Below are 72,089 nucleotides of genomic sequence, written 5' to 3'. Positions count from 1 at the left end.
CCAGGTTTCTTATTTTTAGGTAACAACCACCTATTAATAAACCTTCTGATCACAGGGTTCAAAACTTTATTTAAGGTATCCGGCATAACATGGTTTTCCTGAGTTATCAACTACAATACACAGAATCCGAAAGCATAGATATCAACAAGCTCATTATAATCGCCCTCCACTATTTATGGTGCTAAAAACTCAGCAGTTGAAGAACGAAAATCTTGGGGTTTGATTTTCTTGGAACATGTAGAGACAAAGCTAAATCTCCAATTTTTACCTGACTTAGATCATCCCCTTCAAGATTTATATTCTGACAGCTTATGTTCCTATGAATTATCATAGGATTATGTGAATGTAGATAGTAGAATTAAATAAGCAACATATCCTAAATTCAAATGATTTTCATCTAATTCATCCCAATGTTTCAATAAATTGATAGATAATTTTCGGACCTCTCATAATTCATTACTATAAAACAATTTCACAACAATTTGTCAAAAAAAAATTCTTAAAACAAAAGCACACAAGAAACAAGAATCATGAATTTCCACCGATGAAAGCCCTTGTGAAATAATTCAACAATGGTGTTTAAAGTTTGGAGAGAAAAGTTATTCAAACCAGCACAAAACTAATACAAGATATATACTAATATTTGGATAATTGATTATTTCTTCTTGATAGTGCCACATAATTAAATTGAATTATTGAAGATAATATTCAATTAAAGAATTGAAAAACTCAAAAGTGTCTCTCTCCCTCCTCCTCCAACTCTTTCTTTCTCTTAGGATTTAGAGCCTATTCACATTTAATGAGCTGAGCTGAGCTGAACTGAACTAATTGGAACTGAAATGAAGTGAACTGAACTGAATAGAGCTGAAATAAATATTTTATGACAGAAGGAAATTAGAAACTGAACTAAAATTAAGCTAAAGTCAACAAGCCCTTAGTTGTTCAATCCCCTTAGAGAAATACTGTAGGTTATGGTTGATAGAAAAACTATGATTTTCTTTCCTAGATTTAATTCATTGGTAAAGAATTTCAAATACATTCATAAAGATCGATTGAAGATCTAACGACATGTAACACTAACAAAGTAATCTTATAACACTGTTGGCTGATCACACGTTGTGGCTAGCCACGCCACATATAATAATTTGTGAAAAATCAAATGATTTGTTTTTAATAATTAGTATAATTGCATATTTAAATTTTATATTTTGAAAAAAAAAATGGAACAAAATTAATATATTAACAAAAAGGCATACTGACATCACAAATGAAATCTAACAACTCAAATACATAAAATAAAACCAAATAAAAAATAAATTAAATAAACCAAATAAAGTTTTTTTAGTCAAAACAAAATTTTTTTTTACACACAGTCAAAAAAGTTATTAAACCAAAAATTATAATTTCTTTAATTAAATATAATAATGAATATAAAAAAGGGAGAACAAAACAATTTAAATAAGTAAATTACTTTTTAATTAAGTAAAATATCCTAAATTAACAAACTTTAATCAAATAATAAAAGCCAGTTATGGTATTCCCCTAGGTGATCCAATGATCGATTATCATCATCCGCCTGCGCCAAATTGTTTGAAAATACTAAAGCTTGAAAAACAGGTCATTGAGGAGTTGAATTGCCTCAGGCCTCTCAGAAGAAGTAGGAGCCAAACACTTTTCGATCAAGTTTCTAAGTTGTAAATCTGTAACTTTGCTTAGAGCTTCCGGCATACCACCATCTTCAACCTTCTTTAGTTTGTTTGCTCATCATAATCACTCCATTCGCTGCGAGTGACTATCCGAAGCAAGCAAATCCCAAAAGAGTATATATCTACCATATGATCATAACCCTCTCTCTATCTAAATCTACATCTTCGTTGAATCCCCTCCAATCAACGATATTTAAACTCCAATCTTGACCGTGCCTTGGTTTCCAATAATGTATATATTTTCCAACTTAAGATTGCCGTGAATTATCGGGAGATCGTGTAAGCTATGGAGATGATCTAACCCTTGAAGAATTAGTCTAACTCATTTTTTTACCACACTAGTTGTTGGCCCGCGCGCTACGCGCGCGGTCCCTCAACGGTGATCCTGCTTCTGTGATTAGTGTCTAATTACCTGTTGTGTATCCTTTAATGTAATTCGCCATATTTCGATTGTTTTGTTGCATGCTTTGATTGATTATGAGTTCTGTATAATTCGAAGGTGTAGTTTCCTAGACTATTTAACTTTGATGATCATGCTATAGATGGGGACTCTAATTGTTTGTATATCAATGTAAATTTCACAGTAATCAACAAAATATTGTGCTTCTATGAGCTTTAGATTCTGATGGGTCGGTGTAGCCTCAACAATTGGGCCTATCTGGATAAAGCCAAGGCTCTACTGGACTTGGTTTGAACCCTTGAGGAATTTGTCCCCATTTTGAGGATCTAGCCCAAAATGTTATGCTCTCCCCATTTTATGTTATTTTTTATTTATTTATTTTTATTTATTTTTTTTATTTTTTAATTTTTTTTTTTTTTGTAGACAAAATTGGTTAAAACAATAAGTATATGAACCGAAGAGAGTAGAAAAGTCTTCTTTCAGGTCTTACAAGGATATGAGTAGTAACAATTTTTTTTTACTGATGTTCTCTTTGATTATTACCTTACTATATAACAATTCCATGAGAAACCTTTTTACTCCAACTTTTTTTGCTTATTGGAATGAAACCATCCTAATAAATTAATCTATCTATAGCTAACTAAGATTAACGAGCAAATGAAACTATCTTGGAATTATTGAATATTATTGATAGGAAGAATATTTGTTTTTTTTTTTTTTTTTGCAATGCGAAAATACATTAAGTACGACATACAAACTTATATTGATTGTACATTTGTTTTTCTAAAATTATTACATAAGAAATCTATTTCATTTTCGCCTAACATACAAATTTCCTTAAATTAAAGGATTTTATATGTAGACGTCGTTGTCCCAAGTTAGTTAGTAGGTGTTGGGTTTATCCGGTGAAAGATTTTTCCATTTCTTTCTTGTAAACACCAATACCATTTGCTTCAACGCATAACTTGGGCGTTATTAATAAACTTTAATACAAGTATGGTGCCGACGGTGTTGATTAAGCCGTTGGTGACATAATTGTATTAAAGAATATTTTAAGGGAATACGCTATCACAAGCTCTGGCGATAACTCCCTTTTTACCATCAACTTTGGGGTTGAGCATGTCTAACCTTTTGTGTGTAGAGGTATCCTTAGGAAAGCTATTAGTGATTTTAGATTGATGAGAGGAGGGAGGAATGTATTATTTTTTTGGGTTGTTTATTGAGCCATTGTGTAGATGAGAGACGGTGAATGATATTGTTGTGTTATTGTTGTTGTAAATGAGAAGTTCAAGTGCTATATTTATAGCCAGATCAAGATAGAGAAAGAAATAAGAGAGGGCCCATTTTTAAGTATAGCATCTAAAATACCCCCATGAGTAGATTTAAGTGCCCCACTCAGACAACTATTATTTGTCGGATATACCCACGTGGCCCACACTTGGTTCCCATCAACTCAATCACAACCGTCCAAAAATTTACATGTGAAAATGTAGCTTTTTAATTTCTTAAAGGGCAAAAAAGGAAAGTAGGCAGAAAGAAATTAAGATATTAACGAAGAAAGAAAATCAATTAATTTAGTGTTTATATTTTAATTAGTAGTAGTGTAATAGATTAATTGGACCCAATTAAGCTAAGTGTTACTTCTACTTCCTAAACTCACTCTCATAATATATAGTCCTCATAGAACGCATTAGAACTGTTATTCAAGTAAGCGATGTACAAAGTTTATAAAATGGGTTAAAAAAAGCATTTTCTAAGCCCAATCATAAAAAGTGGTTATCGGGAACAACCGTTCTCTTTTCCCTTCCACAGAAGGAATATGCAATGTATATCCTACTTAATCGTTCTATTGATAAAGCAAAGAAACACTTTTTAAAGCCAACCGTTTGTTTTTTTTTTTTTTTTTTTTTTTTTTTTTTTTTTTTTGTATAAAATCATTAATTTGCTTAGAAACTTATTTATTTATACATTATTATGACTGAGTAGTTTTATAAAGATTTCTGCATTTCAATTACAAGAACTATTAATGATTCCAAAAAATTGAACATGGCTTGAGAACTACCGTGTATAGAAAAAATAAAAAAAAATCCATCAAATCACCCAACTAAAACAATAAACAACCACATAAAAACAGATTTGCAAAGTTAATAATAATTCTATTGCTTTATTGAAACAATATTTAAATTACATTAATCCTAGAATACATAGAAAGTAATGTCGGCTAATTTGTGAGAGCATCTAAAGTACTAATGCTTGAAATCGTAGAAATGTTTATTTTTTTTTTTTACCCCGGCATCCATAATCAGTCGCCTTTGTGAATCTTTCATATTGGCACACTTCTCTTAAGTTATTCGTAGGAAATTGTTGAACCGAACGGATTGCACGGTGTTTTTTTTTCGTTGTAAGACCCAAATCATTGGCTTCAACACGTAATTTGGGTGCTATTTAGGTATGTAATTGCCAATATTTACATAGGTTTTTCTATTGACAAATTACCTAAATAGCCGTTAATGAACTCTATTACAATTACGTAGCCTACGCAGTGAATTCAACTGAAAACAACGTAATTGCAGTAAAGTTTATTATTAGGGAATACATTACCATTAACTTTGGAGTTGATTCCCTTATTTACCATTAACTTTGGTGTTGATTTTTAGTAATTCGATATATAGAATGGTATTTTGAGGTAAGCCGGTATTTTTTTTTGGCTAATAAGAGGAAGGTGAAAGCTAGTGTGATCTTGCATTATTTTTTGAAGCATTTTGTGAGATGGGTGTATTATACTTGGTAGAGGATTGTTTCTGTTTTTTTTTGTTTTTGTTATGTGAATTGCAAAGCAATAGCTCTATATTTATACACACAATCTTTTTTGTTTTTTTTTTTTTTTCTTTTTGTTAAAAAAAAATAATGTGAATTGCAATTGCATGCATTGCACGTAGGTAGTTCTATGAAATATTTAGGAAGTTTATATCCATAAAAAAGGTGTATATATGTTTGTAGTGTTATAATATATCTCTATGCTTTTTTTTTTTATTTTTTGTCTTATTGATAAAATTGGAATCCTATGTCTATATGTACAAATAAATTGTATGATTACTGATTTTAGACATGCTGAAGTGTCCTTTTTTTTCCATGTTCTCGTTTATATTTGTTTCAGGCTATAAATATATGATGCATTGTTAAGGCTGACAATATGTGAAGAAATTCATCTTTATCTATTTGCTTTTATTGGATATTATAAGCTGAAAATTTATTCTTGCTGTCGACATTGTTCATTTGCATGCTTATCTTTATTGCTTTGTTGTTCAGTGGGTATGAATGACAACTCTTATTGATTTGTCATTAAAATTACTACTCACTGAAAGCTACGACCAATTCAGTTTCTATGAATGCAATGTGATATAATAGACTATATGGATTATCCAATAAATTTATATGAAAGCTACGACCAATTCAGTTTCTATGAATCAACTTGTGATCATCATTAAATTGATTATCAGCATAATTGCATATAGCAATGGACAAGCTCTTTATTCTATCTTTGAATGCTTAATTGCGTTCACAACTGACAAACCAACCCATACTCCTTCCCCAACCTACTCCCACTCCCACCCCCAGCAAAACCACCTAAATTATCAAAAAAACAAAATGATCCATTAATTTAAAATGTTAAAAAAAAAAAACCAATCATACCCACATTAACCCCAATTAAATCGTAAAATTCAACTTGAGGAAGGTAGAACTTTGAGCCCAAACTTGAGGAAGCTTTTTTCTTCTGTTATTTTTTTGTCTTCTCTGCATTGATACATCAATGCTGATAAGTAACTTACTTTATGTTGTAGTTCACATGGCTACAGTTCACAAAATAAAATCAATAAACCAAGTATATTGTCCTTGAAATCTGAATTCATTTGTCCTTCACTAATATCTGTATTCATATAAAGAAGCTAGCAGAGTGTCATGGGTACAGCTTTAAACGAATGGTTACAGCTTTAAACGAATGGTGGATGATAAATTGCAATGGCTGTCCTCTCTGAATAAGTGTCATGCATGCTTCTTTTTTGTGCTGCAGTATCATAATACCTTATGGAGGTGCTGCTTTCAAAATTGTTGAAGTTTATTGTTAATGTGAATTATTTGTATTAATGACTATTTCTTATAATTTTATGCAGTTCTTTGAAAAAGAGTGTAATAATAAATTGAATATAAGCAACATATATAATCTACTATATATTTATAAATATAATTTAACATCTGCTTTAATTTAGCAATACATCAGATCATTATCCTGGTACGGTGTTTCCCTGGAACAACAACTGCTGTTACTGTTCCTGGGAAACCCTCAAAAGATTAACTGCTACAGCATTCTACTCCTATATACATGAAATTATGAACCTAAGCTGTAGATTAAGTACTACATGATGCTGGAGTTTTATATAAAATACCTGGGCAACTATTTACTGTGCTTAGTATTTAGCAAAAGCAAAGTTCTTATAGTTGCCCATATATTTATAGTCTAGCAAAAGATTTAATATTTAGAGGATGTGTAGGTAGTGCACCTTAAATTTCTGTTCTGCAGTACTTCATTAGGCTACTATATATTTTTTTGTAGTCTAGAGACGATCATTGTTCGTGGCAGATTTGATGGAAGATTATTTCAGTTTCTCAGTCTTCACAATTACAGGCTTGGCTTGCTTTTTCTCAGTTTCCAGAGGCACAGGTACATCTTGAGCTTGATCCTTTTCTGGTGATATCTCTGGGTTGTGCTTCTCTGGAGTCATTCCGCCAAAGCAAAGTTTCTTCTTTGCACGGACTTGTGATAGCGGTGGCTGGGACTCATTTTCGTCACCTTGGAATTGCACAGGGCTTTTCCCTAAAGATTTCTTGCGCTTAAGTGATTCAATATCTTGCTGAGGTGACTCCAGCGTTTCAGTGAAATGTCGTTCTTGTGTATGCTTTTCTGAAGAATCCTTCATGTTTGGGGTTGGAATGACTGGTTCAGGATTTGCTAGTTGCATTGTCTGCTGTTTAGCTTTTTCATTGGCATCTTTTGCTTGGTTGGAGCTGCTATCAAATGGTTGCAGAACTTCTTGTGTCTCAAGATCTTCCTTCAGCTCAATACTCTTGAGAGTCCATTCCAGGACATTGTTTTGGCCTAAATGCAATGTGGGGCCTACTTTAATGAAGAACGGCTTGTTGCTAAGCATGTCTTGAATTGGCCTGAATGCATCGTGATCATCCTGCATTGTGTTTATCATCATGTCAAGCATTAGTATTAACTTCAAACTTGTAACCGTTATAATATATATCTTTGGTTGTTTATTATGCTAATATTATCTACTTAGATGACTATATTTCTTCTCTACTCTATTTTTACTTCCTTTTTTTTTTGATATCTCTTTAGGTGAGACTGATTAGCAGGGTTATTCTACAATTCATGCTTAATTAAGGGATTGTGTTCTATGTTACTATGGTATAAGATAAGTGTGCTTGGCATTTTGAACTTTACTGGATCGTTAGACATGTCAAGGCTGATTGCTTATTCAAAAATCTATATTCTTTATTTATCTTATGTTTAACTATGCTCTTGTTTGGTTAAATTGAATTTGGTTAATTTTAAGCTTATCAATTTTCTTGCTTTTAATTATAATTTTATAAAGTTTGAACGTTCGAGCATTCTTTGGAATTTTACAAAGCATATATAAACTGTTTTGAAAATTAGAAGCTAGGTACATGGTAAGTGTAATTTACCGCTTCTTTTATGGCGTAGATTTCAGCTGCACTTCTCTTAAACAGTCTTTCAGTGTCATCGTTGAATGTGGTGAATGCCATAGTTCCTGTGCCATCGCTAGCCTCAAACTTAAAGGTAGTCCTGGCATAAATTCAAAGTAATTTTTGTTAGGTACAATATTAACAGATACGGTTGGCTTTAAAAAAGAGTATTTGTTATACCTCTCAGTGCAGATGCATTCTTTTTTATAACAAGAAGTGCAAGAATAACGCTTCTGCAGTGGAAGGTTGGTGCGTTTCCAGCAATTCGAACAGCCTGTATATGCATTCACCTTTTCTAATTCTGCATTCTGAATAGTTACCTCTATCCATAGAAGTTCTTCTTGTATGGTGTTGCTTGGCTACAAATTTATTATAAGTTACAGAATATCAGTTAGAGCATGCACACTTAAGTACCACTGAGTTGTGAACTTCTGAGAGGCTGTAATGAACTATTTTTTACCTTTTTCTGCCGCAGCTCAGCGATTGAAACAACTTTCTTGTTTTCACTTGGGTACTTAACATCCAATATTCTAGCCTGTCTATCTAATACCTTCTGGTGAAAGAGGTTAGCCCTGCACATTGTTAATTATAGAGACCATCAGCATACTATAAAGGTTGTTGTTTTTGCTTAGCTAAGTTTTGGAGATTACCAGTCAGATAGCTCACGTGCACGATCTCCTTCAGGTTCATAGATTATTCGAGTGGACATACCAAAATTCATTGAAAATCCTAAATAAAATAGATAGTGTTTATTTACTCATAGCAACAGATCATTCAAAGAACTAAAGTACAGTAGCTTTTGTCTTACTACGGCGAGTATGTGGTTTAAGAGCCCTGAAACCTATAACCTGGAATGCTTCTGCCCAATTAGTTAACTTGTCAAAGTATTTTGGTGCAGTTAGATCATTCCACAGTGAGATGGTGAGCGGCTGATCACAACTGTTACATGAAATGGTTATTGTTAGTGATTTCAATTTGTAACATGTATCCAATAATATTTTGAGTATGCCTAAACATTTAGCTGTTTTTATTTTAACCTTTGATCAGTAATTACTATTTCTCGCACGAAGCTTTCTCGCTTTCCATCTCTGGCTTCAACTTTCCTTGCTTCTTCTTCCACATATAACACCACACCCATCACATCTGTAAATTCAGACAAGTTTGTTAATGTTCTGTTAATTTTATTTTTTTGTGAAACTGTTATGTGAGTGTAATATACCGCATTTCTCATCAAGATCAATTGCACGAGGTATACTCGCTATTGGTTGATAGTTAGGCAGAATTGGTCCGAGCTCTGGATGAACTGGTTGGATCACAGTTCTACTACCAAAAGTCATTTGGTAGGGAAATTGATCAAGTTCAGTTCTCCATTTTTCGTCAATGAACTTAATAGGTGCAGCAGAAATGTCGTATTCACCTAGGTACTGTAATGCTTCTTCAAATGCTTCAATTTGATCGCCGAATAAAGTACCTCGCATCCTATTACCCTATAAAGCAGAAAATGATAATGAAGTAAGTGTGCCTAATAACTATATTATAAACTTCCTTAAAATTATTAACTATACATGCTTTGATATTTTACATGTAGAATAAGTCTTTTTATGTTTGAGATTTAAAGTGCACAGAACACGTTCTTTCTGTAACATAATTTTTGCTAAAACAAAGTGATTTTAGCACTTATGTACTTTACATTATAAAAGACAAAAAGAAGGTTACTCAAAATATCTAACTATATTAAGCTTTGTAGAATAGCATATTTAGAAGATGTTTTGAGATTTTATTGTAAGGTAAATCGATATAGTTTTTAAAAAAAAATACCTTGAATGCTTGATGATATAATTTGAACATGATGATATAATTATAAAACTAAAGTTCACCTGACTCATGCTTGATGATATAATCTAATTACCTTGAATGCTTGATGATATAATTATAAAACTAAAGTTCACCTGACTCATGCTTTAGCTTTAAGTGTACTTTATTTAATTGCATCTTAAGCTGAACATGATTATAGCATAAGTAAAAGCATGATTATAGCATAAGCATGATTATTATAAAAGTAGTTGATATAATTTGTCTATAGCCCACCATAACTATTTACACTATATGCTTGTCTAATTTTTGTACAGCCTACCATAATGCTTGACATAATTTAGACTATACTCAGGAATATTCTTTTAATTCTATCATAACTGTAATAGAGTTAGTATGAGAAGTAATAAATACATACCTTTTCATCCTTTAGAAGTAAAGTTTGGAATCTAACTGTTTTTTTGGAAGATAGTGTGTCCCTCCCCTTTTCAGCAACAACTACCCTTACTATATAAGCCTTGCTTGCTGCATTTAACTGATTCAAGTACACATACTCTGGCTTCTGTCTAGCCGTTTTGTATTTTTGATCTGTGTGTATAAATGGTTTCATATTATTTTGTATAGTAGTAGTTTTAGTTAATGATGTTAAATTTTATAACATTTAAAATTAAATTTTAAGATTAATTGAGCTAAAGGATAATGTAAGCAAGCTGTAAAAGAAGAGACCATACCTGCCATGGCTGAGTAAGGCACTGCTACTTTGTTTGATATCTTCTGTGAAAAAAAAAAACGAAAGGCAAAAGAGCAAATACCTTTATATGAGTCAGGACAGATTTTTAAAATAGAGAATAGAACACAGTAATTGGGGAAGCTTCTGGTTACAGTGTTCAGAATAGCAAATGTTAATTTTTTATTCTTCTTACTGTTTGTACTGTTCATTCCATACTTTAGGTAAAGAATTCCAACTCCCTACTGTACTTTTGAATTAGCTTTTAAAGCTTGCAAAAGTTTACTGTCTTTATAAGTAATAGAATAATAATATGTTATTTTTATATAATAGACAGTCATATTGTAGTAAAAATATTGCAGTACAATCTTCCTTTTTTTAAGGGAGTGGCTTTTACAATCTGTCATAATCAAAGCAGACCTACAATCTTCCTTTTTTTAAGGGAGTGGCTTTTACAATCTGTCATAATCAAAGCAGACCTATATTTCATAGCATTTCTTTCACACACACACATACACACACACACACACACACACACACACACACACACACATATATATATACACACTCCACAGCTCTTAATATCAATTTCTATTTCATGTTTGAATACAAAATTTATACATTTCAATAATTTTTGGGCTTTTAAATGCAGACTCTATGACAATCCTAATATATATCTTAAAGATTAACAAATATCCTGTTTTTCCTTGAGCACAAAAGTATAGCTTTTTTAGATCTTAGATGCATTACATTGAATGTAAATGCGGATGAAGTTTACCTCAAATCGTAGATTGTCAAATTCAAACTCAATGGTCATAAAGAAGGATAAAAATTTACCGTAGATTAAACCTATATTGATTATACTGACAACTAAATGAAAATATGAGTAAAATTAAACCGTAGATTGTCAAATTCATACTCAATGGTTATAAAGAAGGATAAAAATTTACCTCAAATCACAAGAAGTTTCAATGTAGGAAGCTTAGATAACGGTTCAATGCGAAACTCGGAGTGCACCACAATAGAGGAGAGAGTGAGAGGACAGAGACGTATTCTGGAAATTAGCTGTGTATAGGAAATAGAGGCAAAGCTAATAATCTCTATCAGGCTTTATGAAACTCAGGCTCTTTATCGAACCTTAGGAGGTTCGAAGCGCACAAAATGTTTATATATGACATGTGCAATATGATACCTGGCTTGTCACTGCATGTGCAATATTATACCGGGCTCTTCACCATTGGCAAGAACAAACTTTATTGCAGCTTCAACACTCTCGAAAGAAAACATTAGGTCTAGAATTAAGTTCTGGCTTTCTAAACAACTTCTAAGCTGCATTTCTCAACTCAGGGTGCTTTAGCTATGACAAAACCATGCTCACAAAATTGCTCTGGAGCCGCTTCTGAACTTTTGAAGGACCTGAAATTGAAATATAGTTAAATAAACTTGGTTGAGTTTCAAATCAACAAGACAAGCTCTTTGAAAAAATCCATTTTACCCACATCTAAGTATCTTACAGTAATTGACAGCATACATATACAAAATTACAATTTGCTTCATTTACCATAAAACACAAAGTAACATAGTACAATAACTAATAGGCAAACAAATTCGATAAATTTGGACAAATTACCCATAAAAAATGTCATGGAGTAGTGGAGTAGCACCTTACACCTACCATTGTCTAATCATTCTTTTAATCAAGAACAATTTACAGTGCAACACAAAGACCAAGTAACCAAGTATTAATTTTAAAACAATTTCAGTCTTTATTTATCACATATAAGAAACTCTTCAAATCACCTTAGTTCACCTATAAATGTATGCTCTTTAATGCTTATCTTATTAGTAATTTGTTTGTCTAACTTTCTCTTGAAATTTTTTGCCCTGCAATGTAGTAAAGTTAGACACGGAGAAAAATCAACTTACTAAGCTTGGTTGGTGTATAATCACCTAGATTACTCCTGCTAGCTTTAGGACAGCATAAGATACGACATTTTTAACAGAGTTCTCTGAATGCTGTAAAGTAGGAGCTACTGATATAACCCTCACTTTATCTGCAGACCGTGCACGTGAAAGAGCCACATATAACTGACCATGTGAAAAACACGAACGAGGGAGATAGATTAACACTTGATCTAAAGTTTGACCCTGTGACTTGTTAATAGTCATTGCAAAGCTCAGCTTGATAGGAAATTGGTTCCTCTGAAATTGGAAAGGATATTTTTGAGAACTTGATGGTCTGAGTTTAATTCTGGGTATAAATACATGTTCTCCTTGATATTGTCCGACAGAAATCACGCACTCAATTAAATTAGGGAAAAACCTTTTACATATAAGGCATGTTCCATTGCATAAACCAGAAGACGGCAGGAGGTTTCTAAGTAATATTACTGGGCAGTTTTCTTTGAGCACAAGATTGTGAGGGCTCATTCCACCCGGACATAGTTTATTCAGGAATTCCGTAGGATATACACTGCCACAATCATCTAGAATACTGTCATAGCTTGTATAAGATATGGCTTGTCCTGGGAATCTCTCAATCATGAACGAATTTATAGTGTCAACATCGTCGTTTATAGGTGTTAGAACAGCCCTTCTTGAAAAGATTTGAGGATCCAGAGCACCTGAACCAAGTTCTGGAAAAGAAGATTCAAGCAACTTCTCTATTGGATCAGCATCAGGTTGGAAAGTCTGCACTATCTGAGGCGGCAACTCAACAAAATCACTTTCCTTGGTCTGCAGTTCACCGTTTCCCAGTGCTAGTAAAAACTGACAGAATGAAGGATCTTCCCTAGCTCTTAGATTTTCAGTTAACCTGAATCTCCTCAAATGCTGCCATATATAAGAACTCACTACACTTGCTTCGACTGCTTCTCTCTGAGTCTTGTTAGGAACAACAGGCAACACTTGTCGAAAGTCTCCACCGAAGACAATTACTTTCCCACCAAATATCACATCACTATCACATATGTCTTGTAATAAAAGGTCTAGAGATTCTAGATTTTGCTTGTTTGCCATTGATGCTTCATCCCATATTATAAGAGCTGTTTCTTTTATTAACGCTGCTAAGCTACTTTGCTTAGAGACGCTGCAGGCTAATGAAGTATCGCTGTCCATTGGAATCTTAAATCTTGAGTGTGCTGTTCTACCTGAGGGAATATTTGCTGCAGCTATTCCAGATGTAGCGGTAGGTAAAACAATCTTATTCATAAGGCGGATCTCAGCATACAGCGCATTATATAAGAAAGTTTTGCCGGTTCCACCAGGACCATCTACAAAAAATGCCCCTGGTTTTCCTTCCACTATATGCTGCATAATACATGTAAAAATTTCTTTCTGCGCTGTATTTAGTAGGCCACGGCTGTCTATACAAGCCTGAGGAATTGGAGCATCTAAGGCATCTTGAATGTCTTTTGTTCTATTAATCTGGCTATCATCGTCATCCATTAAAACAGCCAGACCACAGGCAGATAATGACTTCCCCATAGCCTCTAGATGTTGCTCCACTGATCTGATAGTTAGTTTTTTAATTTTGGCTTCTGCACCAGAGTTTTTTTGTGCAAAATCTTCTGACAATGCAGAATAATATTTGCGCCACAGTTCTTCAGGATCACTCGGCTGACAAAATATAAGAACAGTTGCAAATAGCCGGCGTAGAGCCTCAGGGAGCTGAATTTCAGTTGCTTCAGCCAAACAAATGCTTGCAGCATCATCCTCTTCTAAAATGCCAGCTTTAAGACATGCTTCCTTGAAAGTTGCACATACATAACCTTGAACTGTGCGTAAGTCTGTAAAAGATTTTGGACTCCTGACATGCAGTAATAGCAGTCGAAGGTAAAAGCGTTCACCTTCAGAAGGAGACACAAAAGCTAATCGCCCAACCATCTTTTTTTTATTTTGTCGGTTGGACCATGATTTTGCTGAAGCATCCCACTTATAATGTTCTGGAAATTCTCCATATAAGTAACCAAGACTATCAGTAGCTGCATTCATACGGAAGAACTCTGTTAATTGAGTCCTAGCATAAACACCGCTTGCAATACCTACATCCAGACGTTCATACGGGCGTACACAGACAGTATTCATGTCTGGAATATGAACAGACAGAGGTAAGACTGGTGGATACATTTCAAATAAATCAAACCCGAAAATTCTCCAAGCCGCTTCACACGGTGACACCCACTGTCCTGACTGAAACTGAGCAATTTCATCTCCAGAATTTCTATCCTCAGCCGAAATATTGAAGGCCACTCGATCATGCCCTTTGTAGACATATTTATATAAGTATTTCACCGCTTTTATAGTTGAACAAACTTCTACATTTAAATGACAATCAAAGAGTGCTGTGAGGTAAGGGTTATAAGGTACAACCCATCGATTATCTAACTCAGCATTTCTGACCTTCACTCGTTCTCCGGTATCAGTTCTCTTATAACAAGGATAACCATCTTTATTTGTTGTTGTTTGTACGGTGAATTGCTTTGGATATCCATTTTTACAAGAAAAGTGATTATCCTTCTTTCTCATACAAGGGCACTCTGGATTTAATTGGCCACATGGTCCATGCATCATATGCCTTACTACAATCTTACGCAGTTCAGGCTGAGTCACAGGAGGTATCTCTGCACAAACATACTTATCATAATCAGCAGGAGATTTCATCTTATGTTGCTGTTCCAGAATCAACAGGAAATGAGCATGTGGCAATCCTCTTTTTTGAAATTCTACAACATATATCATCGCTGCCACTTTACCAAATACCATGTCTTCCTTGATTTTTTTTTTCAGAGCAATTAACTTTGCCCGAAATATACGAGCTACTAAATCCGGTCGGTCTTGTGCAGTCTCACCAGGCTCTAGTTCGGCTTTTATCTCAGGCCAATTTGCATTGCATGTCATAGTGACAAAGAGATCAGGTTTCCCGTATTTCTGCACAAGAGCCATTGCATTCAGATATCTCCTTTTCATATCACGAGGGCCTCCTATAAATGATGGTGGCAAAATGAACTTATGACCAACATCAGCCGCACTTGTCTGTCCGCTCTCCACTGTGTCAAGAATTCCTTTATAAAGATCGGCTCTTATTGTATCTTGATTTTGCCGGAAAAAATCTAACCTTGTATTTTCAACCTTGATATACATGTCTGTGATATATTGCAGAAATGCACGCCCAGCTCTTAACAGCATGTTTCCTGGTCTAATTTGAAGCTTATAAGCATAGTACTCCCTTGCGGAGATATTCTTATCAGCTTTGGTATGTCTTCCGGAAGCTCCTATATACATTAAAATCCAAGAAAAAATCCAAACTAAGCAAATTCTAAGGAAACATAGGCAAAGAAGTAATTAACCCAAAAAATCCCATAGACTTGTTAGGGACTTACGAGCAGCTTCTGCATCCAGGAAATCTGCCGGAGTGTGCACTGCACATGAATGAATAGGATCAGGTTCTGCTGCCACTTGCCTATCTCCACCATAAGAAGTTTTTTTAAGACCCTGATGCCAACCGCATTCGCCTCTTGGAAAGAGCAGTGGATACTGTAAAGGATCATAGCACCCATAAAAATGGGCAACTCGATGGGATTTTGCAGATTTTGCTGTCACAAGAATATGTGGCCATGAACTCTGACTCGATGAAACACTATCAGGCCAGATAACAGCAACTTCATCTGAAGTGGGAGCATTATACACCCTTTGATCTGGCACAGTGTTTGAATTTATTATAATGTTAGTACTTTCATCAACATTTACTTCTCTCAAAGATCTGAAAAATCTTGCATATGGATTATCTTTAGTTATTTGCATTAATTTGTCTATAACATCCTGTCTTAATTCAGGAAAGCAATTTGTTCTGTGTTTCAATTCGTTTTGGCCATCATAGAAATAAAGCTGCAGATACTTTGGACCATCCTCATCTGGTATTAATTCTGGTACAGAATGATATATTTGGCCATGTAATTTAAAGACATATATACCTTTATATGTTTCTCTATCAGTCTTACCTCCAATGGAACTAAAGGCAAATAAGTTATTGTATAATCGAGCATACTTTCTAAAATGCACAGCATCTTCATCCCTTGAAGTAAAAAGTCTCGCTAATTCAGGGTGATATTCATTTGCAGCTATTTTAATATCACCATTGCCACAACAGAAATGCAAGGTTTCAAACGCAAACTTTTTAGCCCCGCATTTAGCACAGTAGGTAGGCGGAGATAATTCTAGGGGTTGCGTAGGCAATGGTTTTCCTATAGTAGCCGCAGGGATTTCTGCAATAATATAAAAGGATATCTAGAATAACTGTATTGTGCAACAACATATATGTGTTAACTCTATTAACTGAAATCACGACTAAGGCTTACTTTTAGCAGCATCCCTTAGCTGCTTTGAACTCTGTGCATTTGATGGTGCAATTTTAAGAGACACGGGTCTTTCTGTAGCAGTACAAAGAGAAAATTACGCCAGGTCCGATTAAAAAGCACCACATATATATCTACTTTATAAACCTAAACCAAGGCAAAATACCCACTTTCAAGTACAGTGTATGTTGAAGGCCTTGATTTCGCCTTTTTGGAATTTGATTGTTCTGCTTGACTGTGGAAAGCATAAAAAATTTATGAATTTTCTTCGCAAAAAATAAAATCCATTATTATAAGTCATCTATTTTACCTAGAAGAATTATAAGCTGATATCAAATCACTCATTCGCTTTGATTTCCGCCCTTTACTTGATGGTCTCTTAAAATTAACAGGTGCTTCAGCTATCATATAAATATTTAAAGCAGTAACTCAGCAAATTAGACACTAAACAAACACCATAAATAAGTATAGCAATGAGCATACGTAAAAAAATCCATCCTAAACATCATGTCAATTTTGAGACATACCCATATTACTTTGGTGCAGATCAAGCTATCTCAACATAGAATGTGCACAAGATACTGATGATTCCTGTTTATGTCATTTACTGTAAAAAGAAAACATATTAAATTCTCCGTAGTTGCAATTCAGAAGATGTTTTTGGGTCTGTAAAACGAGCAGGTATTTAAAAGGTTCTGCAAATTAAATCTACAAAAGTTCCAACAACCTGATACATCAACCTAGATGTTTACCTGTTCTAGTATTTGTTTTGCATAACATCCTGTGATCAAGGCAGCATCAATACAATAATTCCTGAATGTGATCAAGCCCCCTATTTTCAATGCCATAAAACAAAACAAAATGAATACTATTAATCTACTACATTGCTTTTTTTCTTTTTAAGAAATTCTGCATATCACTAACAATATTTTCCTTTCGACATTTTATAAAGCCTCTGAAATTCGTCACCTTCCCATCCTGTTACCTCTTCTAAGTTTAATCTTACCTATTCCAATTTACATATTTTTAAACTACAAAGAGAAAAGGAAATGCATAAATCTAGTCCATATTTAAACATTTCATATTGCTTCTAAAAACAGAAAGCTAAACATATTCATCAAACATGAAAGAGCATTATTAAATTAAGAAGCCATACAATAAACAATAAAATTATAAAATATTCTAGAACCAACATACAAATCAAAAGTTCGTCCATTTATTACTCGAAATACACATTACATTAGATTTCAGTTACAGCATACAAGTCTATTTTGTAATGAAATATTTCAGCCATAACTATTCATAGACTTAAGCACTAAATAAAACAAAAGGAAAGATAGAAATCTAAATAATACTAAGCATATGTCAATGCTAAACCTAAACACCTTTAATCAGGCAAACATCTTGCTACCCAAAATACTAAACTAAGACTCCAAATAGCCTAAGCAAACTTCGTGCGCTTCCAAACAGTCTCTAGTTCAGGTATGCCAGAAACCAAAGGCTCCGAAACTCTAACAGTAGAAGAAGATGCAGCATCTAATGGTGTAGCAGAGCGTCTTTTCATTGGAGCAGGTGGAGGCAAACCAACCTTAGGTATCTGAAACCTTTCAGAAGTGGGAGTCAAGCATTCATCACCAGCAAAGTTTTCTTCTCTGGCAGCCAAGTGCTCCTTTAACTGGTAAAACCTACTCTTTAAAGCATTACAAGCAACACTCTTCTCCGAAACTGCACCATAATTAGCATCGACAATTTCCAGGCTATACTTAGTCACCAGGTAATGTATAGCTCTTTTAGCAGCCTTTTCCTTTGCACCAGTTACCTCAGGACAAGGATCACTATAGATGCATTCCATTTCAGCTCCATTATGTGGGCAAGACACTGTCAGCCAAGACACGAAACCCAAATCTTCAACCCAAATAGTCTCTAATGGACTCACCTCTGCCCCAGTCCTTGTAACAACAACTCCTAAAAAGCCCACAAAATCAATCGTCACATGGACAACATCATCAGATGGTTTTTTGCCCAAATTCTTCTGTGCAACAGGCATTTCTATTCCTTTCTCACGACATAACTCAACAACCTTATGCTTAAAAAGCTTACTGCATAGCTGATACATCCTTTCTCTATCAGATGAAAAATCACTCACCTTCACCCCAAACTGGCTCATCAATTTTTGCACTGCTTTTTGAGCAGCCCTTTCTTGTGACTCCTGAACTGTATTAGCCTCCCCACCGAAAAATACAAATTCAGGCTTCCCACATTCAGTTTTAATACGAACGCAGGCATTGTTCCTATCCTTATCTATAAAACCATAAATTGGTTTAGGAAAATTTAAACACTCAACCAATTGACCTAAAAGAGGTCGAAATGGAATGGCAATTTTGCTTGACTGAATAGTCATAACCTGTAACCGGCAAAAACTAAAATTAAACAAACATACACATCCACTAAACCAAAACCACAATCAAATTACAGCTAAGTTAGCATATCTAAGAAAACTAAGTCACCTTGTAAAATCTCAATTTAAAAGAACTCAGCAAACTTACCAACAATAGCAGCAAGCAATTTTAACACCACAGCCAGCTCCAACTGCACAGTCCTACAATATTTCTGTTTTTTTTTTCATTTATTTTTCAAAAAAGGGGGAAAATAAGGAAAAGAAAAAGGAGAAAACAGAAAACACAGAAAATTAAAAACATAAGCTATCTAACCAAATCCAAGGTTCCATAAATTAACTTTAAATAACACAAATGCATAAACAGCCAATTTCAATTAATCGTTGTAGATTATTTGTAAGAACATCATAATTGTAAAGTGAGTAATTGTAGATCAATATATGTCCAGGTGATCATGTAGAGTAAAAGTTCAAGATTCATTAAGTCAATATCCAATGTTGTCTGTACAATTGACATCCATATGGAATTTCAGCAAGCATATTACATTTTTATGAGAAATTTACAAGCTAAACAATCACCGCAGCAAGGTTTCAGAAACCAACCTTCTTTTCTCACAAGATAAAGAAGAAGCAAGCCAGAAATCAAAAAGAAATAAAAGGCAAACCAAATATGCAGCACATATAAATATAGAATTTGAAAGCAAAGGACATATCCATTATATTTTATTAGCCAAAAAAGCTACACCATATAAATTGATCCAGTACACCACAAACAAATATCTCTCCTCTAAAAACTATTAAATAATAGATATGCAACTTAAAAGGACATATTAAATATATTTCTATTATTATAACCAAAAAACAGCCATCTTTAAATCTCCTCGGAGGAAAAAAAAAAGACAATAAGCACACACTAAAACCCCTCTGTCAAATTTTATATACACATACACAATACAGTACCAGACAATTCCCTGTATAAATACTGTATCTAAACAGTGTAGTCTCCAAAGCAAATTTCCTTTCCCACTGTAACCTCCAAAGCCAAATTTTTATTAACATACTTAATGAGGCTAAGTTAATCTCTAATTAATTCATAATAGAAATCTACAGGAAATTAATTTTTGTTCACAATTTTATTAGCTAAAGCTAAAACATAACATACTTAATTAGGCTAATGAACTAATTAACTAACTAAACTAAAACAACATAGCAATGAACTAATTAATTAATTAAATCAACCAAATCACATTACTCATCAAACTCAACAATAATTAAACTAAAATTCGCCAAAAAATGCGAAACAATAACTAACCACACCTCACACATAGCAATAACCAGATCCACAGCTGCGACCAAAGAAGCTCCATCAAACCACTCCATGAAATTAACAGCTGCCAAAACAAAAAAACACTATTATCTATTTACAATTAACAACAAGAAGCGGGGAAAAAATTGTTAAATTTTAAAACAAAGCCATATACCTTACAAAGAACGAAATGAAGAAGATAAAAGCTAAAAATGGTAATAATTTGTTGATGGCACTCATCGAACAATTATTGATCGGGATCAGATTGCTTCCCTCATTTGTTTGATTTCACGCTTCAGCTCATTCAGACTAAAATAGCACCGGCAATTACAGCAAGCAACAACGACATCCAAAGCCACACCACCAGCAGCTCCATGAAACCTCGCCATCGAACTAATCACTGCAACACCCATTTAAAATCAAGAAGGAAAAACAAAAACGAAATGGAAAAAGAAAGCAAAAATCAGGATGGAACAATGAAAAAAGAAAGAATACAAAGCTAATCAAACAGGATGAATGCCACGCGTCAGCTCACTCACAACAGCTGGAATGGCAAAGCGAAAAGACCGAACCACCCCTGGCAATTTTGGCAATCAGGGAAGGGTGGTAAGGGCAGGGGAGGGCAGAAAAGTCAATTTCCTGTTCATAAGGAACAGTAAATTTGGAATAGTAAGGTGGTTGGGGCTTTTATAAGGGTTATAGATTCATAAAAACTCCATCATTACTTTGCATTAGATCAGGTATTTTTAATAAGGCTAGAGGTCATATCAGTCATTATCCTTAATTTCATAAGCTCTGTATGATAGCAAATGATTAGGTAAGAATATTTCTGTTATCCTTTATACTGTTAGGCTATTGCTAGGAAGGTTCCTTTTGAGCCGTTGTTTTTGTCTTTAGTGCCGTGCATTCTTATTGTTGTATTTATAATCCATGTACTGCTCTAAGTCTGCTCATGAGAAATGACTGATTATTCCCTCTGCAAGCATTCTCTTTCTCTGTCAGTTATCCTCTTGCATCATCTCATTATTTCATTCTTCATAGTATCAGAGCCCTGATGCAACATCGGGATTGATTGTTTTCTGCAGAAAGGGACGCTTTTCTCATTTGTTTTTCAGATTCATTTCTTACAGCTACTCAACTTTTCTTCTTATTTATTCTCTGAATCTCCTTGTTACTTCTCTTTTTTTTCTCCCTTCTTTTCATCTCTTTCATTCTCCTTAAAATGGCAGCCGATACTTCTAGTGTTTTGTAATTACATCCAAATGACGGATCTTATTCCATTAGTGTTGACAAGCTGACTGGAGCAAGTGATTATAGATCATGGAAGAGATGCATGGAGATAGCTCTTAGAGCAAAGAATTGAAGAAGATAGGATTCGTTCAAGGGACTGTGCTCAGATCTACATATGCAGCTAATGCAGCTACAACAGAACAATGGGATACCTACAACTCTATGGTAATCTCTTACATCCATGGTTGTTTGTCTAATACTATTAAAAAGTATGTCTTGTATGTTGGCATTGCTAGAGAAACTTGGATTCAATTGGAAAAACGTTTTTCTATGTCTAATGGTTTCAGAAAATACAAGTTAAACAAAGATCTGTATAACTTGTAATAAAATGGAAATTCTATCAATGTGTACTACACTAGTACGACTAGTCTGTGGGAAGAAATTGATTCTATGAATGCATTACCTGTCATGTGTGAGACCACTCCTAAAGTTAGAAATCTGTTGATGCTATACCTAAGTATCAGGGAGAAAATAGGTTGTTTCAATTCCTAAATGGTCTCAATGAACATTTTTTACCTATGAGATCTTAGTTGCTTATGGTAACACCCTTACCCACTGTTGAGTCAGCTTGCTCTATGCTGCAACAAAAAGAGAGTCAGAGAGAGGTCCTTTTACAGACTAAATCTAACCCTGATATTTCAGCTATATATAGAAGAAATAATGGTCAGAATAACAATGGACAGTTTGGAAATAGGAATGCTTCAAGTCAGCAAAACAGATTGAATGTATGCAGTGCTTGTGATATTAAGGTCACACTCTAGAAAGATGTTGGACTGTTATTGGATACCCAAGCTGGCATCATAAGTACAAAGCTGGGTCAGTGAAACCTGCAACTAGAACTCAAGGGCAGAATGGAGCTATAAACCAGCCCCCTGACTTGCTGCAATAGCTCAAACCTCACAGGGAACAGGACAGACCAATGCTGGAAATATCGCACTCACTCAGCAACAGTTTGAGCAATTGCTGAGACAACTCCCTGCATCTATAAAAGGGAACGATATAGATGAATGTAGCTTCTCAAGAATGGTGTCATGCCATACTGCAGTTTCAAGTGTAGATGAATGGATAATTGATTCTGGAGCCTTAGACCACATGACTTCATTCTTGAACTTTGTCACTAATCCTAGAGCATGTCAATCTCATCTAAAGATCAACCTTCCCACTGGAGATATAGTAAATGTCACATATACAGGCTTAGTTGAATTGCCAAACTCCCTGTATTTGCAAACTGTTCTGCCTATCCCAAATTTCAAATACAATCTGTTGTTTGTCAACAAGCTTATGAAGGATTCTCAGTGTGAAGTCATATTTAGCAAGACACGCTGTGTAATCAAGGATGTAGTTACAAAGAAAATCAAGGGCATATGGAAAGCAAGGAATGGTTTGTACTATTTGGTAATCAGTGAAGACATCAACTTGGTGCTCTCTCAGATATGCATGATTGGAAACTCAGAATCCAAACAAGTTTCATTTGTTGTTTGGCATCATAGATTGGGACATGCCTCTTTGGGCAAACTTCAACACATTGAATGTGTGAAGAAAAGCATCACAAGTAACAGTCAAGTGTGTGCTACATGTCCCATGGCAAAATTCACAACCTATGATCTAAGCACTTCACATGCCTCAAAACCCTTTAAATTGATTCACATGGATATTTGGGACCCTATAGAGTTTGCACTAGAGGAAAGTTCAGATATTTCCTAACAATTGTAGATGATTACTCAAGAACAACTTGGGTGTATCTTCTGCAACAAAAGTCAGAATCTCTGTCCAAGCTCAAAACCTTTCAGAGCTATGCCTAAAATCACTTCAATGCAACAATCAAGTTCCTGAGATCTGACAATGCTCTGGAATTTGAAGATCAACACTGTCATAAATTCTTCAGTGAGCTTGGTATAGTCCATTAAACATCTTGTGTAAATAGACCACAACAAAATGCCAGAGTTGAAAGAAAGCATAGGAACATTCTTGAGGTAGCCAGAGCCTTAAGGTTTCAAGCCGGCCTTACTTTGAGCTATTGGGGTGAATGTGTAATGACAGTTGTCCACCTAATAAACAGACTTCCCACTCCAGTTCTGCAAAACAAAACTCCATATGAAGTGCTGCATAACAAAGCACCAGTTTACTCTTATTTGAGAGTGTTTGGCTACTTGGCATTTGCTGCCAATCCCTCTGGTAGTACTGATAAATTTCAACCAAGAGGAGTCCCTTGTGCTTTCTTGGGTTATCCTGCAACTCAAAAAGGATACAGATTGCTGGATATGCAAACTAAGAAACTGTTCATCACTAAGGATGTGGTTTTTCATGAAACCATATTCCTCTTTCAACTGAAATCTCTTGATTTGTACATGACACATGTTCCTCAAGTTCTCTCTCAGTAAGAAAACTTTACTCATGTCTATCTATCTTGATGAACTTTCAGAATTTGCAGAACATAACCAGGTTGAAACCAACCACACTGACCTTACTTCTCCAGTTCATTCTTCACCCCAAAAGACAAATCCTCCACCAAATCAACCTCAAACCTCACCTCTACACCCAAATGAACCAGATATACCAGACACAGCACCAGACCATCCAAACAACCATATTGGATGAAAGACTATATACAACCTAGCAAAAGATCCGACAAACAAATATCAAAACCTTGCTGCCCAGGTTATTGAACCAGAATTTCATTGTTTTATGACAAATCTGGTAAGGAGTGAAGATCCTGTCCTATTCAAATCTACTGTAACTGATCAAAATTAGGTAATAGCTATGAACAAAGAGTTGGATCAATGTGAACAAAATGGAATATGGGAGGTTACAGTGTTACCTGAAGGAAAAAGAACCATAGGTTGCAAATGGATTTATAAGACAAAATATTAATCAAATGGAGAGATAGAAAGGCACAAGGCAAGAATAGTAGTGTTAGGTTGTATACAGAAATATGGATTGGACTATGGTGAAACTTTTCACCTGTTGCCAAAATGACAACAGTCAGAGCTTTTCTAGCAATTGCTGCACTGAATGATTGGCACACAACTCAGATGGATGTGACCAATGCATTCCTGCGTGGTGATTCGAATGAAGACATTTACATGTCTCTTCCACAAGCTTACTCTGGTTATGGAATTAGAATCTTAGTTGATCGATCCAAGTGGAAAATCTGCTGTCAAGACCACTCAACTGGTGTGCAAACTCACAAAATCCTTGTATGGTCTCAACTCTCAAGCAAGCACCTAGGCAGTGGTTTGCTAAACTATCTTCCTCTATCACCTCATTTAGATATATTCAATCCAAGTCAGACTACAGTCTATTTACCAGAAATCATGATAACAACATCACTGTTGTTCTAGTCTATGTAGATGATATGCTGATCACAGGAAACAGTAAATCTGAAATCAGCAAGTTAAAGCATCTTCTCTCTTCACACTTTCATATGAAAGATCTTGGAGCTCTAAGGTACTTTTTGGGTTTGGGAATCGATCACACTCCTCAAGGAATCTTTGTCTCTCAGAAAAAATATGTCACTGATGTGCTGAAGGAGCAAGGTTTACTTCGTGTAAAACCTCTAAAACTACCCATTGACAGTAATCTAAAACTGGCAGCTGATAACGGATCACCTCTGGAGAGTCCTGTTCCATATCAACAACTTTTGGGGAAACTGATATATCTGACTATTACTAGGCCAGATATTTCCTTTATAGTGTAGTTGCTAAGCCAGTTCATGCACTCTCCTACATCAACCCACATGCAGGCTGTTAAAAGGCTACTTAGGATCTTGCAGGCAATACCTCTCAAGGAATATTGCTGGCTTCCTCCTCTGCTGCTCAATTAACTACCTACTGTGATAGTGATTGGGCCAACTGCCCCACTTCTACAAGATCCACCTCAGGTTACTGCATTCTGCTAGGCAGGTCACCCATTTCCTGGAAAGAAAAAAAAAATTGTAGTGGCTAAGTCCTCAGCAAAAGCTGAGTATAGGGCCATGTCTCTTACAGCTTTGTGAAATCACGTGGCTTAAATCTCTCCTAAAGGACTTAGGTATCTCTTACTTAGGTCCTGCTCTTTTATACTGTGATAATTAAGCTGCCCTTGCTATTGCTACCAACCCTGTGCTACATGAAAGAACTAAGCATGTAGAAATCAATTGTCACTATGTCAAGGATATGATAAAATCTGGTGATCTAATTACATCTCATGTCTCTTCACATGATCAACTGACATTCTCACCAAAGGACTGTTCATCAACCATCATCAAGTCATTCTGCTCAAGCTTGGTGCTGTCCCTTACTCCAACACTCAGCTTGAGAGGGGGGGGGGGGGAATAAGGCTAAAGGTCATATTAGTCATTCTCCTTAATTTCATAAGCTCTAATGACAGCAAATGATTAGCTAAGAATATTTCTATTATCCTTTGTACTGTTAGGCTATTGCTAGGAAGGTTCCTTATGAGCTGTTGTTTTTGTCTTTAGTGCCTTGCATTCTTACTGCTGTATTTATAATCCTTGCACTGCTCTAAGTCTGCTAATGAGAAAATGACTGATTATTCCCTCTGCTAGCATTCTCTTTCTCTGTCATTTATCCCCTTGTATCATCTGATTATTTCATTCTTCAATTTTATAATGCCTTGTGATAAATTTAGCCAAATTACCCGACCTGAAATACTCGCTAATAATGTTGTTGATTTTCTTATCAAAATCAATCCAAGAATCCAAGTATTAACTATTTGCACATAATTAATTGACTTTAACATATTAGCTTCCGCAATCAAACTATCAACATAATTCTTGTTTTCTAGGATATCGTCGTTTAAGTGTGTCTTAGTCCAAAAAAAAGATTTCAGACTGACCAAATCAAAGCCCTTGTAAACTGTTTTCGAGGCGCTTTTGCGAAAGATCATATCGTACCTTACGTATCGCCTGTTTGATCTGTCTCAACAACTTTGAGATTTTCGAAATCCCGCCCTATGATCTCGTCGAACCTTACGTATTTCCCTGACGGAGATGTCTCGACAATCTTGAGATGCTTCACGTTGTCTTGCTTAGAACTCGAATCCATGACTCTCTTCATTGAAATGGTTTTATGATGAGTAATTTTGGTGTCTCAAATAATGAGGTATAAACAAAGGGCGTTTGAATTTATAGGCAACTTGTTTTAGGTTTTTTCTTCTTTCTAAACTACCTTTTATACCCCGTATTAGTTTTTGAATTTTTTTTAAGGAATTAATTTCCTATTTTATATTGTACACAGAAGGATAAAATTCTTGATGAATACACGTATAATTGATCCATATCTGATTATCTGGTCAAATAAAGTTTGGAAGGTTTTTCACGATTACAAAGTAATTGTAGTCATTATACTAGTCTTTTTTTTTATATTTTGACGAGCATTATACTAAATTTAAATAATAACCTTTTAGGAAATTAAGAAGCAAATTAACTTTTAAGTAAGATGGATTCAGATTTTAAAACAAATACTTCTTCTATTTTTTTTAGTTGTATCAGTTTGTAAATTGCGTACTCATAGGAAATTTTTGGAGATGAGAGAGAGAATAACAAAAATGGATTTTTGTGATACGAGAGAGATAGAGAGAGTTTATTAAATAAAAAGGAAAAAAGATTAATTTTAAACATTTTAAAACTTTTGTTTTAAAAAATACATCTATTAAACAATATTATTTCTTTAATTAATGTGGAACGCTTACATGTGTTACTTGGTGGGATATACTTCAACAAAGATGCATTGTACAAATAAAAGGACTAGATGGATCATGAATCAGAGTAGAAATGTTGTGATACTACAGTACAAATATGAATTACTCTCATAGTCTCATAGAGGTCATCATCTATTGCCCGGTTCGCTAGTCTGATCCAGCCTACCAAAAAAAGAGTGGGTTTGGACAAGATTAAATACACAGTTTTAGTTCAAAATTAAAGCCCGGTAATTAAAAAAACCCCATAAGCACGTTTTGTCCTGATAAACCAAACACTATTTTACGGATATTGACACATGGTTTTATGCATACACCTGACTCAACACCACTTTACATTCTCTTTAACTTTGTCTTATAGTACATCTACTCACATTTATATATTATATATACTTTCTAAAATCGTGTATTTATTGACAATAAGTGGAACATAAAAGAATTGAGGGAATAGTGGAATACAATATAATAATCGTATCAGGTTAAGAATTTTAAATATATATTATGTTATTGTTTTCTTGTCAAAAAAAATATATATATTATGTAATATTCCCATTTGGATACTTTTTGTAAGATGAAAAAAAGTCAAAATAAAAAAAAAACAAAAAGGACCTAATTATGGATTGTCATGTTTTGGAATTTAAACTATTTCAAAATTTGGGTACATGACCTCTGAATCATATTCTGAGTTTCCTACCACCTCCACCAAGCTTAATTGCTTGGTAGTGATCACACTTATTAACGTGTTACTCCCTCTGTTCCTTTTTTACATTTTTGTTTGTAAAATTACACGGGAATTAAGGAGCTAAGAATAAAACAAATAACAACAAAACAAAACACAATGGGAAGTTTAGGGGTATTTAGGACATGTCCACATTTACTTAATTTCAGTTCAGTTCTATTCAGTTCAGCTCCGATCAGTTCAGTTCAGTTCGTTTCCTAATTTCCCTCTCTCATAAAATATTCATTTCAGCTCAATTGAATTCAGTTCAGTTCAGTTCAACTCCAATCAGTTCATTTCAACTCCAATCAGTTCAGTTCAGCTTAATTCAGTAAATGTAAACAAGCCCTAATTTCTTATATTGAGAATTTAGATCTCTTAAGGGATGATTGTAAATGCTGAATGGCTACTATTATTATTTAATGAAATCATCCCTCCGTATTCTATTCAAAAAAAAAAAAACATAGTGGGAAGTATAAAACATTAAATGATGTCTTTGAGTAAAACAAAGATAGATTAATATTTAATGATGTCATGTCATCCATCCTTTTTTTAAAAAAAAAAGGACCAATAACATGTCCCTGTTGGAAAGTTAAGAACCAATCATATTCATCTAAATTTAGGAACAAGGATTGATGAAGGAAGAGTGAGAAAATAAGAGTGGGAATAGGAAAATAAGAGTGGGAATAGGAAAGTAAGAGTGAGAAAATAAGAGAGAGCATTAATTACAAAACAGAAAAAAAGGGATAATTTGGGATATTTGGAAAAAAAAATACTTACCAAAAAAGGAAAGGAGGAATGTAATTCTTAAATGGACCTGGTTCACACTAATTTATTGTACACCACTAACATTAGAGAAACTATGGTTGTTTTATTAATATAAAAAAAAGTCACTATAATAAAATAAAGGTCACTATGTTGAAAATAAAAGTCATTTTGGTAATATATAGGCTATAAGAGATTAATTTTTTTAATGAAATATTTTATAAGGTCAATATTAATAATAAAGGTCACTATGTTAAAATTTGGGTCATAACGTCGTACTTCAAGTTCACAATAGTATTAAACATTATACAACTTTTAATAAAGGTTACTATGTTAAAAATAAGGTTACTATGTTAAAAATAAAGGTCACTATGTTCAATATAATGTCAGTTGCGTGTGTATAAACCTCGGATCTACAATAATATTATTGTGAACCAGGTCCACGCAAGTATTTCTGGTAATTTTGAAATACCCAAAAGAAATGCAGAAATGTTAGAAAGGGACGGAGGGAGTATTATTAACGCAAGATGAATTATCACTACATACTCACTAAAACTGCTAGGTGCGAATTTCTTTGTTTGCATTGCTTATCTATAATAGAGTTTTTTTTTTTTTTTTTTTTTTTTTTTTTTTTTTTTTTTTTTTTTTTTGGGGAATTTAAGAGGGAGGGGTGATTTCATTGAATAATAATAGTCATTCGACACTTACAATCATCCCTTAACAGTTCTAAATTCTCAATACAAGAATTAAATACCCCTAAACAAATGACATCGCTTCTGAACTGCTCCTGGATAATTTTAGATGTCTTTGCATCGTTCTTGATGGAGCTCCATTGATGTATAGTCGCAAAAGAGATATAACTTGATCGATCATCAAGATCTGCAAATTTGTCAGACGAATCTTCTAAATCTGCACCCCTATACCAACAGACGCACAATTCCACAAATTTACAAGACGAATCTTCTAAATTTGTATCCCTGCATACACTAAAACCAAACAACCAAACAATACTAAACCCTACATGGAAGCACTGACAAAACCCTACATGGAGGGACTGACTATAATCACCATACTAATGGTGATCTTTATTGGCCAAACACATTAAATTATAGAAGAATTTGGGGCTTACCATCGATAAAAATCGATGGCAGCCCCTAAGTTTTAATATGGTGGCTAGGTTTGAAGAGAGATAACAGAGAAAATTTATGGATTTTAAGAGAATGAAAAGTTGATTTCTATCTAAATTTGAGTTTAAGCATAAGTTGCTTTTCTTAAATCTATACTAGTATTTAATAACAGGAAAACTTAAAGAAAATGTAAAGCCATGAGTCATTTTCTTTTTCAATTTTTTTTTTCAACATGTCTTTTCATCCTAATGTTCAATTTATTTCCTATATGACACTTTATGCCTCTTGAATTTCTTCCCAAACAATTACTTTATTCTTTCAAAATTCATACAAAAAAAACTAACTTTTATGTGCTAATACTTTAAGCAACCCTTTATTAAAAAATTCTCATCAAAAAGTTTAATCCGTTCACTGCATGGAGTAGATACTAGTTGAATCTATGCATAATACTTATTTAAGTATTATTGTTGTAGTGGTGATTGCGATTAGACTTGATAGGGAGGACCTATGTTTGATTCCAGCCCCCACAACAACAATTGGGAGGGGACAAGAACCTAATCACCTAAAATTCCAAAACTGATCCCTGCATCCGGATTAGCCCAAAGTGTGAACCGAGTGAAACACCCAAAAAAAAAAAAAAATTAAAAAAAAAAAACCAAGAAGTATTGTGTCTTACAATCTACAAATTATATCATGTATGCATTGTAAGTTGTTTAGCTTTAGTAGAGATGTCGCAATTCAATAAGATTAGCCAAGTACGGTTTTGCTGGATTATTAACATGATCAGACTCAAGCTATTTAAACACGCCCCGATTTGATGTGATAACTCTATAACTTAATAGTAACTATATGTCTATATGACTATATCTACATAAGAAATCATAGAAGAAAGTTTTATCACATAAAGATACATAGAATTAAAAACGAATTACAATAGTATGGAGTACAAAACTACTAACTTACTAGCTATCTCACTAACATATTCCTTGTTGTCAAAAAAAAAAAAAAAAATATTCCTTATGTCACTATTTTTTTTTTTGCCTTGTTTGACTTTTACAATCTCCATAACACGTTTTGTAACACATATGTGTAAATATTATAAAACTTAGTATTAATAAAATATACAATGAGATATAGTTAGATGGATATAACAAAATAGTTTAATGAGAATTTACGAAATTACGGTACGCTCGCTCCAAGATTATTTTAAAATTTTAAAGTATGATTCAATTATTTTGACTGGGGCAAACAATAGTGATAGGGGAGTAGTGTTCAATCTTCCAAATTAAACATTTATGAATGTCAATTAATCGAGAAAAGGACTATAAATCAACAAAATAACGAGAAAAAACCCATGTAGACCTAACATTGAGCATTCCCTTTTTTTAACGAGCAATCATATAAATATACTCAACTAAGGGCCTGTTCACATTTACTTAATTTCAGTTTAGTTCAGTCCAGCTTCAATCAGTTTAGTTCTTCTCTCAATTTCCCATTCTCATAAAATATTCATTTTAGTTCAGTTCATTTCAGTTTAGCTCCAATCAGTTCAGTTCAGTTCAGTTCAGCTCCAATCAATTCAGTTAGCGTTCAGTTCAGCTCAGTTCAGTATATGTGAACAGGCCCTAAAACTCAAAGTATCTCTAACATACCTAAAGTTATTATCACGTTTAGAGCATGTTTGGTAAGAGTTTTTGTTTTCTTGTAAATGAATTCAATTAAATCATTGCTGTTACCTAGCTAGTGCTTGGTTAGAAGGTTTGAGATTTTGAGTAACAATTACCATTCCACCTATTTGTTACCTCTCTAAAATCTAAGGTACCAATTATCCTTACTCTCTTAAAAAATATAGCAAAGTAAGTTAGGTTTAGTGATTTATTTCCATGGTTAAACAAAACAAAATAAAAGGTAATTGATAACTGATCTATTTCGCCCCTTCCATTCCATTTCCAATATTCATAGCAAACGTCCCATTAAAACACTAGCATAAATGAATATCATCGATTTTGATCTTAGATTTTGAAATAGCAAACCATGATGGCATCTTTTAATTACTATGATTGTCTCTCACACTTGGCCTGGAGGGTTGTGGAGAGAAATGAGGAATGACAACTCGTAAAGTTCGACATACGCCTAGGAAAATGAAGGGATTTATAATTAAAATTTTGACTTTTACCACAAAAAAAAAATTAAAAAATTGTTTTTTACCACCAAAACTTTTATTTTACCATCAAAAAAATTTCTAAAAATTGTTTTCTTACCACCAAACGTCAAGAAAACCGTAAAATCTAACGGCTTAAAAAATTTTCTTCAAATTTTGCGCGCAAAATATGTTTTTCATAGGTTTAGGGGGGCACTTTGGCCATATGGGTCCAATTTGAGGTCAAAATTGACAAAAAATGATCGAAAATACCTCGTTTTGCGTGTTCACGCAAATCGAGGTTTTTTAAAACACGCAAAAAGAGGCATTTCCGATCATTTTTTGTCAATTCTGACCTCAAATTGGGCCCAAAGGGCCAAAGTGCCCCCCAAAACCCCTAAAGAGCATGGGTTTAAAAAATCGAAGAATTTAAAAAATCGAAGAATTTGACACGAAAATCGAAGAATTTAAAAAATTACGTTAGGTTTTTGACGACAAGTGGTAAAAAACAACTTTTAATTTTTTATTTGGTGGTAAAATTAAAGTTTTGGTGGTAAAAGTCAAAAAATCCTAATTTTGAAGCAGAAACATAATAATATAAATGAATTGATAAAATATTTATGAGCAAAAGGTTGTGTCAGTTATTAACAAGTGCTAGTTATAAAGTTGTTATCTTTGTAGGGGAAATCAGTTAAGTTAGTTATCAAGATCAAGAAACAAAACAATAAATAATTTTGGTAGAGTTGACCGTTTAAACAAAAGAATTTTTTCCTTTAATTTAGATATTTTTATAGTAATAAACAAAAGTGACTAACAGCAATGTGTAATCTGAATGATGAAACATGAATTCTAAATAAAACACTCCCATATTACTAATTAAAGAATCCTAAATTAAAATTTGTTACTAATCTTGATTAATATGAAATTGATGTCTCATTTTTAATTAGCTTCTGTCCTCTGAGGGAAAAAAAAAAAAAAAAAAGTTCTCGTTTATATACTCCCTTATTATTACAAACAAAACATAGTACATATGATGCATTAAAAGTATTTGTCTAGAAAGAAAAAGTATTAATTATACTTTAATGTATCAGTATGGAGTATTAAACTACAAACTTAGCTTGCTAGCTAACTCACTAATATTCACTAGTGTAATGTTGTGTTTTACAAATCAAAAACTAACAAATTGAAAGACAATTAATCTACAAATTAGAGAAAGCAAAGTCAAATGATACCCCAAGACCCAAGTATATCTAAGTGCCTTAATTAAATTATAGTCCCCTTTTTTAGTGTAACATAAAAAAAATATCATTGAATGGTCTATATTCATACTAATGAATCAAATTGATCTTAGTTTATGCTGCAGCAAAACCATGATGACAGCTTTCATTTCCTATTATTGCATCTTCTTCTAATATCCTCAGACCTTCTGTGTTGTCGATCTGCTGTTCCTCGGAATTTGAATCTCTATTATCCTCTGATCTGACCTTCCGTGTTGCCTTTGCTGTCCCTTGGAAAATAAATGCTGCAGACGCCAATCTTCAAGAGCAATTGAAGGTGTGTTACTGTCATGAAGTTTATGCTGAAATTCCTACCATTCTGTTATGAGTTGTTCCACTCAGTAACCAGTGCAACTAATTCAGCGGACGAGCCAAATTCTACTTTATAGCTCTCCATGATATGGAACTGTATCAACTCCTAATAAGAACTCAAAATTTTTGACCTTATGTTTGCCATAAATAATAATCCTCAGAGTATTAGGTATCAGTACATAGTTCTTTCAAAAAAAAAAAAAAAAAAAAAAAAAGGTATCAGTACATAGTCTGACATATTCCCCTGTAACCTGAATGTCTTATCTTCATATAAGAAATTCAGGTTAATTTCAGACAATATATCTATAGTTATCATGTTGAGAATTAATATTATTGATGGCAATGATATGGTTAGAATGATAAGTTTTGAGTTCTTACTCGGATTTGATACAATTCCTGATATCTTGGAGAGCATGACAGCAGAAATTGACTCGTCTGCTATCGCACTGGTTTATGAGAATATGGAACAACTCATAACAGAATTTCAGCATGAACCTCATGACAGTAACATCCCTTTAATTGCTTTGGAAGATTGGTATCTACAGGACTTATTTTCCGAGGAAACATGATAATGGTCTAAGTACATGTGAGAAATCAAATAATGCTCCAAGTACACATGAGAAACCAAATGATGGTCTAGAGCAGCCAAGGACTCCCTCAAACAAAAGCCAACATAACCAAAGAAGAGGCAACAGGAAGCTGTCAGTATGCTTTTGCTGCACCAAATTCTACGATCAATAGTTTAACTCTTTAGAAGTTTAGTATGAAAATAGACTGCTCGACGATATTCTTTTATGTTAGTGTACTAGTGTAGCTTAGAGATAATTTCAGTCTTCCTTAAGTATATATGTTTGCTTGAATTTAGATAGTCTACCAAGATATTAGTTTCATTATGTTAATTGTCAGTTGTAACTTGTAAGTGTTTGATTTGGAAAAAGGAACATTATTCGTAAGATTGCAGTTTAGTACTACATAATTTGATTTAATTCTTCATAAGCATCTTTTGTGTATTAAAAGCTAGCTTATCTCTAAGATTTCTCATCTCTATATAGTTATTGTAATGTAAGCACATGATTAAATCCTAGTTATTAGAATTAACCTAAATAACCACTTAACATAGAGATCAGGACAAGTCAAACTTTATTAAGTAAAATACTTAATAAAGCAACTTAGAAACACAACAATGTGGTCAAATGATCTTTTTCCTGCTAACATTGTAATAGCATGTTAGCAATTTTAAAATTCTGAATCAGTCCTAAATTAATCACCAATCCAGAAGTTCAATCTTGACACTTTATCAGCAATGATAATCAAACAAAAAAAATCAACAAATTAAATTCTTTTATTCATGTCAAACACTTGATACAAGTGATGAAAATGGATTAACAAAACGAAAGAAATCAGCAATTCCCCCTCCCCTACACACACACACCATGATGAACAGTCGAATAGAACCTCAGCATTCATCTAATAAATCCGAGTAATCATACAGTTTTGTTTACTGACCACTGAACTATATAACTAACATAATTTGAATCAAAGACATACTATTATACTTGATCCTGACAGCAAGGGAAACTAAGAAAATTCTAAGTTCGTATAAAAAAAACGAATTAATCCTAGGGTCTGCTCTTGCGGACTTAACGACAACTTCCCTAAGGAACCTAACCAGCTTCAGACAACTGAAAAGTGCTCACCTAAAAATTGGTTTCATCCAATGCCTTTCACATGATATTTCAATCCATAAATTCCGCGGACCATCCGAAGATATCAGAGCTGTAATCAGTTTTACCATGATTTGGTAAACCTGTTTAAACTCTGCATTTGACAGACTTTTCTGTTTCAATTGTCTTCATAACGGCCTGAATCGAATCACCAAATACTGAATACTCAAATTCAAAAGCATTTGCATCATCATCAGTGTATAATTTCATATGTAATTTACAATTGTCACTTGTTATCCCTCTCAGCCTGAAATCTCGTGCATTGAAATATGGATCATGCAAGAGTGCTCTAGCACTTGGTCTTGTATTTGCTGGTGCTAAACACCTTGTAATCAACTCTCTAGCTTCAAGATCAGTAACTTTGTTTAGTGCTGCAGGAAGTTCATACAAACTTGCTTTCATACGAACATCATCAAGATTCATGCATTCTTGGTATGGTTTTTCCTTTGTGATCATTTCTAACATTGCCATACCAAAAGCATATATGTCAACGGACTGATCATAAGGGCCTGTCAGAATCTCAGGTGCCATATACTCTCCAACACCCAAAAAAACCCCCTCAATTACCTGCTCTCTAACAATTAAAGATAGGGCTAAGTCCCCGATCATTACCCTTGACGAAGCTGAATCCAAATATATACTTTCGCAACAAAGAAACCGATGTATGACAACCGGATCATGGTTGTGAAGATAATCAAGACCACTTAAAACTTGTCTACATATATTCTGCATTCTAGTACCATTTGATGGATCCAAATCTCCCAAAATATCCTTCAGTTTCACAGAAGGCAAATCCTTTGTTACCATATAAATCTTGTTTGCATACCCATCGAACCAAGATTCAAAATACTTCATTATGTTGTTGTGGTTTATTGATTCCAGCACTTCCATTTCAGGACCTAATAATGGTTCTTCTGAAATTTCTTCATTAATTTCAGTTTCACTCCAACCCAACTTTTCTAGTGTTTCTGGATCAACACCTTCGTAAACAGTCTCTTTAACACCTTTCACAAGAATTTTAGAGTACCTAAAGTATTTCATGCCCAAACTAAGCTTTATCTTATTATCCATTGAAGATTGTTAACAGTTTAAACAGATTTTTGATTTGAGAGAGATAACTCAGATTGAGTTTTTAATTTTTTTGTTAGGGAAATTTTCACTGAAAAAGATACGTTAGCTTGTTTATATGATATATATAGTAGGAAATGGGTGAACTAAGTTATCAAGAAATAGAAAATACCATTTCTTGATTTCCTTTAAAAAAACAATTAAAAATACTTCTTTTTCTTAAATAAAAAATACTATTTCTTGTGTTTCACAAAAAAAAAAAAAAAAAAAAAAAAAAAAAATGTGAAAAATAAAAGAATAAAAAAATAAAAAAAAAAATCTGTTTCTTGATGACATGTGGAAGAGTTTGGCTTTGTTAAATTCTGATTCCCCTGTTTTGACTACTCCAAAATAGGCCCTTTAATTTGTAATTTGTATAATACTACCCGTTAAAAAAAAAAAGGTTGCTGATTATAATTACTACCTCAAAGCCACTCTATTTGGCACGACCGCACGATTACTACCTTACTGAATTTTGGTGACTTAATAACGTTATAAACCATCTAATAAACAATTTATGACTTATCTAATCTTTTTTTTTTAAACTAAATCTAATGTAAATAAAGTGAAATACTAATTAATTTCATACCCTTGAATAAAAAAAAGAAAATAAAAAAAAAATTAATTTCAAACCCAATTAGCCAATTGCATCCTTAATTAAACCTCCGAACCATTTATACTACCTCCGGTCCAATTTACTCGCAACAAAGGAATATTTTATGTCTCACAAATAATACCCCTTTGTTGCGAGTAAATTGGACCAGAGGTAGTACTTAATTTCATACACACGCGGTCCCTCAATTTGGTGATTATATACTTGGTGATTAATGTGTAATTATGCGATGTTATATGCACATATTATGTCTAATGTTAAATTTGTAACGAAATTAGATATAGTTATTAGCGTCGATCAAAGTTGAAATATGATGGAATAGATCGATTATGTTGCTAAGGAATTGATGTATATGGGTGTGTTGATTATATTGAATTGAACTTATTGCATTATTTTAATTTTAGTGATCTTAATTTGTTATAATTTTGTAACTTGTTTGATTATATGTTAATTAATCACTTGTAAGCATTTGTGTTAGTTATTATTGATTGTTTAATTCCCTTATATGTGATTAGTAAGGCAGCTTCAACAAATTACTCACGATTTATGTTAGTAGTTTTTCGTAGCTAGTACCCCTTTAATTTCATGAAATTAGACGGGAAATAAAAATTGTGTGATTTGTGATTGTTGCATCGTTATTTTTAATGTATAAAAATGATCGATGAATTAGGATAGGTGATTGATTTGTAAATAGGGGTGTCAATCGGGTTTGTGGTTCGGTTTGTGGTTCGGTTTTTCGGTTTACAACAGATCGGTTTTTAACGGGTTGAAATTATTATCGGGTCTGTTCGGATCGATTTTAAATAATTTTGGGTTGGATCAGTTAGGTTAGTTTTTATTACAGTTTCTTTTCGGGTCGGATTCTAATCGGGTCGGGTTATAATTGGTTCGGGTCATAATCAGTTCGGGTTAAAGTCGGTCGGTTCAAAAACGGTGTTTGTCAGTTTAAAGCAGGTTTTAATTTGGGTCAAAACATATCGGGTCCTAATAATCGGGTCGGGTTGTAATCGGTTCAGGTCATAATTGGCTCGAGTTGAACTTAGTCGGTTTGACAACTGGTTTTGCCAGTTTTGAACGGGTTACATTAACGTATATATCCTAGTATATCCTCAACATTCTATAATTAGTTATTCCAATAGCTTTAATTAAGTCCCTTTTCGGTATAAAGATTTTCAGGATCAAATAATAATAACAAATCTAGAGTTAGCTTTTGATTCAGATTTTTTTAATACAATATAGTGTTCGTCTTTAAGTTACAGGTTGTAAATAATTTGGGTTTATCGGGTTTTTGTCGGGTTTAATCGGTTTCGGTTTACAATGGGTCGGGTTGGTATCGGGTTTGGAAGTACTCGGTTCATGTTGTTCTCGGTTTCAGGTTGTATCAGTTTGGCTTGATGACGGGTACGGTTCATTAACGGTTCTCAAACATTCGGATCGGTTCAGTTTTAGGTTTTAAAAAATCGGGTCTGGTCGGTTTACGGTTTTAAAATAACAAGTTCATAGCGGTTCGGTTCCTTTTCGGAACATTCCGAAACGGTTCGGATTCATCAGTTCGGGTCGGTTTTTGACAGCTCTATTTGTAAATTATAGTCTTTGGGGTTCTATAATGTGAATCGACAAAACCTATTTCATACCAATTTGGCGATATCTGAATGGTTATTATCATTTAATTAGCTTATGTTTTATGTTAATTAATCATTATTTTATCAGTTTAATTGTAATAAAGTTATGTATATCTATATGTGCAAAACAATTTTGAAAAATCATTGAATATGATTCTTGATAATGTGAATGGTATGCACTATGTATATATATGTTCATTTTCGTTAAACAATTAAATTAAGTAACTTATCTAATGATACATGTAATATTGAGGTGTGTTGACTGAATTGAATGAATTCAATTTTTTTTTTTTTTATTATTCAATAAATTTATCAGTGTTTCAATTTTCATATATCATTTACACTTCAAGTCGACATTCACTTAATACAATAATACCTTGGTTAGTATATTGTCAATGGAATAGTCAATAGGAATATTAATGGTGACTGTGACAAAAATTGATTAATTAATGTTGAATGCTATAAACAGCTTATATAGCAGGTAGAGCTATATTAAGACTTACAAATATAATAGGGTGGAAGGATTTTATGACTTATTCATCTAAACATTAATTTTGAATTGCGATATAAATATATTCAGGAGTGATATTGGAGAATTGACAAATTGGGTGTTGTAATGGGGGGTGCGATAAAGAGGATTGGAGGATTGGTAAATTGGGTGGTGTGATCGGGGCGATTGGAGGATTGGTAAACTGGTGGTGCGTGCGATCAAGGCGATTGGAGGATTGGAAAAATGGGTAGTGTGATAAAGGCGATTGGAGGATTAAGTGGTGGATTAACAAATAGGGTGGTGCGATCAGGGCGATTGGAGGATTGGTAGAAGGGATGCTGCACGCATCATTTTAATGTAACATACCAACCCTTACTCAAATTAAAATAATAAACATAGACAAGTAGGTGTTAGACTCCTAATTTAAGGATAAGTATTTTGTATATCATACAAATACTTATTGAGATTAGTGTGTAAATTAAATTTGAAAGTTGGAGATAGAGAGATGCCGGGAGAGATAGAGGTAGTTTCCTAACTTTCACTTGTTGTCTTAAGACCCCTCCTTACCTCATTTTCACTTGTTTCATTGCTTTCCTTCTCCTTTGACTTCTCCCTCATCTTCTCAAGTTATACAAATTTCAAATACTATTTTTTCAATTTGATTTTTCCCTTCCCCTCACCAAGTACTTTTCTTACTCGTATTTTATGATTTTGCATGTTTCATGACAAATTTCATTGCTGGTTTTCCTTTTGCTTTGTTTTCCATAAAATAACTCATACACTATTGATGTAAATAAAGCCAATCAAATAAAATCAATTCCCACTACTATCCCGCCAATCTCACCTTTTATCACTTATTTCAAACAAGTTTAGAGACGCACGAACATTCGTGCGTGTGAATCTATCAAGTATAATTCTTTGGTTTCTTCAAATAGAATTTTTTTTTCTTTTTCTTTCTTTTTTTTTCACATGTTAGTTTTTTAGATGGTAGTTTACAAAATGATGGTATTGTGTTAGTTTTTTTTAGATGGGAGTAGTTTTTTTTTTTTTTTTTTTTTATTAAGGATGGTATTTTTTTTCCTTAAAAAAAAGACAAAAATGAGAGGGGTATTTTGGGAAAGTGAAATTTATCACCCAAAACCCCCTTTCACTTTATATATAGGATAAGTCCATTCCCTTCTCCCTCTTACCTTGAATTCTCTTTTAGATTGACATGGTTTTGAAATTGTACAGACTATTTCATAATCTATACAAAACTGTACTATTTCATATTGCAAGATATCTTCAAAAAATGCTTTCCAAAGAAATAACCTAAGCATGCTTTCTAAAGAAATAGAGCAATTGAATTAATCACTTTTTTGCCTCGTACCTATTTTTATCAAAAGAATACACAGGTTAGTAAACTTCAATAAAATAATAAATCAAACAATAATTAATTTAAATAATTGAAATAGGAATTTGGGACAAACCTTCAGAATTATCAACCTTTCACGTCGAGGGCGAAGGCAACTTCAAGCTTGGCTAGGTGTATCTAAGTCTCGTGATGGACGTATGATGTATTTTGAAAAGACTAGGCTTAGAAATCAAGAGAGAGAATAAGCTTTAGCTTAGAGAGAGAAGAGAAAGATGGTGATTGTTGGTGATCTTCAAAACGGGTAATATTGACTCTATATATAGAGAAAAATCGTCCGTAACCGATAAACAAAAAGTATAGATTTGACTCGGAATAAATTGGACCCATCGCGACGCGAAAGAGTCATCACGACGCGATGGCTCTATCGCGATGCGATGGACATGTCGTGGGGCAATAGTGGTTGCATGATAAAATTTCGTACGGAGTCCCCTTTCCAATTTAATTGAGTTAATTAGAGTCCGTACTTATCTTTTTTTTAATTTAAACCAGATTTAATCCTTTTAAAACACTTGGTTTATTACAAATAAAATTCTTTATCTTTTCAAAATCAAATAAAAATAGAATTATCAATTCTAATCCCTTTAGAATTTAAAATAACCTTCTAAATTATTCTAGAAGATTAAGGGTAAATCCTAATGACTTTAGGCATAATAATTAATGGACCCACCACATGATCATTAGGCCATATATAATATCCGATTTAGGCTTAGTTTAGTATTTTGGCCATAACTTCCTCGTTATAAGTCGGAATTGGACTTATAATATATCATTGGAAAGATTTTTTCAAGTCTCATCCAACTACACAATTATTGGACACATATTATGGATCAAACTAAACTATTGGACGTTTTTCATAAATAGGGCACGAAAAGAAAGTTTTTCGAAATGCAAAAAGAACTATTTTTATTAAAAACATTTAGAGAACAGAGGGATTCACAAGACTCTTTCACATTGCACCTCGTTCGATAATCAAAGACGTGATAGGTACTCATCACCGGGATTGGTTTTTTGGAGAGACACAATCAGGTGTCTACAGATACTTATTACGAGCTAATCAATAAGTTAACAACATACCATGCTAAGTAATTAATGATCTTCAAGGCTCTTAATAATAATATGAGTAGTTATTTGAAACCTAAATTTGGTTGATTGGCTATATGTATTTTTTTTCCTTCATTATTTCCTCATTTTAAAACAAAAAAATATCTTCTAATATTAAGAATTTTATCTAAATGTTGAATGTTCCAAAAAAAAGGGTTAATTCTTAATAACTTACATAATGCTTATTTATTTATAAAAAAAAACAAAATAAGAGTTTACTGAAAAATTGAAAAACTAAGGAGAAATCGAAAAATTATATAAGTCATTTACATTACTATTGGCACATGTTATCATCAATTTTTCCTTAATTATTTAAATTGTAATCTACAAAATTTTTTCTACTTAATACAATCTGACCAGACCCATTAGTCTCCAAATAAATAAACAACCAAATGCCATTATCACCCAGTGGTTGCTCAATTTTAGTTTTTAAGTAGACACAATTTAAATTAGGAAACTCCAGCTATTCACCTTAAGAATTGCTTAAGACATATTTCAACAACCACTAGTTGTCACTAAACAATTCAGATATGATGTTATTGCTAAAAAATATATAAACCAAAAATTATAAGTTTTGAAGACTCAAAATTGCTATGATAAGGATTTTACTGGAATAAATTCTTCAGTGGAAAAAGATAAAATATCTAGCCTCGAAGGGTGTTTATCCTAAAATAACAGAAAAAAAAGTCAGAAGAAATCTTCTAGGACTCCTTGGGTGTGAAGAATAAGGGAAATTCTGTTATTAAACCTTATTCAAAAAAGATTGACCCCATACCGAATTGGAATCTTAATAAAAGTGGTGGTAGCAGCGAGAAGAAAATTTTCGTTGAGAATTTTGTTGAAGTTAGTGGCGGATCTAGGGGGTACATAGAGTTACAACTGTACCCCCATTCCGCGAAAAAAAAAAAACTGATACAAAAAGAGACCGCCTATATCTAATAGGCGGTCTCTTAAGTACTGTTATCAGTAACCTGCCACAACAACAGCGCGCCTCTTTTTGTACAAGTATTAAATTCTAAGAGACCGCCTATTTTAAAACTGGTCTTAGGCGATCTCTTAGATGATATACATTCCACAGTAGTGCTTTTGAACAAAGAGACCTGTTGTTACAATAACAGGTCTCTTATGTTATATTGTTTATTTTCCATGCCAGATTTGTACTTTTGATCAAAGAGAAATATTGTTACCATAACAAGTTTCTTAGACAATCTCTTTTTAATAATATATTTCGTTACTCAATTGTAAGTCTTGTTGTTGGAAGATAGGGTGTATAGTACACGCAAATACTAATACAATAGTTAAATGTTTTTATTAACTCAAAATTTAGTTAAGAAAAAATTATTACGTTCCACATATTACTTTGTATTTTGTAAATTTTTTTATTAAACTTAATTTCGTACCCCCATTACCCAAATCCTGGATTCGCCACTGGTTGAAGTTGCTACACATACTCCTTTAGCCCTTCGAGAAGTGCCTCGAGAGTTGAGTAATTCGTTTGCAAGGAACAACCATGAACCCAATACAATTCCCCATTACTCTGGAGAGGAAGATCCCCCCGAGTTACGAAACCTTCGTCGACTATCCGATGGAGGGGTCGTCGATGATCACAGCTCATCCTTTGGTGAACAAGTTTTTGATTCACCTGAACACATATGTTGAAGTATATCTCACCAAGTAACACATGTAAGTGTCCCACATTGGTTGAAGAAGAGAGAGTTAAACACTTTATAAGGCTAAGGGGCTACTCCTCCTATTGCCATATGGTTTTGGGATGGAACCTCCTTGGACTTATGAAGTGGACTCTCTCTCTTGGTTTGCGGGTATGGCCCAGGCCCGCGTTTAGCAAAATATCTGCCTCCAGTGCACAATCCGCCAACAATGATGGAGACATTCATGCTCCCTTACGAGACAGCAGGACCCATGATAGCGCTCCAACAAGCGTTTCTCTATATGATGCCTAGCGTTCTTTTGAACGTGTATGATACCTACCCAATTTTTCCGATGTTTAATATGTATCTAAAATTTTTCGTATGGAATGTGTAAGGAGTTGGTAATAAGATGTCAGTAATTAGGGAATTAATCCGAATTAATGACCCGTCCATATTAGTGTTGGTGGAAACTCACATAAGTGGTGTTCAAGCCCAAGCTATTTGTAATAAAATTGGTTTCTTTGGTCAATGGAGGGTGGAAGCGCAAGGCTTTAGCGGAGGGATTTGGATGTTTTGGCGGAAAGAAAAGATTGAGGTTAAGGTGTTTGGTGAACACTCCCAACATCTCACAGTAGAGATAAAGAAAGTAGGAGAAGACACGTGGCTCTTCTCTGCTATTAACGCAAGCCATGATAGTACTATTAGAAGATATATGTGGGCTGAATTAGAGAGAATTAAAAATTCTTTTTTCGGTCAGGGGATTTTAATTTAATGAGACGATGGAAGAAAAGAACAATACTGGTGGATCGGAGATGCAAAGAAGATGTAAAGAGTTTACCAATTGGGTAGAAAATAATGCTTTGATTGATCTTGATTGCTAAGGCCCAGCACATACATGGTTTCGAGGACTCACCCTATATACTTTTAAATCTACGAGATTGGATAGAGGGTTAGCTAATGATGCTTAGCGCTTAAGGTTTGATGAAGCAGGGGTGCGTAATCTTCCTAAAGCTATCTCTGATCATTGTTCGATTCTCATTAACACATCGAGTTTTGCTCCAATCCCGTTGATTTTGCGCCCGTTCGGATTCCAGGCAGCCTGGCTTAACCACCATTCCTTCCACGAATTTGTTCGTACAAATTGGTTTTGCTTTCGACCTCTGGTTCCTTTTCTAAAGGAGTTTGTTGAAAATTTGAACTTGTGGGGAATAAGGAGAAGTTTTATAGTATTTTCAAAAGAAAATCAGAATTATGGGTGCGACTTGAGGGTATTTAATCAAGGCTATTGAAAGGCCGGCAGCGTCATCTTGTGAAGCTGGAAGCTCGTTTTAGAAGAGAAATGGAAGAGGCTTAAATAATGAAGAGATGCTTTATTTTCAAAAGTCTAGAGTGGATGCTATTTGTGATGGTGACAGAAACACGAGATATTTCCATCTATCAACAGTAATTAGAAGAAGAAGGAATCAGATTGATATGTTGAAGGATGTGAATGGTGATTGGGTGACAAAGTGTACAGCCGTACAAGAGCTTGTGCAAAATTATTGGTGAAGTTTATTCTAAGAATAGCACAAAGAGGATGAGCCCAGTAGTCAGTTGCATAGGAATTATTTTCCCCAAATTAATGCTGACGAGCTGGAAAAAAATTTTGAGGCCGTTTGGTGAGTGTGAGGTCTATGCAGCCTTGATATCCATGAAACCTTTTAAGGCCCCGGGTCCGGATGGTTTTCAACCTTTGTTCTATCAACGTTTTTAGGATGTGGTTAATCTAAGTGTGGTGAAGTTCGTACGCGATGTATTAAAAGGAAGGGATTTCCCCCAAGGGTTGAATGATGCATTCCTTGTTCTTATACCGAAGACTGATGCTCTTGAGAAAGCTAACCAATTTCGTCCGATTGGCTTGTGTAATATATTGTACAAATTGGTTACAAAGGTTATTGTAATCCGGTTGAAGCCTATACTTCCAACCTTAATCTCTCCAACACAATGTTCTTTTGTGCCTAAAAGACAAATTACAGACAATGTAATAAGTGTTTAAGAGATGCTCCATACGATAAGACACAAGCCTGGCGGTCAAAATTGATTTTGAAAAGGCTTATGACCACCTTAGATGGAGTTTTATTCGAGACTCGTTGATGGAGCTTCATCTTCCCCAAAATATGGTAGAGATTGTCATGAAATGCATTAATTCGGCTAAGTTGCAAATTCTTTGGAATGGAGAACCTCTGCAAGCCTTTAGTCCGACTAGAGGAATTCGTCAAGGAGATCCCCTGTCTCCGTATATTTATGTCATTTGCATGGAAAGGCTTGCGCACCTTATCGATAGAGAGGTATTTTTGGGTAGCCGGAAACCCATGAGAGCAAGTCGGATTGGTCCTTCAATATCAAATTTGGCTTTCGCACGGATGATTTAATTTTATTCTGTGAGGCTTCAAATGAGCAAGCAAGGGTTATGCAAAAATCTTTGAATATGTTTTGTGATGTGTCGGGAAGTAAAGTCAGCATTGAGAAATCAAATGTTTCCCGGTGAGGAAAGGGGATGGTTTCCAGGTGAGGCTAGGGAGGAGGGGACGGGGCTGGTGGACGACCTAGTAATGAAGGGGTGGCTGTGGGTTTTTTTCTTTGTTTTTTTTTTTTTTTTTTTTTTTTTTTTTTTTTTTTTTACCTATGCAAGAGTTACATGTGGCATTTTATTTGATTTTTTTTAAAAAAAAAAAACCTTTTTAGCAGATAACTAATATTCGGGATTGATGGAAGAAAACCAATGTGAAAGTTGGGATTATTGCAAATCGAATAATCGATAGTTGGGATTATTCAAAGTAAATTGGCTAAAGTTGGATTAATATAGTGTATTCTTCCTATCGTAAATTACTGGTAATTAAAAGATCCTTAATTACTACAAATCAAATTAAAGTAACTAAATAACTTTGAATTTCTCAAAAAAAAAAAAAAACTTTGCATTAGTCCTTCAAAGTTAATCACAAACTCGATCAAATTAAGCAATAGGGCATTAACGCGGTTAACGTTTAAGAAGATCAATCGATCCTAAGTCATTGAGGAGATGAATTGCCGCAGGCCTCTTAGAAACAGGGGCCAAACACTTTTCGATGAAGTGTTTAACTTGTAAATCTGTTACTTTGTTTAGAGCTTCGGGCATAACATTAGACTTAGCCTTTCTGTAATACTCATCCAAATCACTACATTCGCCGTAGGGAATTATCCTAGATACCATCCGAAGTAAGCAGATACCAAACGAGTATATGTCAACCAACTCATTATAATCTCCTTCAAAAAGTTCTGGTGCGGATGAACAAGAGAATGTTTTCTGATCTACGAGACTTAAACACCCGATTTTCAGCTTACCTTTACAAACAAATATGTTTTCGCACTTAATATCACCGTGAACGAGCGGGGGATCATGACTGTGGAGATAATGAATTCCTTCAAGAATTTGTCTAGCCCATTTGTTGATCGCTTTGATTTGATGTAGATCATAATCTATGATGTATTCTTCTAAATTCCCACAAGAGAAAAACTCGGTAATCGTGTTATTGCTCTTCTTTTTAGGATCAATCCAAGAATTGAAGCATCTAACAATATTTTCATGGTCTAATGACTTTAATATATTACCTTCTGCAATCAAACTATCAACATATTTCTTGTTCTCTAACATATCCTCGGTTAATTCCGTCTTAACCCAACAAATTTTTATCTCGTTAACCGTATCAAATCCCTTGTATATTGTTTTCGACTTAGCTCCGCCTATGGTCTTGTCGTACCTTACGTATTGCCAAGTCGGATCTCTCTCGACCTCCTCGAGACGCTCGAAGAAGTCGTTTGGCACAGTGAGGATCTTGTCGAGCTTAAGATATTTTCCACTCGGAGATACCGCAACAACCTTGTATTTGGCGTCAGTTTGGTGGGAACTCGAATCCATGACTAACGAAAAGCTACACAATTCGAATAAGAACTTCAATTATGTGTTTTTTTTTTTTTTTTGGTATGAAAGAAAATTATATGGGGTTTTATGATGATTTATATAGAGAGCTTCATAGAAAGAGGTAAACTAAAAGAATCAGGATTTACAATTTTATAGGCAGGTTGTTACAGGGTTATTTAGGATATATTTTATTGGTTATAAATTAATAATTATTATCTTTGTAGCCATTATAATTTTTAAATCAATCACAATTCACAACCTTACAAATTGCAAGTATAAAATCCACATGATGACCATACCGTTCAATTCATTGAATTGACAATTTTTTTAAAAAAATGTTTCCTACTTCTCTTCCTTTCTGGATCTCTCAATTCGTAACAGATTGTTAGGATAATTACGGTATATTTAAAAGATATAATTTGATGACTATTGTTTCCTTAATTAATTCTAATTGTTTCCATAATTAATTCTAGGAGATAATTGATAGCGAGAATCATCGTATCTTTGTATACATCCAATGTACACTAATTACAGTATATCGGGGGTTACTTTTATCAAATTTAGAGCAATTTAGAGTCAAGTTTACAATTTTTTAGGTAACTTTTATCAACAAAGTATAAATACTTCGTAACCTTTATTTATGTTATAGTAATGGGTAACTTTTACTCATTTTAGTGTAACTTTATAACGAATGTATAATATTGTTGTCCATCTAATTTATTTAAAACTTTGTCTTATTATTATTAAGATTTTTGTATGACTATATATTTAATATTTTTTTTTATGAAGTTCTATCTTTAGAATTTATTATGAATAGCCGTATAATTGATCGTTATCAGGTCTATTATATATATATATATATATATATATATATATATATATATATATATATATATATATATATATATATATATAAATTGATCGTTATCTGGTGTAATAAGTTAAGTTTGGAAGGTTTTTCATGGTTACAAGTTACAGCGTAATTTTTTTTTATTTTTTGACGATCATTATACTAAATCTAAATTTTAACCTTTCAGGAAATTAGAAATCATATATAAAGTTTAAAACTAATATTGAGCATCATACATAAAGATTTTCTAGAATATTTGGAAGCACAATCTTTTGTATGTGGTTGGCCACATGGTGTGGCCAGCATATATAACGGGCCCAATTTGGTTAGGCCCAATATATTACGGAGTTCAATTACAAAAATAATGGACCCATTACATTGTCCGTTATTTTTGAATTTGAAACATTATATTTGATTTTTTTTTTGTTTTGTTTTTCCCAAACCGCCATCATCACAGAGGCATCATTTCAATTAAATCGCCATTATTACTACCCCCTTCTATTTTCTCTCTCCTCCTACATTTTTTCTCTCTCTTCATGGAATTTTACCTCTATTTTCTTGATTCTCTCTTTTTTCGCTCTAAATTTTCTCTCTAAATTCTCTTTATCCTCTCTAAACTCTCTTTAAATTTGTAAACTCAACTAACCCCTATATGAGTATAGTAGTAAGTCGAGGTCGAACCCAAGGGAATGGTAATTGAAATTAGTCTATTGCCTAACGCTAAGCTATTCCGAAGTCAAGAGCGGGGTTTATAGCTAAAACTAAAACTAGAGCTAATAATGCAAATGAACTTGTATGAAATCAAAGGTAATAGGCACTAGGGGAATGGATCCACATGTAATTGCAATAGAGAAGGATAATTGGGGAGGTCAAACCAACTAAGTCAATCGATGTGAGGGAAGATCAAACATGCATCCAAAAGAGCATATTAAGCTATTCTCCTAGAGGTTTAACTAGCGTCAACTACGATAAACTCTAACTAGGAAACATCACAAGATACCTCAATCGTGAAAATGCAAGTCACAAATCAATGGTCCGTATCAATGTGAGCTTACAATGCAATCTAGTGCAACAATCAAAGATGGCCAAACTTCAATCAATTACACACATGCACATGAATCATCAACTAAGTTTAATCACATCATCAACTCCATTAATTATCCCCAATTACTCTAATCCATTACTCATACATGCTTCACCATTACCCTAGCAAGTAAACTACTCACTAGCCATAGAAATTAAGATCAAAACTACACTAATCAACAATTTCATCATCAACATATTAGAAATCTAAAGATCAAAGCAAAACTCAATTAAACTTCAATCAAACTACAATCAAACATCAAACAATCAACAATCATATGAAAAACAAATGAAATCAACTAAAATCAAACTTATATTGAAATTAAAGATGAGTAATCCTTACAAACTTGATCAAAGATCAACTATAATGAAGAAATCTTGAACCATCAACAATTCACCATGAATTTCTCTCTCTTCAATCTTGAGTTTCTCTCTCTAAAAATCTAATCAAAAACTAAGCAAATGAAATCTAATGTAAAACTTGTCCAAAAATAGAAGGAAATAACTATATATAGAAGGGAGAAGTCGGTTATGTCGTCCAAAAATAGACCCACGCCGGTGTCGTACGTAGGAGAGAGAAAGAGGCGCACGGGCACATACCCATGTGGGTGCGGCCGCACGCGCCACCTGTGCGGCCGCACATCAGCCCTGTGCGCCCGCACTTATATGGGTATGATCCCCTCCCTTCTTCATCCTAGCTCATCCGGTGCACACGACCTTTGGTGATGGTGATGGGGAACGAAGTAGGCAGCAAGTTTTTGGCAATTTTTGTGGGCACAAGGCATAAATGGTGTCCACACCGCTTGTGTGCACTGGTCTTGAAACTTGCTCTTCGAGTTCCTCTTGACTTGAAGCTCAACGCACTAGCACAAGGCATCAAAAGCAATGAAAACCGTTGAAGGGAAGCTCGGGAATCCTTGGACAATCGATCATAACCTACAAACAAAAGAAAAGAAGCAAATAATAGAGAAAAACAACAAATAAACGAGAAAATGCACAAAATAAAGAAACTAACTACGAAAAGCACAAAATGAAGAAATAAAGAGCAAAACTAAAGAAAACTAAAGAAAAGAGCTATAAAATGAAATGAAATTCATCCAAAAAGAGATCAAATGAGTGCCATAAATGTCACTCATCAGTTATTTGTTATGGGTTACCTGTTATGGGTTACTTGTTATGGGGTTACTTCTTTTGGGTTACATGTTTTAGGCTATATATATATTTTCCAGAGGCTATATATGTTAAAATATTTGGAACTAAAAGGCCATGATAATGGAAAAGCTGTGAAGGATTTTAACATTTGTATGCTTCCGCTTGACTCTCAAAAGTGTGCTGTGGAGACATATGATTGTGGTGTGTTTTGTTTGTACCATTGTGCAACATATGAAAGGAAAGCCTTTAGATGTAAAAGTTTGACTGAGGTACAAGATTTATATTTTTGCTTTTTATTTAATTTTTTTTGTTATTTTTATGTTAATTAATTAATATTAAATTTTTATTTTAACATATATTATTGTATAGACATTGGAGAGACGGCATTTTAGAGCAGAAATATGTGCATCTTTGGTGTTGTGCAATTTGAACTTAAGAAGAGATGATGTTTTAGAAAGTGTGAATGCTTTTGGTGATAAGAATGAAGAGATATATGCTGAAGTCATACTTAATATTATATGTTAGTTTTGACCTTTTTGTATATCAATTTGTGTGAAAAAAGCAAAAAAAAAAAAAAAAAAAAAAAAATTAAGGCATAATAGGGAGCAGTTCAGAGCCCAAACCGCTTGCCATTACCTTTAAATGGAAAGCGGTTTAAACCGCTTGCCATTTAAAGGAGCAATGGGAAGCCCCCAAGCCCAAGCGGTTCAAAACCGCTTCTCATTAGGGGTTTTGAACCATTTGCTTTTTACCTTTTTCTATTATTAGTGCAACCACCGTGCTGCATTCTCTGTCGAATTCTGGCCACCCCCCTCCCTTCCCATCCATGATTCCGGCTGCCTTTAATGGTGGCTGCCGTTTATGGTGGTTGTCGTTATGGGTGGGTGCATTTTTTTATTTTAATTTTGGTGTTTTAATTTTGGTTTTTTTTTAATATTTGACCAATAATCATGTCGTAGTGACACGTTTGAAAAAAAATCCAACTCACAAATGTTAACTTGCTTAACCGGTTGCAAGTCACTTGAGTGCAATGGGAGCGGATTGGGCACAAAGTTGGGATTAATAAAAAAAATAAACGAAAGTTGGAATTAATAGTGGCGGACGGATTAAAGTTAGGCTTAATCATGACAATTTTTCCTATTTTTTTTATATTAAATTAATTGATTTTTCAAAAAAAAAAAAATTGATTGAAATATTTAAAGCAATTATAATATATACTTCGTATCATAAAAGAATCTTATTTGAAAGTATTAATTTATAATTTTTTTTAATACATGTAAAAAAATTAATTTTTGGGAAATTCTCTTTGGTAAACTTTAACTTTATAAAATTCTAAGTGGTAAACAAAGTTTTTTAAAATTATCTTTGGTACTCATAAACTTTTTATAATTATTAATGGTACCAATAATTATTATATTTTATTAAAAATTTAACTATATTAGGTTTTTTTTTATTTTTTTAACAATAACATTTAACTATAGCTAGTTAGGTTTTTAATTATTTTTTTAATAATTTAATAATTATACTAAATTTTTTTGAAAAAAATAAAAAATCAACCAACCCTTCCCCCCACCCACTGCCAGCTCCCCCTCCCCCTGCCGGCGCCCCTACCCAACCCCCGGCGCCGGCAACCCTACCTCCCTACTTTTCCACCAGTTTTTCTGCCGCCCAAACCCTTTTAACCCATTCAAAAGAACTTCAAAACCCGAAACTACCATCAAATCCGAAACCCTAGAAAACGGGTAGAACGGATTTTAGGGAGGTTACGGGTTTTGAATGGTTTTGAGGGGAGGTTACGGATTTTAGGGAGGTCAGGTGGTGGTTTTGGAGTGCAACCGCCCAATTTAAATTAGGTGGGGGTGGTTTCGTTGGAGTTAGGGTTTTGCGGTGGGGGTGGCGGTGGTGGTGGCTTTGTTTGAGTTCGTTGCTGTTTTGGGGATAGGGGTGGCGTTTTTAAGGGTCGGGGCTAGGTCAGTGGTGGTTTCAGTGGTTGGGGGTTGGGCTTGGAGGTTGTTCGGTGGTCGGGGCTAAGTCGGGTGGGGGTTTCGGTGGTTGGGGGTTGGGCTGGGAAGTTGTTTGGTGGTCGGGATGGCTGGTTGGGTGGGGGTGGGGTTTGTTTTGTTTTTTTTTAATATTTCTATAATAATTTAATTATTAAAAAAAAAAAAAAACTCTTAACTATTTATTAAAATAACACTTATCAATGGTAATCAATAATTTAGGTTTACCACTGATAATAAAATTTAAGAATGTTTACCACTTAGAAAAATAAAAACTTGGAGTTCACCAAAAGAGAATTTCCCTTAATTTTTTTTATTTAAAATAATTCTATAATAGTGAAAAGGAAAACAATATATTTTCCCTTATTCCAAATAAAATGTGGTTGGTGGGGGACTTGAACTTGTAACCTTTAAGTCACATAATGAGTTCTCTACCATATCCACCAAGCTTATTCGGTAATAATCACACTTATTAGCACGTTATTACTAATGCACAATGTTGTATTACTACAAGGTGCACACTAAAACTGCTTCGCGTATTTCTTTGTTTGCTTAGCTCAAATTGAGTTTAAACAATAATACTTACGAAGTATGTAATAGTCCTTCAATGTGTTTTAAGTTGATTGGCTAGTAGAGATGTCACAATACATTAGCCAAGTATAAATGCTGGATTAACATGATCAGAGTCCAGCTAGCTGAACTGAACAACTGCATTTAATTTGATTTGATAACTCTAATTGTCTAATAACTTCAAATAAGAAATCATAGAGGAAAGCTTTTATTACAGAACAGATGCTTATAAAGAGCTAAAAACGAATTACATAGAACGAAGTTATAACTACAAACTTATTAGCTAACTAACAAATAGAATATTATGTTTTCCATATCAAACACTTACAACTGACAATTAATCGACAAATTGATGAGGAAAATCGAGCAATCATATATACTCAGCTAAGACTCAAACATGCCTAAAATTATAGTCACATTTATAACACAAACATAAAAGAATATCATCCAATAGTCTATTTTTCTGTTAAAGAATCGACTTAAGCTTAGATTTTGTAGCAGCAAACCATGATGACAGCTTCTTGATGCCTCTTTTTCTATTATCCTTAGACCTTCGGTCTTGCTGAAATTCTGTTATGAGTTGTTTCACATTCTCATAAACCAGCGCGACTTCAGCAGACAAATTGAATTCTACAGCAATGTTCTCCATGATATCAGGAATTGTATCAACGCCGAGTAAGAACTCAAAATGTATCGTCCTAACCATATCATTGCGAATCATCCTCAAAGTAATAGAAATCATCGATGCATCCTCTGACATTATCCCCTGTAACCTGAATTTCTTATCTCTACTGTCAAATTGCTTCAGTACTTCTGTAGGCTGCAGCAGTAGTCCAGCCACCTGATCTTGCACTTTTTCTCTGAGAGTCTGATTACCAGCAGCACTACTAGTACTCGCAGTCGATGTTTCAGTAACATCGACTGCTAGAAATTGGTCACCATTCAGAAGGTCTAATGCTGTCGGTCTACAAGTAGAACCCTTACACATACACCTTTCCATGAACTCCTTTGTCTCAGTGTCCTCCACGCTGGATAGCACAAAAGCCGCAAATGACTCCTTACTACTCCGATTGTTTCTCATTCTTGGATTGACTAGCCAATTGAACTTATTACTGTATAGTAATTTCGCATTCGCCATCTCTGCTACGCAGTAAATCCCTAACAAATATATGTCATTACTATATGTTGGCAATCTTTGAATTTTCTCTGAATCAGATGATTCATATCTAATTGCACATCCCAAATCTCCTAGTTTAATCACACCCGTGTTACCATTAACAAATATGTTATCACACTTAATATCACGGTGAATAACAGGCGGATCACGAGTATGAAGATAATGTAACGCGCTTAAAATCTGTCTACACCAATTCTTGATCAACGCCGTATTACCAACAAGTTTATGTTTCTTGATGTAATCCTCCAAATTCCCTGAAGAACAATACTCGGTTATCATGTTGACGACTTTCTTGCGATCGTCAATCCAATAATGGTAGCATTTCGTTATGTTTTCGTGGTCTAACGACTTCAATAGTTCAGCTTCTGCATATTTTCCTGACTCTTTCGTATCCGATCCTAATTTTATCTTACTCCAAGCTATTTCAATACCCTTAACCTCATCAAAACCCAAGTAAACTTTTTTAGAGGAGCCTTTTCCTAGGCGTATCTTGTACCTTACAAGTTTTTTATCCTCATTTTCCTCCGCAACCCTCCATTTGTTTGCCCGTGATGAACTCGAAGCCGCCATTATTACGAATTTTGTGTGTATTGATTAGAAATGACAGAACAGAAGAAAAGAAACAAGATTTTTTTTATGATTTTTATGGATAAAAATGAAGAGAAATTGTATAGTTTGATGAAGAAAACATAATAATAGAAATGAATTGACGAAATATTTATAAGCAGAAGGTTGTGGACTTGTGGTAGTTACTAAGTTGTTAGTTTTATAGGGGAAATCTGTTAAGTCCGTTATTAAGATCAAGAAACAGAAAATGGGTTTTCTTGATTTTTAAGATTTAAGATTTTTCTAATAAATAAAAGTCACTAGCTCTTTCCATTACATCAATGTGTAATATCGAATAAAATGTGTAACAAAATAATTAAATGAATCAAGTAGGATGGTAAAATCTTTCATTCCCATATGACTCCCTCCTTTTGCCCGTTCTTCCCATTTTTTTGTGCACGTTTGCAAATTTAAAACTTTGACCATAAATATCATTAGTTGCTTATAGGGAAAAATTAAACGATTAAATACTAATGAATTGTTCATTAAAACGAATAAAATAAGACCTGACATAACTATATGTTATGTCTTGTGTATTAACCATAATTTAGAAGATTCTCCTAAGTTTAGAATAGTGTCAAAATAACAATTGAAAAGAATATTTAGGGACAGAGGTAGTATTAATTTAAGAATTATAAATTAAAATTTGTTGCTAATCTTGATTAATGATTTATTAATGTCTCACTTTTAATTAGCTTCTTAAAGTATAGGGGCCGGTTGCATATGTTACTCTCTTAAGAAAAAGCATTAATTATGTACCAACGATTACAAACAAATTAAAACATTAATCATAGTACACATGATTGATATGAAGTACTAAAAGTATCAACTAATTTGTAAAGGAAAGCTTTTGTTACACAATAGATGCTTCAAAAGAAATAAAAACGACTTATGTAGTACTTAACTACAAATTAACTAGCTAACCCACAAATACAATGTTCTGTTTTCCAAATCAAACACATACAAATTTAAAGCCAATTAATAGACAAATTAAAGAAAGCAAAAACCAGGTAGCTAGACCTAAAGTCGAACAATTGTATACACTTAACACTCAACTAAGACTCAAAGTATCACTAACATGCCTAAAATTATAGTCACCTTAAGTACAATACACTAACATAAACAAATATCATTGAATAGTCTATTTTTGTACTAAAGAATCAAATTGATCTGGGTTTATTGCAGCATAACAATGATGACAGCTTCAATTTCCAGATGCCTCTTCGTCTATTGTCCTCAGATCTTCCGTCTTGCATCTGCTGTTCCACGGAAATTGAAGGTGTGTTACTGTCAGGCTGAAATTCTGTTATGAGCTGTTCCAAATTCTCTGAAACCACCGCGATTACTTCAGCAGACGAGTCAAATTCTACTGCAATATCCTCCATGATATCAGGAACTGTATCAACTCCAAGCAAGAACTCAAAATTCATCGTTCTAACCATATCAATGCCATCAGTAATACTCCTCAGAGTAACAGCTATTGATACATCCTCTGACATTTTCCCCTGTAACCTGAATTTCTTATCTCCACTGTCAAATTCCTTCAGTACTTCTGCAGGTGGCTGCAGTAGTTCAGCCACCTGATCTCGAACAGATTCTCTCAGACTCAGATTACCAGCAGCAGTACTAGTACTAGCAGTCGATGTTTCAGTAACATCGACTGCAAGAAATGAATCCGCTAAAAGTTCCAATGCCGTGGTTCTTGGAGCAGGAGTGAGACACTTCTCACTAAACCGCGCAATTTCTTTATTACTTTTCACCCCGGCTAGCACAGACGAGTTGTAAGCCATCGGATCACCGCGGCCAAATACCATGTTACCCAACCTGACCTCACCGCGTAGTCTTTCCCTATCCGCCATCTCTGCTACTGTAGCCCCAAACTTCTTTATATCTTGTATAACCCTTTGTTGATTACACTCCTCTGCGATTCCGAAGTCTCCTAGTTTAATCGTGCCCGTGTTACCATTAACAAATATGTTAGCACACTTAATATCAAGGTGACAAACAGGCTGATCACGAGTATGAATATAATGTAACGCGCTTAGTATCTGTCTACACCAATTCTTGATCAACACGGTATTAGCAACAAGATCATGTTGCAAAATGTAGTGTCTCAAGTCCCCTGAAGGACAATACTCAGTAATCATGTTCACGACTTTATTGGGTCTATCTAACCAATGATAGTAGCATTTAACTATGTTTTCGTGCTCTAATGACATCGATAATTCAGCTTCAGCACATATCTCAGACTTCCGTTTAAAGGGAATCTTACTCCAAGCTATTTCAATGCCTTTGACCTCATCGAACCCCAAGTAAACCTTTTTAAAGGAGCCGCTTCCAAGGGCTTTGTCGTACCTTGTGAATCGTCTTTGGTCTTCTCTTTTTACTCTTTCCACAATCCTCCATTCAATTGAACTCGAAGATGCCATTACTAATTAAAGTACGTAGTAATAAGAAATTTAGTACGTTTTTATAAGAAATGACAAAACAGAATGAATGAATGAAAAAAAGAAGCTAAGATTTGTGATGATTTTAATGGATGAAAAATTAAGGGATGTATAATTTTGAAGAAGAAACTAAATAATAGAAATGGATTGATGAAATATTTGTAGTAGTAGTTGGTTATGAAGTTGTTAGTTTTGTTGGGGAAATCAGTTAAGTCGGTTATCAAGATCAAGAAACATAAAATGGGTTTTCTTGATTTTGATATTGTAAATAAATATCTTTATATAATGAAAGAAATTTTGATTTTAATTTTAATTTAACACATTTTCTTGAAAATAAATCAATAGAAATGACTAGCTCTAAGCCTCTAACCGCAAGAGAAATATGTAACCTTGAATGAATTATGAAACAAAACAGATTAAGTAGCAATGATAAAATCATTCACTCCCATATTATTACTTTTGAATTCAAAATTAACATTTGTTGCTAATCTTGAATAGTACTAATTGATGTTTACACTTTTAATTAGCTTTTTAGTTCCTGCTTTGGGGACGGGTGCATATAACCATATGTTACTCTCCTAGAGCATTAATAAAGCACAAACTAAAGAATTGTGACGGATCTATTATCGGGACGGACTTTGTAAAAAATAAAAAAATAAATACAGGTCTATCTTTTTCTTACATAGCATAGTATACCCTTACTAAATGTCATGTAATAACAGGTTCTAGGCCTTCTAGCGGCCGGATGCATTATCGGGATGGACTTTGTCAAAAAAAAAAAATATAAAGTAAAAAATAAAAAAAATTGACTCATTTCGGGCCAAGTCTTCGGGTTGGGCCTAACTTCAGGCTGAAAAAGTCTACAAATTTTTCACTACACCCAAGCTCATCTATCTTTCCTTGCACCCCCCTACGAGTACTACGTCGTTTTATACTTCAGTGCCTTTTGCATGCTTTTTTTTTCCCCTTTTTATTTTCTTTCCTTGTTTAATTTTCAGTTTAGTAACTAATTTCTTTATTCAATATGTTAATTCTAGAGCTTTTATTTTCTCTCCCTCTCCTCTTTTTTTTAGTGATTTTATTTTCTCTCTCCTCTTTTTTAGTTTATTTTTTTTAATCGTATTTCAATTTCTCTATGTTCCTTCGTAAATATATCTAGATTAGTTGATTTTGATCATGATTGTGCAATTATTTTTCCTACTAGAGTTGGATTAGATGCTTTAAAAAATCAATTTCAGTATATTTTATTGTTAAAGTTGATTAATCAATTGATTGTGTTTATTTTTCACTTTAATTTGATATTGCTATGTTTTTTTTTATTGTTTTTGTTTTATTTAAGATTCGATTCCATTTTTTTTTGTTTATAATCATATTAGTTTTTATAATTTTCTATTTTGTTATTTGTTATTTTTTATAATGATTATTGTTCTTATATTTGATTGTTATTTCTTATATCGTTTTATTGATCTTATTTTATACTTTGGAACCTAACTTTATTATTTAATTTTATTTTCTTGTTATTGATCTTGTCTAGTTTCTATTTTAATTTCTATTTTTTTAATTCCTGTTATGTGCATTACATGAACATTGATAGTTTCATAATTTTTGTTATTGGATTGTTTTAATCTGTGTTGTATTGGTACATTTATAATTAATTATAATGTTGTACACTTTTGTAATAGTAAATGATCATTTATGTTATATATTTATGTTCAGTAATCAATTTTATGTTAAATTTGTTGTATTTTCAATATATATGTGTATATGTCTATTTTAATGATAATCATTGGTTTGTATTTGTTCATATGCCTTTTCAAAAGAAGAACAAATTTTTTTATATGTTAATGTGTAGAGTTATAAAGATGTTCATTTATGTAATGATAAATGATCATTTATGTAGATATATATGTTTTAATATAATAATAATATAATTGAACATTATTGATATTATATTTGTTTATTATAATTATTGCAGCCGATAGTAGATATGTTCAAGATACTCTTATTGTTTCAAGGAATGTTCACGCTGCTTCTAGCTAGTGCTTCAACAAATGTTCAAGCTACTACAAGTGTTTCAAGAATTGTTGAAGCTACTACTAGTGTTAGTTCTAAGAAGTGTTCGAGGTGGTTTAGGACAGACTTCTATTAAGTATGATAAGTTCTTAGTCTTTTTTGATACAAGTGTAGCTAAGAGGTTCACTAGTAATGGTAAATGAGGGAGTACATTAGGAAACCATAGCTTTTAAATTACTACTTTCATGAGACTGCATTTTATATTTTTATCATGTAATGGATCTAAGGTTGTGTTTCTATTAAGCAATGTTTTCTTTCAACCTTAATATTGTTAGTGATGTAAATTATTTGCAAATGAACATTTCATAGATACAAAACACCGAGTTGTTAAATATGTTAAAAAAGAAATACTAGCTATTTAACATACAATATTAAAAAAAGAAATATTAAATTCTATTAAAAAAATAGAAATACCAAATAAAGATTCTTAAGCGAGTAAAATCTATAAGTTCTATTGAACACATATAAGAACATATATCTTTGTATAAATGAACATATATAAATTTATAAATGAACATGTAATACTACTCTTTTGTAATTTTTCTTGATAATCTTTTGTTGATCCTACATTCAGTGTTTTCTTCAAAAGCATTAGTTGAGCTGTGTATTGCATTCTCAGCTTCCTGATTTGGTCCACCTGTTGATAAAAATGAATATATAATATAATATTAATTGTTATTTAATAATATATAAATGAACGATATATTTTAAGTAAATGATCATTTGATGGACTTACATTGTTTGGGTTTAAGTCACAAATCCATTTTTTATTTTGATCACTAGTGAATGTTTCCATGTGTTTCATAATGTAAACTTCACAATTTGTGTAATCCTCATTGCCACTTTAAATGACACATCACTACAATATAGATTATATCAATTTATATGAAGAAAAAAAACTAAAATGTTCAGTATGTATTTCATATATGTTCATATATGTTCATATATGTATCTACAAATGAACATTATTTTTTAATATAAATGGCATATTTTTTACAGGTAGATGCTCATATATGAATTATAAAATATGAATAGCATATCCATCTCTAAATTCCATCAAATGTTTCACTTAAAATGGTATAAAACTATAATCTAGCTTTGTTTATTATGCATTTAAAAATGTTCATATATGTATGTAAAAATGCTCATAATATTTAAAAATAATGAACATATTAATAAATGTAAATGCACATATATAAACTATTAAAAAAAACATTTGAATGTATTACCAAGTTTTGTATGCATGCGTTCATAATGTTTTATACAAATCAATAACACATATTTAAAATTAAAAAAAAAAAAAAATCAAATCTGAATATGTTAATAAATACATATTAACATGTAATTATAGGTAAACATGTGAATATTTTCATAATATGATATGAAAATGAACATATAGTGCTTTATAATTGTTCATTTTACCTAAGCATCCGAGACACTATTTTTACATCTGCAGCCTTAACGCTTGTATATCTTTGAAAGTGTTGGATCTACAATAGGAGATTTTTGTTCGCTGGTTTTTTTGTAGAGGTGTTTCACCATCATCTCAATTTTTACATTATAAACCATTTAATAAATTTTTTTTAATAAATTCTTGTAAATTTAAGAAGTTTGAGTAATATACTTACATTTTTGAAGAATCGTTGTTTTTGTTCTCTGAAATAGATTTCTCCAAACTTAAAAATGAAATTGAAGCAAGTAGATGTTAATTTTACTAATTATTCGAAATAATCACTTTGAAATTGATGAATTATTAACATAAATACTTACATATATACATTTTCAGTTATTAAACTATCAATTTGTTTCCTGAAACACAATCACAAATAAATTCTCAAAAAATTAGTTTTTTTTTAAAAAAAAAAAAAAAATTATATGAACATTTATACTTACTCTTTTGATTTTCGCTACTTTTTTTCGGTAAAATTCGCTTCGGTTGTTTGACTTCGTCTCTAATGTCCGCCATGGTTGAAGTTTTAAAGCTTAGATGAGAGAGATAATGGAGAGGGAAAATAAAGAGAGATCAAAACTTTTTTTTTTTTTTTTTTGGGTATATATATTTGTGGGGTAGGGGAAGTTACTGAAATTTTTTTAGTATTTTAGGGAGTAATAGTATGCTGCATTTTGCGAGGGTATACTACTGCAGAAACTATGAAAGTAGGTAGATGGGGGAAGGGGTGTTAAACGATGTGTTTAGAGAGGGGTGTAGGGGATGATGCCTAGACTAGAGTCTAGCCATAAATAATTAGAAAAAGTCGTGCCTAAACCTGCTAGTTTGGGCCAAAAGTAGCGGGTTTTTCAAGCTAATATATAATGGGCCCAAAATTTTGCTAAAAATGGTTGATAAGTATAACACAACACGTACGTATATAAAAAGAAATCAAGTGCATACTGATAAATAAAAAGAATGAGAAACAGAGTTGTTAGCTTGTACAACCATATAATTGTTTGTGAGAAGTAACACAATCAACGAATGCTACAAGCCTACAAGTGCAACAAAATCAACCTTGGCACGCATTTATAAGAATTATTATAACTGAATTTCATATGATTGCTAAATATGGTCATGGGTTGGGCCATGTTTTGTATAAGCACATGTGTCATGTTAGCGTCTCTTGTTATAGTGGTCCATGTCTATAGCGGCCCATAGGATACAAGTAAAGGTTATATCATAAAAAGGATTGCTAGACAATGTCTAGTATTTGTATCATTGTATGTGTAACTTGTTTTCCGCCTATGATTTTGTCCAGAAGATCAACCCATGGCCACAATACAAAGGTGACAACAAATTCAGGAGGCTCATAAGCTCATATAGCATCACACTACATTACTACATGAAACAAGGATGGTTACAATGCAACTGAAAGTATGCGTACAAGTCGACATGTAACACATACCTTAGCAGAGCTTATTCTACATAATACACACCTAGAAGGCCGATGACAAAACATACAAACACAACTTTAAACTCGAACGTTAAATTACACTATTTTGATGATCTTTAGTACTGAGCCCGTTGTCCTTGTTGCTCGTCACCTACGATAGACCAAGAGCCCATACTGTTACCATTCCTCGCGGAACAATTTGCACGAATCTCCCCTTGTGATCCGGTCAATACGTTAAGTTGGCCCATCTTAACCATACCATCTATGAACTTTTCAAAGAATAATGTTTGGTTAACGGCAAAGCTTTGGACTATACTCTTGGTCCTTGAATCGGTATATAAATCTTGGTCAGACGTAAATAAGCCTTGACGATTCATAAGGTCAACAAAGTACTTGTTGTCGAAAATGTTAGGGGTACGAAGGTCCAAATTGGTAGTGTTTGTAGTGTTTGAAGCAGGGCATGTGAGCTTAAGGTTATTAGCGAAGGTTTTATCCATGTTCGGGTCTTGCTGGGGGTAAAGTCGGTTGGTGAACGACGTGCAATGGCCGATCCCAATGGTGTGACCACCCGAGAGGGCGACTAGATCGGTTGCAGTGAAGTTTTTGGAGGTAAATAAGTTGAGATTTTGAGTAGTGTTGAAAGTAGGTGGTGGTAGATTGGCTAATGTAACGTTTGATGTTGCAAAATTTTGACTATCCCTTCTTCCTAAGGGTATGTTATAGTATGGTCCACCTGACTGCAAAATAACATGCCAAATAGTAAGAATATAGTTCATGAAAAGTGCACACATAAAATGAAAATAATCAAAATAAATTAATGTTATAAAGGGCTAGGAATGACAAGTTCTATGTGTTAAAGTATACAAAATTTACTCCTCCGTCTCAAAATATAAGTTAAATAATTGCTATATGCCTATACACCTTTTATTCATAAATAATTTATTTGGTACTAAATAAGGGAACCATAAATATAATTTTAACCAACTAATGCCTCATTTTAATTATAAGCATATGAGGTCTTTCATCAATTTGAACCCAAAGGATCCTATTTCTATTTATACATGAGTCAATTAATTCGACTGGATAAAAAAACAAATATTACTGTATTCTTTGAAAAGCAGTCCAATTCAAATATCATTATAGCCAGTATAGATTTATATAGGCCTTGCATGAAGTGTATTTAGAATTTTAGACATAAACATGAAATATGAAAATATAATTATAATTTGGTCAACGTTAGGTCATGTTATAGAATTTGATATATAATCTGTACGATAAAATTGCTACCGTAAAATTTAATTATGTGCAATTGCAAGGTCCAATCTAGTCAATCTAATGCAAAGATATTTTCATAAAATCGTCTACTTATTATCAATCAATGTACTTCATCGTTCTCAATCTACAGTGCAACTGCAACAACTCCATATGGACCACAAACATAAATATACCATAAATGTTTGTGTAGATTTTTTTCTTGTTTTTTTTTTTTTTTTTTGACAATCAAGTTTGTGTAGAAATTATACGGACAGGATAAGGTACGTACCAATAATATGGATTCACGAGCAGCAAGAGCAGTGATATCAGCGCATGACACAACTTGGCCACATTGGTTTTGAATTAGAGCTTGTATATCATTGATTATCTTGAATGCCGCCTGCCTCAATGTTAAGTTCGGGATTGCACTTTTCTCGCTTGGACCGCTTGTTGATCCATCCAACAATACCGAAGCATCACATCCCTTATGTTGCATATATAAACACGATAATTAGTATTTAACCATAAGTTTCAAGGACATTGTGGATCCAAGGGAGCCATTAATAAAAAAATAAAAAATAAAAAAAAAATAAATACTTCTTACAATTAAAAAAAAAAAATTTTAAATTTTAAAAAAAAATTAAAAAAAAAATTATGACTGAAACAATATACTCCTTACAATTTCTATCTACCTACGCTACCTAGTTCTTGTTCATATGGTAATACATAGAAGACTTTTATCAATTAGTGTACTGTATTAACTAAACATAAGAAAAAATAAAATAGTTTCTGTGAAGGACAATGTCTAGGATCATGTTAATTAGCTAGATTTAATTTGTCTCAGCTCAAAGTATGTTTATAAAATCTCAACATTCATGAATGCTTTTAATACTATGTACTTAAAGATATTAATTGCTAAATAAGTACAATTAATTAAAATGAAAGGTGGGAAAAACATACAACTAAACAAGTAGAAGATAAATAAAGGGACATTAATAAGTGAACCATAACACAAAATTAGTAGCAAGTGGAGGTCAAAACAAGTGGTACTAATAAGTAACGTTAACTAAATAACTAGTAGTACCACTACTAAATTTCCCTATAGAGTAGTCTTACGTTCGTATACACCACACTAGCCGTGTAGGCCTATATATTTTTCAATGTATATTTTCAAAATATTAATATTTAACGAACATAAAACCTATCATTATTGTGTGATTATACTTTTGTGCTGACAAGTACTCTATACGAAATTTCAATTTTTCAATAATTAAAAAAAAATTAAGGAAATACCGTACATGTAAGGCGCATATTAACAAATTGTTGAATAAATTAAATACCTGAACAAAGCAATCATGGAAGTGAAGTCGAAGCAAACCCGCGGCTTGAGTAGTATCATTCTCAAGAACTTGAAGAAGATGAATCCTAACAATGGATTCCAAATTAGGGCAACTAGTTGAATAAAATGTGTATGAAAGACCAGGCACAACAGGTACACTGCTTTGCTGACCCTCAGAAATAACAACTAGAAAAGATGAAACTATAACTAATAATAGAACCAAATTATTAGATGAACCCATTTTTTATTTTCTCAAGCTCAAAATCAATGAGCTTATCTCTCAAGTGTACGTGTTTTTAATGTGAGATTTTTCCACTGCAATAAAGGCCAATTTAAAGGAGGGAACAAATTAATAAAGCAGGAAGCAAAAATATTTATTTCATGAAAAATTATTAAGTCTTTTTTAAAAGGGTTAGTTGAATAATAGATCGTTTTGTCAGAATTGAATAGTGTAAATGTGTAATATCTTTGTTATTTTCCACATGGATGACTTGCTGCCTAGTATTCCGTGTTTTCAATTTTCAATTCAATTAATTTGGTTAGATATTCATATTCTACTTGTGGTTGGCCCAAGCTTGAAATATGTATCTCCTTGTCGATTTTAGCACAAATCTATGTTCTTCAACAACAATTGAAAGGGATTGAAATCTAATCATTTAAAATTGAGCCTTAAATTCGAATTAGTTTAAAGGGTACACTGGGTGAAACTCCAGAAGAGAGGAAAAAAAAAATCTTCATGATTCTAATGTCTTCAAATGCTCCTTCCATTTTTTATTATTCATCTTCAATAAAAATGTGTAAGAATAAAGGCAATGTAGACTTTTATGATAAAAGTTATTTAAATTTTAAAAATTACTTACAAAAAATATGTGTGTTTTAATAATTATCCATTTTTCATCAAGAAAAAATGTGTAAGTAAATTCAATCTTTAATCATATATGTATTCCGTTTCATTCTTAATATATCTATCCAAAATCCAATTGTTAGTTCTATTTGGTGCATCTCTGTCTCATCGCTTAGTGATACACACTTTTGACACAAGTTTAAAATGACAAATATTTTGTTTTAATTTGCAGACTCGAATTATCAATCCGATTAACTCCGAAACGACAATTAAGGTCAGTATCACCCAAATTTGAAGTGACTTGATCCATCAAAAGTCAATTTGAACCCAAACTGCACCACTCGATTTGACCACCCTACTACCCACCCTCTTGTATATATCCCTAGCATGCAATGTGTCAATATTTACTAAGGCCCTGTTTGATTCACCTTAATTTTGCTGAACTGAACTTATTTTTACTGAACTGAACTTAATTTTACTGAACTGAAATTATTTTTACTGAACTGAAATTATTTTTACTGATTTTCTATTATAATTCTTCTTTAAGAAAACTGAATTTTACTGAACTGAACTTATTTTTACTGAACTGAAATTATTTTTACTTAATATTATTTTTTTAAGGTGAATCAAACAGGACCTAATTATAAATCTTGATTTAGATCTACTTTCTTACAAGTTATAAAATTTAAGCAACTTGATGTATGCGTAACATATATAACCTATTACCATCACTAAATACAACCTCATTTTATATAATTTATAGTATAATTATATCTTTCTATATCTTGGTTTAAAATATATGCTTGATGATGTATATAATTGTGTGAATCCCTCATATTGAGTCGACTCTTGTAGTTGTAAATATATTAAAATTCAAACAACTGACATTTAACAACTTTAGATTTGGTTTGTAATCTTGGATTTTAGTTTTGTCTTTCGCATATTGTTCTAGTGGGAAGGAAAAATTAGTCAATTAAAAATATTGACACACATGTTACTTCTCTGAAAAAGTAAACTTTCATTGACATTTTATAAAGATAAATAAAAGGATTAGGCATGCGACGTTGGTTAGCGGAAATAACAACAACATATTCACACTATATAACTAGTTTTGGTCTCAGACAATGGATAGAATATAAGCCATGTAAGTATTGAGAGAAGTAAGAAGGAGAACATAAGCTTGTGAAAAAGTAAAATTGTATTTGAAGTAATTAATCAACAATCAGATCAGATAAACAAAGAATTTTGCACACAAAACTTTTGTTACTGTTTCTAATAAGGCATTGTTAGCTTTTTTTGGAGTAGAAGATTATTATTTTAAAAGTCGAAGTATGTCAGCTAAAAAATGGAGGAAATTAATTAATTGATTGGGACAAGCACAACATATCTTTTATTTCATTAAACTATTGGTGAAGTTAAATTCTGATCTAGATATATCTTGTAAGTGTAGATTTACCTTGAGATCTTTTATTGATCTAACCCTGTTGTAATACGACGTAATAGTTAATTCAATCTATTTATAATCTACGGGATATATGCTTAGAATAATTGAATTTGACTTAGCTAGTCATGTTCATTAATCTGGAATTCAACCCTTGTCCAACTATATAGTTTGGACTTGGGAGGTTTTTGTTATGTTTTACTCCGTTTTTTTAAAGATACACAACAAATTAATAAGTTTATTAACTATACTTTCAATTAAATATGCTTCTCTGTGAAGATTTTTTATATCTTGGTGAAATAGGAACTTCACTAATTAAAGATAAGCCCTAGATTAGTGGGGGAATATTACAAGGATTCGTGAATGATCTTTGGGAGATGCGTTAACTTTAATTTTAGGTTAAAGTGACCATAGGTTTGAAGCTCTAGGGCAGAGTCTTAGGATATGCTCATTGCATTTGTTTCAATTTATTGGAGTATCCACAACCTCAAGCTGCAGCAAAGACAAGTTGATAAGTCCTAACATTGGTCAAGACAAGTTGATTTCTCCCTTGGTTACATACTTATTCCAGGAGGAACACTCAGCTGATTATACAGAAGATTGGCCAGCTCAGCAATCTGTGTGAAGCAGCCTAATCAGCATTCAGTTACAAGTTGTAACTGAATTCTGTTACAGAATAACAGAATTAGATTCTCTTTTGTAATAGACTTCTAGCAGCTTCTTATTTCTTCTTCTTTCTTGTTCAAGTTAGAATACGTATAAATACTCTAGCTGAAAATCATTTCATTAGATTTTGTAATCACACTGATTAAATCAATGAAATTGATCTGTTCTCTCGATCTTCTATTCTTCATTTTTTCTCTTTGATTGAGTTCATATATTCTATGAACATTAATATGGTATCAGAGCCGAAAGAGCTTCTGATTTGATTTTTCGCATTGTTTGATTGAATCAGATAATTCTGATTTTGTTTTTTCAATATTTTTTCTTGTGATTTCAGTTAAATCTGATTTCATTTCATTATTTTTTGACACAATTTTGAGGAGATTTTGTGATTTCATCTTTAATTGGAAATTCAATTCGAATTTCATTCTGTTTTTTTGTTGATATTTGATTCAAAATGTCTTGTTCAACTACTTAGAATTCTCATAATTTTTTGCAAGATCCTTCAAGTGTATATTTCATTCATGCAAGTGAATATCCAGCAACTCCTCTTATTTCAGAGAAATTCAATGGTTAAGGATATTCTGAGTGGAAGAAAGGTATTGTTCTAGATCTTGCTATTAAGAACAAGGTTGGTTTCATTGATGGAACCTTGCCTAAACCTAGTGTTACTAGTGCTGAATACAAGGCTTGGGATCGTTGTAATAGTATGGTGATGTCTTATCTGTTAAAGTCATTGGACACTACTCTTGCTAAGAATGTGTTATTTTTGTCTACTGCTCGAGAGATCTGGAAGGATTAGAAGATAAGTATTCAGTTACTTCTGGACCTCAATTCTATGGTTTACAGCAAAATCTTGGTGAGATCAGTCTAGGTGATAGTAGTATTGCTGATTTCTTTACTAAACTCAAAGTCATTTGGGATGAATTGAGCAGTGCTAGTCCTCTACCTGTTTGTAGTTGCAGTGGTTGAACTTGCAATTTAACTCAACAATTCTTGAAGTTACAACAGGAAGAATGCTTAATTCAGCTTCTGATGAAGCTAAATAACAAACATGCCTCAGTCAGGACAAATATCTTGATGATGAATCCTCTTCCTAGTATATCTCTAGCTTACAGGATGCTAATTCAGGATAAGAAACAGCAGCAAATGTCAGTTCAGTTAGATGAGAGATCTATGGCTATTGCAGCTTTGGATAATATAGGTGCTCAATTTCAGAACAAAAGTTTCAGACAGAAGATATTGGTTGGACCAAATAACAGCAAGTTTGTTGTGTCTAACAAGAGAAACTATAGCTCTTTGTTTTGTTATCATTGCAAAATGAGTGGTCATACCATAGATAAATGCTTCAAAATTCATGATTCTCCACCTAATTTCAGCAAAGGCAAGAAGATTGCCGATGTGATGCAAGGTGAAGATGATTTGGATAATGCTGATGATGTGACTCACATTTCTACTGAGCATTTTCAACAGTTTCTTAGTCTGATCAAAGAGTCAGAAGAGCAACCATCTGCTAATGTGGCAGGTACATGTCTAGTCACTTGTTTTAATACTAAGTGGATTATTGACAATGGTGCTACAGACCACATATGTTCTAATCTTGATTTGTTTGAGACTTATTTTGCTTATAACAATCAAGCTAAAACAATCAGTGTTGTTGATGGTAAAAGAGCAGAAATTAAACACATAGGTGATGTGAGGATTGATTCTGGAATTTTGCTGAAAAATGTCCTGGATGTACCTGGTTTTCAATTTAATTTGATTTCCACTCATAATTTGTGTAAGGATTTGTCCTGTGATATTATTTTTACACATGATAAGTGTATGATCCAGGAACACTCTCAGAGAAATTCAGTGGTTCTTGGTAGGATTGTTTCTGGTCTGTATGTTGTGACAGAACAAGGAAATAACAAGGTTGGCAGTGAAGCTTTAATTACCATAAGTGAGGATGCTAAGCTATGGCATCTAAGATTAGGACATTTACCTTTTGATGAGTTGCATTATGTAAATAATTCTCTGCCTAGTTTTGCTTTTAAGAATTTTGACATGGTTTGCCAAATCTATCCAAAGGCTAAACAGTGTAGACAGTCTTATCCTAAGAGTAGTAGCAGGACATCTAAGTGTTTTGAATTAATTCATGTAGATGTTTGGAGCCCTTATGGAGTTAAGGCTCATGATAATTGTACATATTTCTTGACAATTGTTAATGATTACTCAAGAAATACTTGGACATTCTTGATGAAGAATAAATCTGATTCAGTTGATATATTGAGTACTTTTGTTCAATATGCTCTAACACAATTTGGGATGATTGTTAAGATAATAAGGACAGATAATGCCAAAGAGCTTTGTGAGGGCAAGATTTTGAATGTTTATAATTCCAATGGATTTTTGCATCAAAGGAGTTATGTGGATACACCACAACAAAATGGAGTTGTGGAAAGGAAACATAGGCATCTTTTAGAGACTGCAAGGGCTTTATACTTTCAGTCTAGGGTTCCAATAAGGTTATGGGGTGATTGTCTATTGACTGCCACTTATTTGATCAATAGATGAATGCCTTTGAGTAGCATTAATTTTGAGATTCCCTTTGAGAAGTTGAATGATAAAAAGGTTGATTTGAGCAATTTGAGGGTGTTTGGTTGCCTAGGATATGTATCTACTTTGAAGAGTAACAGATCAAAATTTGATGAGAGAGCTGTTCCTTGTGTTTTGATTGGTTTTCCTCCAAATCAGAAAGGTTACAAGATGTTGAACCTAGAAACCTTTCAGGTTGTTATTTCCAAAGATGTTGTTTTCCATGAAAAACATCTTCCATTTCATTTATCTGCTACCCATCACAAACAAAATTCACCTATTTTTCTTCCTATAGAAACTATATCTAATTCTCTTTCTAATATTCAGATTCCAGATGTTTTCTCTTTTCCTATCCCTGGCACCTCTCCAACTCCACAAAATGAACCTTTAACTCCACAAAATGAACCAGTCACTCCACATATTTCATCTGCAGCCCCACCAATCATACCAGAACCTGGCCTGTTCTTAACCCTATCCCTTTCTCTTCTGCCTCAGATATTCCTGTTTCTGCACCTATCAGACAATCTGATAGCCCTATCAAGTGACCAGCGTGGATGGATGATTATGTATGTCTTGCTACAAACAATCCTCACTGGTGTAATGTTGTGAAATTTGAAGAGTTAACTGCTTCTCAAAAGAAGCAAATTGATTTTTCTTCCAAAGTTTCTAAACTTGCTAGTTATAAGAAGCTTCAGCTGATTCTAGGTGGGTGGAAGCAATGAAAAAGGAGATTGATGCTCTCACTGCTAACAATACTTGGGTTTTGACAAATTTGCCCAAGGGTAAAAAGGCTATAAGTTGTAAATGGGTGTTTAAGGTGAAGTTAAAAAAAGATGGAACTATTGATAGATTTAAGGCTAGACTTGTTGCAAAAGGGTTTACACAAAAATATGGAGTTGATTATGCTGAAACTTTTTATTCTGTTGTCAAAATGTCAACTGTCAAATGCTTTATTTCTATTGTTGTCAGTCATCATCGGGTTATTCATCAGTTGGACATCAACAATGCCTTTCTTCATGGTGAGTTGAATGAAGAAATCTATATGAAAGTTCTTGATAATGTTCCTAACCCAGACAGAAAGGTTTGCTTGCTGAAAAAATCTTTGTATGGCCTAAAGCAAGCTAGCAGACAATGGTTTGCTAAGCTTATTGCTTAATTGGTTTCTCTTGGCTATGCACAGTCTAAAAATGACTATTCCCTTTTCATCAAAAACAGTCATGGTTCTAAGACCATCATTGCTTGTCTATGTTGATGATATTCTTATCACTGGCCCTGATTCTTCTGCTATTTCTTCCTCAAGGCTCATTTACATAAAAAATTTAGTATTAAAGACTTGGGTAAGCTTAGTTACTTTCTTGGTATTGAAATTACCAAATTTGGGAATGGAATGATCATGTCTTAAAAAAAATCACTAAGGAATTTCTGTCTGATTGTGCCTTGGATGTCTCAAAGAGTTGTTTGATGATGAAAATGAACCTTTCACTGATCCAGTTCAATATAGATGCTTAGTTGGGAAGATGAATTTTTTATGTCACACAAGACCTGACATAACTTTCTCAGTTCAAACTCTGAGTCAGTTTATGCATTGTCCTAGACTCTCTCATTTTAAGGCTTTGCATCATTTGGTGAGGTATATTGCACATTCTGTTGGTCAGGGCATTCTCATTCAACCTG

General features: G+C 33.3%; 4 protein-coding genes, 2 long non-coding RNA genes and 1 pseudogene across 6 annotated transcripts; all 7 read right to left on the bottom strand.

Annotated features, from left to right (window-relative positions):
• Positions 1-6,353: 6,353 nt before the first annotated feature.
• Positions 6,354-10,428, bottom strand: LOC145613742 (replication protein A 70 kDa DNA-binding subunit D-like). The gene is made up of 10 exons (XM_081668809.1): positions 10,422-10,428; positions 10,109-10,278; positions 9,098-9,365; positions 8,916-9,021; positions 8,720-8,817; positions 8,529-8,607; positions 8,339-8,450; positions 8,059-8,237; positions 7,858-7,978; positions 6,354-7,346 (listed from the first exon to the last, which is right to left on the bottom strand). The coding sequence occupies exons 1-10, from the start codon at positions 10,426-10,428 to the stop codon at positions 6,759-6,761; spliced, it is 1,728 nt and encodes a 575-aa protein (XP_081524935.1). The 3' UTR covers positions 6,354-6,758.
• An 8,619-nt stretch (positions 10,429-19,047) lies between these two features.
• LOC145613122 (uncharacterized) lies at positions 19,048-20,557 on the bottom strand. The gene is made up of 3 exons (XR_014106870.1): positions 20,483-20,557; positions 19,317-19,380; positions 19,048-19,174 (listed from the first exon to the last, which is right to left on the bottom strand). It is a non-coding gene; the product is annotated as an uncharacterized LOC145613122 (long non-coding RNA).
• A 25,976-nt stretch (positions 20,558-46,533) lies between these two features.
• On the bottom strand, positions 46,534-47,451 carry LOC145613741 (putative serine/threonine-protein kinase WNK10 pseudogene; annotated as a pseudogene).
• Positions 47,452-53,575: 6,124 nt separating this feature from the next.
• Positions 53,576-54,856, bottom strand: LOC145613740 (serine/threonine-protein kinase WNK8-like). The gene has a single exon (XM_081668808.1). The coding sequence runs from the start codon at positions 54,854-54,856 to the stop codon at positions 53,576-53,578; it is 1,281 nt and encodes a 426-aa protein (XP_081524934.1).
• Positions 54,857-56,052: 1,196 nt separating this feature from the next.
• LOC145613739 (putative serine/threonine-protein kinase WNK10) lies at positions 56,053-57,321 on the bottom strand. Its single transcript, XM_081668807.1, has one exon. It carries the CDS (start codon positions 57,319-57,321, stop codon positions 56,053-56,055), a length of 1,269 nt encoding a protein of 422 aa, XP_081524933.1.
• A 3,065-nt stretch (positions 57,322-60,386) lies between these two features.
• On the bottom strand, positions 60,387-61,435 carry LOC145615598 (uncharacterized). The gene is made up of 3 exons (XR_014107298.1): positions 61,306-61,435; positions 61,183-61,221; positions 60,387-61,088 (listed from the first exon to the last, which is right to left on the bottom strand). It is a non-coding gene; the product is annotated as an uncharacterized LOC145615598 (long non-coding RNA).
• A 933-nt stretch (positions 61,436-62,368) lies between these two features.
• Positions 62,369-65,152, bottom strand: LOC145614096 (peroxidase 12-like). The gene is made up of 3 exons (XM_081669093.1): positions 64,892-65,152; positions 63,841-64,035; positions 62,369-63,034 (listed from the first exon to the last, which is right to left on the bottom strand). The coding sequence occupies exons 1-3, from the start codon at positions 65,129-65,131 to the stop codon at positions 62,414-62,416; spliced, it is 1,056 nt and encodes a 351-aa protein (XP_081525219.1). The 5' UTR covers positions 65,132-65,152; the 3' UTR covers positions 62,369-62,413.
• Between the last annotated feature and the right edge of the window lie 6,937 nt (positions 65,153-72,089).

This window comes from Chenopodium album, chromosome 25, assembly GCF_948465745.1.
Source record: "Chenopodium album chromosome 25, dcCheAlbu1.1, whole genome shotgun sequence".
Classification (NCBI taxonomy): Eukaryota; Viridiplantae; Streptophyta; class Magnoliopsida; order Caryophyllales; family Amaranthaceae; genus Chenopodium; species Chenopodium album.
This window is presented reverse-complemented; position numbering and strand designations above follow the sequence as displayed.

Bases quoted from the DNA above. Each gene is read 5' to 3' on its own strand.
- LOC145613739 (XM_081668807.1), bottom strand. From the start codon at position 57,321: ATGGCATCTTCGAGTTCAATTGAATGGAGGATTGTGGAAAGAGTAAAA.
- LOC145613742 (XM_081668809.1), bottom strand. The intron at 9,022-9,097 runs GTATATTACACT...CTGAATTTACAG, and splicing joins TGATCTTGATGAGAAATGCG to ATGTGATGGGTGTGGTGTTA. The intron at 8,451-8,528 runs GTAATCTCCAAA...AACAATGTGCAG, and splicing joins GCACGTGAGCTATCTGACTG to GGCTAACCTCTTTCACCAGA.
- LOC145613740 (XM_081668808.1), bottom strand. From the start codon at position 54,856: ATGGCGGCTTCGAGTTCATCACGGGCAAACAAATGGAGGGTTGCGGAG.
- LOC145614096 (XM_081669093.1), bottom strand. From the start codon at position 65,131: ATGGGTTCATCTAATAATTTGGTTCTATTATTAGTTATAGTTTCATCT. The intron at 64,036-64,891 runs GTATTTAATTTA...ATGCAACATAAG, and splicing joins TCCATGATTGCTTTGTTCAG to GGATGTGATGCTTCGGTATT. The intron at 63,035-63,840 runs GTACGTACCTTA...GTTATTTTGCAG, and splicing joins CTCGTGAATCCATATTATTG to TCAGGTGGACCATACTATAA.